This window comes from Coregonus clupeaformis, chromosome 24, assembly GCF_020615455.1.
Source record: "Coregonus clupeaformis isolate EN_2021a chromosome 24, ASM2061545v1, whole genome shotgun sequence".
NCBI classification, from domain to species: domain Eukaryota; kingdom Metazoa; phylum Chordata; class Actinopteri; order Salmoniformes; family Salmonidae; genus Coregonus; species Coregonus clupeaformis.
This window is the reverse complement of record NC_059215.1, coordinates 438,220-510,308: the sequence shown is the minus strand read 5'-3', so window position 1 is coordinate 510,308 and position 72,089 is coordinate 438,220. Positions and strand designations below refer to the sequence as shown.

The following is a 72,089-nucleotide window of genomic DNA, read 5'->3' as shown; positions in this document are numbered from 1 at the left end:
GCCTCAATAAGAGCTAAACAAGGGAGGGCTGGGTGGGCATACCTCCTCGGCGGTGGTTCTGGCTCCGGCCCTGATCCCCACCTCCTCTCCAACCCCCCAAAGTACCCCTGGTCCTGTCTAGACCCGCTGGTCGGAGCCGGACTGACGACACGCGCCCCTGGCTTGGTGCGTGGAACAGGAACGGGCCTCACCGGACTGACGACTCCATTCCCTGGTTTGATGCGAGTAGCAGGAACGAGCTGGACCAGGCTGACGACTCGCATCCCTGGTTTGGTGCGAGTAGCAGGAACGGGCTGGACCAGGCTGACGCCTCGCACCCCTGGCTTGGTGCGAGTAGCAGGAACGGGTTGGACCAGGCTGGCGACTCGCACCCCTGGTTTGGTGCGAGTGGCAGGAACAGGCCGGGTCGGGCTGGCGACGCACCCCGTAGGCTTTGTGCGTGGAGCAGGGACAGGCCGGGCTGGGCTGGCGACGCACCCCGTAGGCTTTGTGCGTGGAGCAGGGACAGGCCGGGCTGGGCTGGCGACGCACACCGTAGGCTTTATGCGAGAAGCTTGGATGGGCCGGACTGGGCTGGCGACGCGCACCACAGACTCGGTGCGGAGCGCAGGAACGGGCCGGGCTGGGCTGACGACGCGCACCACTGACTTGGTGGGAATGGCAGGAACAGGCCGGGCCGGGCTGTCGACGCACACCACAGACTTGGTGGGAATGGCAGGAACAGGCCGGGCTGGGCTGACGACGCGCACCACTGCCTTGGTGGGAATGGCAGGAACAGGCCGGACCGTACTGGGGACACACACCACTGGCCCCACGCAGGGATCAGGAACGGGCCGGACCGGACTGGTAACACACCCCAGTACCTCTCGCCGTGCCTCCACACTTTCCCTCTCCTTTGTGCCCAGTGGCCCCCCTAACCTGGCGGCCTTCTCTGCCAACGCTTTGCACTGCTCTAACCCGTACACCTGCTGCCCCGACGTCGTGAGCCCCCCCCCTAAAAATTTCCTGGGGGTCTCTCCTCCCCGTGGCCCAGGCCTCTCTCCCTCTTGCCAGACTCGCAATCATCTCCTCCCACGTCCATCCTCTCTCCTCGTCACGCTGCTTGATCTGGTTAAGGTGGGTTTTTCTGTCACGATCGTCAAATGAGGGAGACCAAGGCGCAGCGTGCGATACGAACATGACTTTAATTGTAAAGTACACGAAACAAAACAAAACACGATCGTAAAGTCCACAATGACTGACAAGGAACAAAAACCCACAAACACAAGGTGAAAACAGACAGTATAAATATGGCTCCCAATCAGAGACAACGAGCCAAACAGCTGACACTCGTTACCTCTGATTGGGAGTCACTCATCCAAACAAAGAAATACAACCACATAGAACAGCCCAACCAAACAAAACACAACGAAACGAACACACCCTGGCTCAACATACAAAGTCCCGGAGCCAGAGCGTGACAGATTAGCATAGCTTCCCCACAACAGTAAAGGAGAGAAAGTGTGTGTCCTCAAACGGCACCCCATTTCCTACAGTGAGGGAAAAAAGTATTTGATCCCCTGCTGATTTTGTAAGTTTATAATTTTATCAGTCTATAATTTTAATTGTAGGTTTATTTGAACAGTGAGAGACAGAATAACAACAAAAAAATCCAGAAAAATGTATGTCAAAAATTTAATAAATTGATTTGCATTTTAATGAGGGAAATAAGTATTTGACCCTTCTGCAAAACATGACTTAGTACTTGGTGGTACTTGGCAATCACAGAGGTCAGACATTTCTTGTAGTTGGCCACCAGGTTTGCACACATCTCAGGAGGGATTTTGTCCCACTCCTCTTTTCAGATCTTCTCCAAGTCATTAAGGTTTCGAGCCTGACGTTTGGCAACTCGAACCTTCAGCTCCCTCCACAGATTTTCTATGGGATTAAGGTCTGGAGATTGTCTAGGCTACTCCTGGACCTTAATGTGCTTCTTCTTGAGTCACTCCTTTGTTGCCTTGGCCGTGTGTTTTGGGTCATTGTCATGCTGGAATACCCATCCACGACCCATTTTCAATGCCCTGGCTGAGGGAAGTATGTTCTCACCCAAGATTTGACGGTACATGGCCCCGTCCATCATCCCTTTGATGCGGTGAAGTTGTCCTGTCCCCTTAGCAGAAAAACAGGTGGGGATGGTGTTCTTGGGGTCATAGGCAGCATTCCTCCTCCTCCAAACAAGGTGAGTTGAGTTGATGCCAAAGAGCTCGATTTTGTTCTCATCTGACCACAACACTTTCACCCAGTTCTCCTCTGAATCATTCAGATGTTCATTGGCAAACTTCAGACGGGCCTGTATATGTGCTTTCTTGAGCAGGGGGACCTTGCGGGCGCTGTAGGATTTCAGTCCTTCACGGCGTAATGTGTTACCAATTGTTTCCTTGGTGACTATGGTCCCAGCTGCCTTGAGATCATTGACAAGATCCTCCCGTGTAGTTCTGGGCTGATTCCTCACCGTTCTCATGATCATTGCAACTCCACGAGGTGAGATCTTGCATGGAGCCCCAGGCCGAGGGAGATTGACAGTTATTTTTTGTTTCTTCCATTTACGAATAATCGCACCAACTGCTGTCACCTTCTCACCAAGCTGCTTGGCGATGGTCTTGTAGCCCATTCCAGCCTTGTGTAGGTCTACAATCTTGTCCCTGACATCCTTGGAGAGCTCTTTGGTCTTGGCCATGGTGGAGAGTTTGGAATCTGATTGATTGATTGCTTCTGTGGACAGGTGTCTTTTATACAGGTAACAAGCTGAGATTAGGAGCACTCCCTTTAAGAGTGTGCTCCTAATCTCAGCTCGTTACCTGTATAAAAGACACCTGGGAGCCAGAAATCTTTCTGATTGAGAGGGGGTCAAATACTTATTTCCCTCATTAAAATGAAAATCAATGTATAACATTTTTGACATGCGTTTTTCTGGATTTTTTTGTTGTTATTGTGTCTCTCAGTGTTCAAATAAACCTACCATTAAAATTATAGACTGATAATTTCTTTGTCAGTGGCCAAACGTACAAAATCAGCAGGGGATCAAATACTTTTTTCCCTCACTGTATATAGCTCTGTGGGCCCTGGTTCTAATGGAGTAGTTCAGGGGTGAGTGCAACTGGGTGGTCTATGTGTTTGGAGATGTGCGATGGCAGTCCAGATAATAAGACTGATGAACAGAACACACGCACAAACACACACCTCCCTCTGTGTCTTATCTGTGTAAACGACTGCAGTTCCACACAGTGGCTAATTAGGACGTGTGTTGCTGTGTTTGTGGGGAAGACTTGAAGAATGTGTTTATAAAATGCCAGTCTGCTCTGGCCAAACCATTGAAGACGGTGGCCTCGGAGGGAGACGTTCCCCTTCTTCCGCTTCTTCCTGAGAAAGGCTCAGTTATGGCACAAACACACACACACACACACACACACACACACACACACACACACACACACACACACACACACACACACACACATAAACCAACCACATTGACAGGGCTGCAGTGTTTAAAAAAAAATCTAAAAAATTAAATAACGGAAAAGTGGTGCGTGCACATGTATTCACCCTCTTTGCTATGAAGCCCCTAAATAAGATCTGGTGCAACCAATTACCTTCAGAAGTCACATAATTAGTTAAATAAAGTCCCGCTGTGTGCTATCTAAGTATCACATTATCTCAGTATATATACACCTGTTCTGAAAGGCCCCAGAGTCTGCAACATCACTAAGCAAGGGGCACCACCAAGCAAGCGGCACCATGAAGACCAAGAAGCTCTCCAAACAGGTCAGGGACAAAGTTGTGGAGAAGTACAGATCAGGGTTGGGTTATAAAAAAATATCAGAAACTTTGAACATCCCACGGAGCACCATTAAATCCATTATTAAAAAATGGAAAGAATATGGCATCACAACAAACCTGCCAAAAGAGGGCCGCCCACCAAAACTCACAGACCAGACAAGGAGGGCATTCATCAGAGAGGCAACAAAGAGACCAAAGATAATCCATAGGACCACTTCAAGCCGTACACTCCACAGAGCTGGGCTTTACGGCCAGAAAAAACCATTGCTTAAAGAAAAACATAAGCAAACACGTTTGGTGTTCGCCAAAAGGCATGTGGGAGACTCCCTAAACATATGGAAGAAGGTACTCTGGTCAGATGAGACTAAAATTTTGCTTTTTGGCCATCAAGGAAAACGCTATGTCTGGCGCAAACCCAACACCTCTCATCACCCCGGGAACACCATCCCCACAGTGAAGCATGGTGGTGGCAGCATCATGCTGTGGGGATGTTTTTCATCGGCAGGGACTGGGAAACTGGTCAGAATAATAATACCCAGTGTGCTTTACAGTTCATTTTGATATGTTTATTTTCACATATACATTTACATTTAGGTCAGCAGACACTGTTATCCAGAGTGACTTACAGTCAGTGCATTCAACTAAGGTAGATAAACTACCACATTTCACAGTCATAGTCATATTAAAAAAGTTTCTGTAACCGTTACTGAAATTGTTACTGCTGTTCGGGCCGGCTACTTGGAAATGTATTTCTGTATTTTAAAATACAAAATACATGTATTTTAATTAAATACATTTCAAAATACAAGTATTTTGTAGTTTATGTTGATACATTGATCTTTATGATATTTTGTAATTTTTGCCCAGTCCTGATGGGATACAGTGCTTCAATGTTGAATCATGTTAGGTTGCTGGGTTAAAAGTCCACAGATCCTGTGTGTGATTGTGTGTGAGGCTTTAGTCTAAGCAGTACAGTGTAGAAAATGTAGGATAATTGAGCCTACCATACTTCTCCACTTCTGAGAGAGAGAGTGTGTGTGTATCTCACTATATGTCTCTCTGTGTGTGTGTGTGTGTGCAAGAGACCGTGGGTGTGTGCGTGTGTGCGTGCGTGCGACAAGTACATGCATGAGTGTTTGTGTGTAGGAGCCCTCTGAACCAAAACAGATTGGATTGGCCCTACCGACCACAGGGGATAGCTGTAGGGGCCTTCTAAAGCACACTGATACATTTCACCTGTGACTCTGACTTTGACTGTCTGTGCAACTGGATAAGCCAAGTGGCCTCTGATCTCAACCCATGTCTATTATTACAAACATACCAACATCTACACAGACATAGAGAAAGCCCATTGGCTCTGTAGGAATCTACAGTGATTGAAGGGGTGTGTGTGTGTGTGTGTGTGTGTGTGTGTGTGTGTGTGTGTGTGTGTGTGTGTGTGTGTGTGTGTGTGTGTGTGTGTGTGTGTGTGTGTGTGTGTGTGTGTGTGTGTGTGTGTGTGTGTGTGTGTGTGTGTGTGTGTGTGTGTGTGTGTGTGTGTGCATCTGTGCATGTGTGTGAGCTTGTTTCTGAAGCTAGGTTACTAAGACTGATTGCACGCTAAGAGGATTATGCATACCAATTGGTCAATTAACATTTTACTGTAGTGGGCTAAATCACGGTCACATAGTTTTTCTTGGGGGTCTTTAACAAATCTACTTTGAAACTATACACCTAACACACATAGTTATGGGCTTAAAAAAAGAAAACACCTGTACCATGTCAGACATAGAGTTGAAATGTATTCAATTTTGAGTTTGCATCCCAATATGACAATTTATATACATCACAGAAGACTGAAATATAACAAAACCGTTTGACATAGAAACACCAGATACAGTGCCTTGCAAAAGTATTCATCCCCCTTGGCGTTTTTCCTATTTTGTTGCATTACAACCTGTAATTTAAATTGATTTTTATTTGGATTTCATGTAATGGACATACACAAAATAGTCCAAATTGGTGAAGTGAAATGAAAAGATCAGGGTTGGGTTATAAAAAAATATCAGAAACTTTGAATATCCCACGGAGCACCATTAAATCCATTATTAAAAAATGGAAAGAATATGGCACCGCAACAAACCTGCCAAGAGAGGGGCGCCCACCAAAACTCACTGGCCAGACAAGGAGGGCATTCATCAGAGAGGCAACAAAGAGACCAAAGATAACCCTGAGGGAGCTGCAAAGCTCCACAGCAGAGATTGGAGTATCTGTCCATAGGACCACTTCAAGCTGCACACTCCACAGAGCTGGGCTTTATGGAAGAGTGGCCAGAAAAAAACATTGCTTTAAGAAAAAAATAAGCAAACACGTTTGGTGTTCACCAAAAGGCATGTGGGAGACTCCCCAAACATATGGAAGAAGGTACTCTGGTCAGATGAGACTGAAATTGAGCTTTTTGGCCATCAATGAAAATGTCTGGCGCAAACCCAACACCTCTCATCACCCCGAGAACAACATCCCCACAATGAAGCATAGTGGTGGCAGCATCATGCTGTGGGGATGTTTTTCATCGGCAGGGACTGGGAAACTGGTCAGAATTGAAGGAATGATGGATGGCGCTAAATACAGAGAAATTCTTGAGGGAAACCTGTTTCAGTCTTCCAGACATTTGAGACTGGGACGGAGGTTCACCTTCCAGCAGGACAATTGACCCTAAGCATACTGCTAAAGCAACACTCAAGTGGTTTAAGGGGAAACATTTAAATGTCTTGGAATGGCCTAGCCAAAGCCCAGACCTCAATCCAATTGAGAATATGTGGTATGACTTAAAGATTGCTATACACCAGCGGAACCCATCCAACTTGTAGGAGCTGGAGCAGTTTTGCCTTGAAGAATGGGCAAGAATCCCAGTGGCTAGATGTGCCAAGCTTATAGAGACATACCCCAAGAGACTTGCAGCTGTAATTGCTGCAAAAGGTGGCTCCACAAAGTATTGACTTTGAGGGGGGTGAATAGTTCTGCACGCTCAAGTTTTCTGTTTTTTTTTGTCTTATTTCACAAATAAATATATTTTGCATCTTCAAAGTGGTAGGCATGTTGTGTAAATCAAATGATACAAACCCCCCAAAATCCATTTTAATTCCAGGTTGTAAGGCAACAAAATAGGAAAAATGCCAAGGGCGGTGAATACTTTTGCAAGCCACTGTATATATTTTTTTCTTCATTTTTATAATGATTATTAATTATTAAATTATTTAAAATATTAATAACGTTTCACCCATGAGGCCACTAGAGGGCGCTTTAGTCATTTGTTCTAGTTTCTTGTGGTTCACACCGCAAGTGATGTCTCGCCTCTTCTTCTCATTGCGTTGTCATAAAGAGTTGCTCATATTACTGCATATAATTGATGACAGATAAAACAGTTCAGTATAGTTGTGTTTTTCTCTCTGCATACTTGATAGTATTTGATAGTATTTGATTTAAAGTGGCAATATGTAACTTTTTGGGTAACATGACCACATTCACATAGAAATGTGAGTTATAGATCTATCATTCCACTTGAAAGCAAGTGTAAGTAGCAGTTTATCTGCTTTATGTGTGCTATTTCTATGCTTCCCGTTCTTAAATTTCATTTTTGCATCTTTTACTTTCTGTTTTGTACACCAGCTTCAAACAGCTGCAACAACAATATTTTTGATTATGGAAAATATATTCACAGCGGTTTAGGTGGTACAATGATTCTCTACATTACACTAGCTTATTTTGTCACAGAAACTGAATTTAGGTTAACTGTTAGAGTTTTTAGCAACCAGGAAATGGCAGAGCGATTTCTGCATAGTGCAACTTTAATAGTAGTATTGACTGAGCATATGAAAGTTAGACAACACACACTGCACAAGGTGTACTGCCTCCTTGAGATCCCTATCACATGTACAATGTGGACTACATTGAATGAGCACGCATCAGGGTATTTCAGGCATCCCAAATGGCACCGTATTTCTTACATAGTGTAGGCTCTGGTCAAAAGTAGTGCAATAAATAGGGAATAGGGTGCCATTTGAGACATAGACAGTGGGGGTAATTACTACGCAGTGGCTGATTGAAGATTATTGCAGAAGCTCAACCTATTGATATGCCTTTACTTCCTACGGAATGACAAGAGCTGCTTCAGACGGTGATGGCAGTCATTTGAATATATCTAATGGGAGAGAGAGAGTTTGCATTCCAAATGGCATTCTATTTCCTATTAGTGCACTACTTTTGACTAGGGCCCACAGGGCTCTGGTCAAAAGTAGTGCACTATATAGGGAACAAGGTGCCATTTGGGACACAGCCAGAGACACCAAGAATCATCTGCTCTCCGAGGCATTTTAATTGGGTGACATTTTTTCTGAGATGATGTGTGTGTGTGCACGTGTATGTGTGTGCGTGTGTGTGTGCGTATGATGGTATGCATGCCCACATTCGTTTGTTTGTGTCACTATTGAGTGGGACAGCTAGAATGATGAGACCAGGAGCCATATCCAGACTGATATTGAGGTGAATGACTATTAATGAGGATTCACGGTTGATTAGATACTTGATAGATAAGCCCTTTTGATTGCATCAATGAAAATGTTCAGCAATTGTTTGCGGTGGAATTTCTTACCCTTTCCAAGAGTCCATTGAAAATCATCTGCTTTCCCACCAAGTATACAGAACTTACAAATCAATTTAGATTTGACAGAGTCAATTGCTACAAATCAACCCATTTTGAATCTCGTTAAATTTCAAAAGCACACATGTATATAGAATATCAATAGCCTTACCACCTTTCTTGGTTTTGTTGTGGTCTACGCTAAATCCCTTACTGTATTGCAGAATCACAAGTCAATACAGTATCTAATGAAAACCCTCCTTTCCAACATTCTAAGAAAGGCCATGCTTATGAATCAATACACACTATCAACACTGATGATACAGTAACCAGGAACCGAAGAAGCAATAGTGATTGCAATACAGTATTTATCCTACCCTCAAAACTCTAGAGAAGATCATCCACAAATAATTCATTGAAGAGTAGTGATTCTGTTTCTTTCCGTCTCTCTCTCTCTCTCTCTCTCTCTCTCTCTCTCTCTCTCTCTCTCTCTCTCTCTCTCTCTCTCTCTCTCTCTCTCTCTCTCACTCTCTCTCTCTCTCTCGCTCTCTCTCTCTCTCCTTGATAATTCCTTCTCCCTTTCCCTCTTTTCCTTATCGGCTTGCAGTCTTAGAGTACTCCCAGTCCACACAGAATGCCTTTAGGACACACAAACACACACACACACACACACATACACACGTAAACACACACACACAAAAAAACCTATTCAAAGATACTTAATTCAGCATAATAAAATCAAATTCACAAATAATTCATTGAAGAGTAGTGATTCTGTTTCTTTCCGTCTCTCTCTCTCTCTCTCTCTCTCTCTCTCTCTCTCTCTCTCTCTCTCTCTCTCTCTCTCTCTCTCTCTCTCTCTCTCTCTCTCTCTCGCTCTCTCTCTCTCTCCTTGATAATTCCTTCTCCCTTTCCCTCTTTTCCTTATCGGCTTGCAGTCTTAGAGTACTCCCAGTCCACACAGAATGCCTTTAGGACACACAAACACACACACACACACACGTAAACACACACACAAAAAAAAACCTATTCAAAGATACTTAATTCAGCATAATAAAATCAAATTCAAAAACAAGTCTTTAATCTGGTAGGAAAACAATCCTGTGCTGTGTTTTTCTAAAGGGGGAAAGTGAATTTGGGTTTGCATAAGAGGGTGCTGTTGCATCATTTCTCCCAAAGACTTGTTGCTCCACTCCTCTTTGCTGATTTTTCAGTCTGTCAAAAACTCCTCATACCTGAGGCTGAAGCTAGCCTGGTTCCAGATCTGTTTGTGCTGTCTTTCCTAGACCGAAGCCACAGGTTGTAGACAGACAAAAGAGTGAAAGTGATACACTGAAGGTGAGGGATGCTCAGAGAGAGAACAATGGGAAGGTCTCTATTGGGGTCAGTGTGGGTCCCCTCCTTGACTCCTCGACCCTCTAACTGACTTTTAAGGGTCACTCCGAGGTCGTAGGTCAAGTGAGGGGGTCAGAGCCTCTAAGAGGACAGAGCAGGTGGGAGGTGGGAGGCAGATTGAGCATGAGAGACGTTTGGTGGGGTGACAGTTGGCTTTGTCTTTCTCCTCACTTAACTCCCCATCTCTCACTAAGTTGAAGACATGTTTTGTCCTTAAGAAAGAAATAAGACCTATAGGAGTGGGAAGTTAAGAACCCCACTTCAACAACCTCTAAGGCTACAACCCAAGTGGCTCCGGCACCCTATTCCCTAGAGCACTACTTTTGACCAGGGCCCATAGGTTGTAATTTGTGACGCAGCCCGAATAGACGTGGGGTTTGTCTGCTGTGAGGTACAATTCCAATTTGAGCAGGTCAGAATCAGAAAGGAGATCTTTCCGAGTATCCACCGTAACAAGCTCTAGTAGTCCACTAGACATCAAGCACTGCTCTCTGCTCTCCTCTGCATTTTAACAACTTTTACTTCACAAACACTGCCCCTGCCTCCCTTTTTGAAGCCCATTCTCTTCGCTGTACTGTTTGACGGTTTAATAAGGGAGTCCTTGACTGTCTAGTAAGACCCTCTTGACACTCATTAACTTCAACTGAGTGGGATGCTGATTAGGTAGTTTGTATACAGCTGTAGCCGAACCAACAAGAGGAGGTAAACAATAGTAGGCAATCACTCTATCTCTCTCCACCTGCTGTTGCTATTCATAATGCGATCTCACAAAAGGACCGTTCTCCTCATAAGGGACAGTTTGTTCAAACACCTTGCTGCTGAGTGTTTAGATTACACAAAACTGCTTTTTCTTTCTCAGAATAATTAATGAATTCAGACTTTTTATTGTGTTTTGTAATTTTACTAAGAAGTATATTCATCACACTAATATTATTGTTAATTTTTTTCGCTTTTCCAACCAGCCCGCATATGCCAGCTATTTGTCCTTTAGAACAAGAGTGACATTTTGTATTTATTTTTTAACATATGTATAAAAACAATTACAATAAGAATATTTTAGCATGGATTTATTGAATATTTAAGAATTGTATTAGACAAAACTGTGCACAGGGAGACCAAAGCAACACTTCTGCAAGATACTTAATAATCTGCCCACTCCAAAGGAAAGGCGGGCATATACATTGGGTGGACAAAACATTTCCGTGACATAGACTGAACAGGTGAACCCAGGTGAAAGCTATGATCCCTTATTGATGTCACCTGCTAAATCCACTTCAGTCAGTGTAGATGAAGGGGAAGAGACAGGTTAAAGAAGGATATTTAAGCCTTGAGACAATTGATTGTGTATGTGTGCCATTCAGAGGGTGAATGGGCAAGACAAAATATTTAAATGGCTTTGAACAGGGTATGGTAGTAGGTGCCAGGCGTACCGGTTTGAGTGTGTCAAGAACTGCAACGCTGCTGTGTTTTTCACGCTCAACATTTTCCAGTGTGTATCAAGAATGCTCCACCACCCAAAGGACATCCAGCCAATTTGACACAACTGTGGGAAGCATTGAAGTCAACATGGGCCAGCATCCCTGTAGAATGCTTTCAACACCTTGTAGAGTCCATGCCCTCACAAATTGAGGATGTTCTGAGGGCAAAAGGTGGTGCAACTCAATATTAGGAAGGTGTTCTTAATATTTTGTACACTCAGTGTATACTCTTCCTTATCTGTTCGTTGTTTCATCCTTCCATGCCTAGTCCCAAAATATTCAATCAAGGTTGCCCTGGGGGTTGAATAGACTTAAGGCACCCATGGCCGATTTTATTGCTTAGGGGCCCAGATATCAATCACTAAGAAGGTACCTGGAGGCCCCATTCCAATAGAAATGATAATCAGAATAGTGTTCTTAACATTTCCTCATTTGGAAATGTCTAGGCGCAACAACGGTTCTGCCTCGAAGTGGTAGGCCACAAAAGCTCACAGAACGGGACCGCCGAGTGCTGAAGCACGTAGTGCGTAAAAATCGCCTGTGCTCAGTTGCAACACTCACTACCAAGTTCCAAACTGCCTCTGGAAGCAACATCAGCAAAATAACTGTTCGTCAGGAGCTTCATGAAATGGGTTTCCATGGCTGAGCAGCCTAAGATCACCATGTACAATGCCAAGTGTCGGCTGGAGTGGTGTAAAGCTTGCCGCCATTGGACTCTGGAGCAGTGAAAACGCGTTCTCTAGAGTGATGAATCACGCCTCACCATCTGGCAGTCCGACGGACGAATCTTGGTTTGGCGGATGCCAGGAGAACGCTACCTGCCCAAATGCATAGTGCCAACTGTAAAGTTTGGTGGAGGAGGAGGATTAATGGTCTGGGACTGTTTTTCATGGTTCGAGCTAGGCCTCTTAGTTCCAGTGAAGGGAAATCTTAACGCTACAGCGTACAATGACATTCTAGACGATTCTGTGCTTTCCAACTTTGTGGCAACAGTTTGGGGAAGGTCCTTTCCTGTTTCAGCATGACAATGCCCCCATGCACTAAGCAAGGTCCATACAGAAATGGTTTGTCAAGATCGATGTGGTAGAACTTGACTGGCCTGCACAGAACCCTGACCTCAAACCTATCGAACACCTTGGGGATGAATTGGAACGCTGACTGCGAGCCAGGCCTAATCACCCAACATCAGCGCCTGACCTCACTAATGCTCTTGTGGCTGAATGGAAGAAAGTCCCTGCAGCAATGTTCCAACATCTAGTAGAAAGCCTTCCCAGAAGAGTGTTATAGCAGCAAATGGGGGACCAACTCCATATTAATACCCATGATTTTGGAATGAGATGTTTGACGAGCAGGTGTCCGCATACTTTTGGTATAAATACTGTATATATATCCTGCTAACAGTAACCTAAAATTTTACATTTCTACCATTAACTTTTCTCAGTACGGTCCCCGTTTGTCTTTGTCTTTTACCGTCGCAAGTGGCATGTTAATGATAGATAGGTATCTCGATGCATTTTTTAAATCTAGATTACTATAAATGTCATATTGTAAAGACCTCCACAATCAACCCGATGCCCCAAATAAACAATTTTGGCAATCCCAAATCAATTACGGGCAAGGTTAAACCCCCCCTCCCGGCAGTCATTCTTCTTCAGATAACTTTACAGTTCATACTCATAACGGCACACATGTAACTCATGCCTGTCAGAGTTGGTGGCTCTTGATGATGTCCCAATGTAAATATCTGGGGGATAGACTGATTTTCCCAACCAGACGATCTCTCACAACCATCCTTTATGGTCCATTCTGCCTCGTCCATTTTTTATCAGTGCACCAGCAGCATGAGAGACGTGATCTGTTCATGCTCACTCCATGTGCTCGGTCTCAGGGTGACTAATGCAGCAGTCCTGAGAGAAAAGGCAGTCGATAGCTTCGACTGGATGCTGTACACAGGTTGCTGGTTTGGACTCGGGTCTCAGTGGTGAGGGACAGGGCCGTAATGGACGCCATTGCCACCACTACTTCAGCCGGTTAGAGGGGGTAGGGTTCACACTGTTATCCCTTTCATGCATCTAGATACCATCCGGGGTCACTATCACCATTAACCTCGAGAGAGGACAGACCAGAACAACAGTTTATGGCATTTCTGATTCAGGAATTCAAGACAGACGATTCATTGTATGACTCATTATTACATTTTCTAATATTCTTAATACAGATAATAAAACATTTTTGAAATCATTTAGCAAATGTACTTATACATCCCTATCATATTTGGCAATCTCACCGTAGAGTTACAGGGCCAAACCTTGGAGGGAAATCTTGACAATACAGCAGAAACAAAAACTAACAAACAAAACAACAACACAATACACTCCTTCAGAAATATTAGCATTGCATATTACATTCAAACTTCACCCAATGCCTCTATCCTTTCTAACGAGGGTGATCAGGCCTCACCAGAAAGTCAGAACAGAGGTCATTCAACACCATTATATTAGTATGTTCTTTCCCTGTACTTTAGACTAATTATGTAAAAATATTTAAAAACAGTCTCTGTATCAGGTTTATATTGTTTTTCAGTCCATTTCTCAAAATTCGAACAATAGATACTTCAGAAAATGTTATTTGTGTGTCCTTTAAGGTGCATCCTTTCTCACCCTTGAAGAACCTATTAAAACTAACAAAAAAGACCACAAAAATAAATCAGACATGGTATTAAGACCACTATCAAATATTTATAAGTATAGACGGGTGGGTTGTGTGTGCATGCAGGTGTGCGTGGGAGGGTAAAAAGTAGTGGCAAAAACTAACAAATGGCCTTTCTTAATTTGAGAGCTCCCTTAACGGCCGGATTCGGGTACCTTTACTCTTGCAGAATTTCACTAACTGCTCTCCCAAGACAGCAGGCCTCAGGAAGCATTTCAAAGGGAGAGATATAGACTCAGTGTTAAACTCATCAGAATACTTGGTACTGGACATTCAATCAGTCCTAGAAGAGAACAAATACATTTTGTTAGTTTTCACTATGCTATCTTCATCAGTCCTAAAAATTCAAAATTCTCAATCTTATTCAGTCCTAAATATTATGTACTCGGTACTGCTAGACCTATGTAACACCCTCCTTTTCAACTTACTGTTCAGAGTTCGAATAATAGAATACACAAGGTGCAATTTAGAAATTTGGTTGTGCATCAACAATCTTTCTTTTGTTGTGTCAGTCACTGACAGTCACTCAATTAGCCATGTCAGCTAACAATTTTTGATTGGTAAATTAGTCTAGCCAACTATCTAAACTTGTAGAAATCATGGTTGAATACCAACCTGTCATGCAGGGCACGTGCCCAGGGGCCTTGACCTCCAGGGGCCCCCCATTGATTTCCTTAGTCACTCTCATTCAGATATTATTAACATGGCATAAGCCATGGCAAAATGTGTAGCATTTAAGGAAATTAGCTTTAAAACTGAAGAAATATCTATCCACCCCATGGCAAAATCAGTAGAAACGCAAACAATAGAAAGCAAATGCTGTCAACACTCGTATTCGTTGTGTGACCTTGTATTGAAACCTTAGCTTCAAATACTACGATATTACATTATTAGGGTGCTTGCTGAAAGCTACTAATAACATATTATATTGTCAACACTCATTACACTTGACTGCGACTGACAGACCATGAGTACCATGAATCACGTTTCTGTAAAAACCTTTAGTCATTTATTTTATTCCTATACGCCTAAATCCTTATTCTACTAACCCATGTTAATCAAATTCACTATACCATTTATTATAGATCCATGTTGAACCCCTTTTCATTATATATCATTCCAGATAAACAAATACACTGTATATTACCTTTTAAGTAGCCCACTTTGCGCTGGGCTGTCTTCTGTATTTCCATTTAGGTCTTTGTAAAAAAAAATCGGAGCCCCAAGTGTGGCTCCCAACACTAGAATAGTTATATTACATTACTCTATATTCATTAATGTCTATTATGTTGAAGATTAGTAACATTCCCAAATCGTAAACAACATCAGCCACATTTACATTTACATTTACATCATTTAGCAGACACTCTTATCCAGAGCGACTTACAAATTGGTGCATTCAACTTATGATAGCCAGTGGGACAACCACTTTTTTATTTTATGGGGGGGTGGGGGTAGAAGGATTACTTTCCAGGTATTCCTTATAGAGGTAGGGTTTCACCAATTAAAACGTAGTAACTGTATCATTTGAACTACTCCTTACCCCTTTACAAAACCAATCACAAGCAGACAACTCGAGAAGAGCTAAAACGTTCACATACAGTATCAACATGGCTGCCTTATCTGACTTGTTTTCCCGACCCAAAAACTCCAACCATCACCTGGCTGGCCATTCATGTCTCACCACTCTTTCTCCATTTTGGCAGGTGTTTTAGAATGTTTAGATAACAAGTAACTTTTTCCACCGTGCCAAAAGAATAGAATATCGAACAGGGGGAAAAGGGAGAGAAACTTCTATGAACTATAACAACTTCACTTTGCATAAATCTGCATATATCTTCATAGGCTTAATGCCATAGGAATATAGGGGTGTATAGTTTGCTACTGTTTTGCTACTATTCTTTTTCCCAAAGTAACCTTTCTTAAGGGTAGATTTTATTCCATCGTATTTACGTGTCTTGCGTTCATACCACAAAGCAATTCATATTACTGCATTTTTGCCTTTGCATTTCTTCAGCCCCGACCACCAGCTATTCCATTGGTCCGGGACATTGCATTCTACCCATCCAATTCATCTTTGCTCAGGTCTTTAGTGACCCCTTATCGTCGCTTGTATTTGAGCTGTCCAAGACAAATACAGCACCCGATGCCACAGGAAGGTCAAAAAGATAATCAAGGACATCAACCACCTGAGCCACTGCCTGTTCACCCCGCTATCATCCGGTCAGTACAGGTGAATCACTGCCTGTTCACCCCGCTATCATCCGGTCAGTACAGGTGAATCAAAGCTGGGACCGAGAGAATGGAAAACAGCTTCTATCTCAAGACCATCAGACTGTTAAATAGCCATCACTAGCACATTAGAGGCTGCACCAGCCTATTGAAATCACTAGCCACTTTAAGAAATGGAACACTAGTCACTTTAATAATGTTTACAGTCTTTTTAATAATGTTTACATATCTTGCACTACTCATCTCAGTATATACTGCATTCTATTCTATAATATTCTACTGTATCTTAGTCCTGCCGCTCTGTCATTGCTTGTCCATGTATATTTTCTTAAATTCCATTCCTTACTAGTTTTGTGTGTATTAGGTATATGTTGTGAAATTGTTAGTTAATACTTGTTAGATATTACTGCACTGTCGGAGCTACAAGCATTTCGCTACACCCTCTATAACATCTGCTAAACACGTGTATGTGACAAATATAATTTGATTTTATTTGAATGGCCTAGTCAAAGCCCAGACCTCAATCCAGTTGAGAATATGTGGTATGACTTAAAGATTGCTGTACACCAGTGGAATCCATCCAACTTGAAGGAGCTGGAGCAGTTTTGCCTTGAAGAATGGGCAAAAATCCCAGTGGCTAGATGTGCCAAGCTTATAGAGACATACCCCAAGAGACTTGCAGCTGTAATTGCTGCAAAAGGTGGCTCTACAAAGTATTGACTTTGGGGGGGTGAATAGTTATGCACGCTCAAGTTTTCAGTTTTTTTTGTCTTATTTCTTGTTTCACAATAAAACATATTTTGCATCTTCGAAGTGGTAGGCATGTTGTGTAAATCAAATAATAAAACCCCCCAAAAATCCATTTAAATTCCAGGTTGTAAGGCAACAAAATAGGAAAAATGCCAAGGGGGGTGAATACTTTTGCAAGCCACTGTATGCCACTATCTATCACAGTAGACTGCAGCTTCCAGCTATTGCAGCACGCACCGTTGCCTTCATCTTAAATCATACGCACTCAGTCAATCACACATTCGGTCATACTTTCAACCACACATTGCCGGCACATGCATACCCATTTTCATCCTGCTTACGGTGTATCTGGAATAATCAGGACAGTGCTTTATATGGAGTTTCCTCCGGTTCTCTTATGGAGTTTCCTCCAGTTCTCTTGTGGAGTTTCTTCCGGTTCTCTTATGGAGTTTCCTCCGGTTCTCTTGTGGAGTTTCTTCTGGTTCTCTTATGGAGTTTCCTCCAGTTCTCTTGTGGAGTTTCTTCCGGTTCTCTTATGGAGATTCCTCCTGCTGAGACTTCAATTGAATCATTCACCTCAGCTATATCTGTCGGACAGAGCTTCAATTTAATCCTTCGCTCTAGTTACCGTGATTGTATTGCAATACACTAAACCCAAAAGTTGCCAAAAGAGCTCTCTTGTGACATAAACAAACAGACAGTCATGCAGCATGCAACCCAGAAATAAATGAAGACACACTTATCAATGCTTTTCACATTTACACACCACAGTTATCAGATTCACTTCTGTTCTTTACCACATTGGTCGGGTCACAGACAGAGACACGTGACATTAGGACTTTTAACATTAACTTTACATGTGAGGTGGTGCGATTACATCAAATTCATATAATTCTAAATTAATATGAAAAAGCACTCACCTCTTTTGTCACGTGTCCTCCGGTCCCACCCTTCTTGCAACAGCAAATGTTAGGAATTTAAAACTGGTCAAGGTGTGGAGAAATGCTGGATATGAACGATAAGGTGAACAGTTTCTATATTTAAGAGTTTTATTAGACAGAGCTGTGCACAGGGAGACCAAAACAACACTTCTGCAAGGTTCTAATAATATGCCCCCTCCTAAGGAAGGTGGGCATTTATACTCTTCCTTATCTGTTCGTTGATTCATCATTCCATGTCTAGTCCCAAAATATTAAATCAAGGTTGCTCTGGGGGTTGAATAGGCTATACATTTGAACCATCATAAGTGTCTCAAGGCACCCATGGCCGATTTGATGGCTTAGGGGCCCAGATATCAATCACTAAGAAGGTACCTGGAGGCCCCATTCCAATAGAAATGATTTTCAGAATAGTGTTCTTAACAGTAGCAAGGCAGTAAGGCTGCGTCGTAAATAGTTTACTATTCTTTGCAGAACACACTTTTGACCAGAACACCTGGGCTCTGGTCAAAAGTAGTGCAATAAATAGGGAATAGGGTGCCATTGGGACACAACTGAAAGACACGTTGGAGTGGCCCTTACTGGTTTCCATGGCGACCTTATCAAACTCATGACACTAATTAAACCAAACGTGCCTGCACATGCCTCGTTTAGCTACAGCGGTTAGCGACGTGTTGCCATGACGACTTAATCGGAGCCGCTATCTGTTGAAGCTTAGAGGTGAATAGTGAATGATTTAGAGACAGAGAGAGAGCGGGAGAGAGAGAGAGAGACTTCTTCTCTCAGGGAAGACTTCTTCTCTCAGGGACTTCTTCTCTCAGGGACGTTGAGTGAAACAGGGCTGCCCAATAAGTCCAACACTATTTAACATCTACATTAATGAATTGGCAAAAACATTAGAACAATCGGCAGCACCTGGTCTCACCCTACACAACACTGAAATCAAGTGTCTGCTGTACGCAGATGACCTGGTGCTACTGTCTCCCACTAAGGAGGGGTTACAGCAGCATCTAGATCATCTGCACAGATTCTGTCAGACCTGGGCCCTGACCGTTTATCTAAAAAAAACGAATATAATGACATTCCAAAAAAGGTCCGGAAATCAGGATGACAAATATACATTCTATTTGGACACAGTTCTATTAGAACACACCAAAAATTACACATATCTAGGACTAAATATCAGCAACACAGGTAGCTTTCACATGGCTGTGAATGAGCTGAGAGACAAAGCAAGAAGAGCATTCTATGCCATTCAAAATTTTCCAGTTATAGAACCAATTGCTCTATATGGCAGCGAAGTATGGGGTCCGCTCTCTAATACTGAATTAACCAAATGGGACAAACATCCAATCGAAATACTGCATGCAGAGTTTTGCAAGACTGTATTGCAAGTGCAAAGAAAAACTCCAAATAACGCATGTAGAGCAGAATTGGGCCAATACCCCCTCCTTATTCGAATAGAAAAAAGAGCCATCAAATTTTACAACCACCTAAAAACAAGTGACCCCAAAACATTCCATCACACAGCTCTACTAGGTCAAGAGATGAAACAAGAGAAGAGTCCCCTCAGCCAGCTGGTTCTGAGGCTCAGTTCACTAACCAAAACCAACCTCATAGAGCCTCAGGACAGCACTCAGAAAATCTGGCCCAACCAAATCATCACAAAGCAAAAATAAAAATATATCACCTATTGGAAAGACACCACAAAAAATCAAAGTAAACTTCAATGCTATTTGGCTCTAAACAGACAGTACATGGTGGCAGACCATCTGACCACTGTGACTGATAGAAAACTGAGGAAAACAATGACTAGGTTCAGACTCAGTGAGCACAGTCTGGCTATAGAGACCGGTCGTCAGAGGCAAACCTGGCTGCCCAGAGAGGACAGGCTGTGCTCACTCTGCCTCCGGGGAGAGGTAGAGAGAGAGCTGCATTTCCTACTACACTGTGAAAAATACTCAGACCTAAGAGAATCTTTTTTTCCCAATATTATCATTAAGTACAAAGAATTTGAAACTATAAAAGAGGAAGAAAAATCCAATATTTATTGGGTGAAAAGCCAAAATGTGCAATTTTGGCAGCCAAATATGTGTCCTCCTGCCACAACCTGAGGGACAGCCAGTGAAAAGTGTAATGTAATGTCAATAATATTTCCTGTTCTGTTTTGGCTTTCATACCATGTACTGTGTCTTCTCAGTCATGTTGAGATTGGTTGACTACTATTGCTTTAATGTATTGTTATTCTCATTAATATTGTTGTTGTAGTTGCTGTTAATGGTAATCCCATTTCCACTACTACTACTATTATTGGTGTTGGGCCCACCATTTTTGTTATATCTATACTTTGACAATGTAAGTAATTTTACTTGCCATGTCAATAAAGTCTATTGAATTGAATTGAATTGAGAGCGGGAGAGAGAGAGCGGGAGAGAGAGCGGGAGAGAGAGCGGAGAGAGAGAGAGAGAGAGAGAGAGAGAGAGAGAGAGAGAGAGAGAGAGAGAGAGAGTGTCTTCCTGGAATTATACTGTCCGTTGGCTAAGAGCCAATTCTTAGAAATAATCACCTTGAGAAATAATCATATCAGATATTTTCACATCAGCATTGAGTTTTCAGGTTTTCAGCCCAGTTTCAAACACAGTGTACGCACATCCAATAACCTGCAGGTGCTGCGTACAAAAATAAACTCATGAAAGAAAGATAGATAGGTCTTCGAGAGGCTCAGTCCGGCAAGTGCCATGCTCTACCAACTGAGCTAAACCTGTTAAACGTGGGTGAGAGAGCAGAACCTTCAATGTAATGTCAACTCTATCTCATTGAATAGAAGCAGTGCTGTGGCTAGGCAGTGCAAGTGAGTCTCCAGCCTGGTATCAGTTTATATGCATGACATTGTGATGCTTTTGCAAAAAGATACGCATCACGGTTGAGTCTCAGAAGGGGGCAGGTGTGCTCTGTGCTGCGGTTCACATACTAGAGGAGTGAGCCATGGGTTCACAGTGCACAGGGAGCAACAAATCAGTCTATTCCACCAAGGAAATAGAAGCCAAAGTGGCCAACGGAAGCCATTCTCATGGGGATGGTGTGAGAGGAATTTCTCAGTTTGGCCACCATTCCTTTGGGTCATCGATAAAGCAGTCATTACAACTGCTTTCCTCTCAAGTGCTTCACATTGCTCTTGCTGTGGTTGGATTACTCTTAACCCTGATCTGTTCATTCCTGCTAACTAATGTGCTTCCCAAATGGCACCCTGTTCCCTATGGGCCCTGGTCAAAAGTAGTACCCTATGAAGGGTGCCATTTGGAACGCATATTTTTAGCTCTTGATCGATTGTTTCACATCTACTTGTGGCTAATCGCTTGGCCTATACGTTGAGACGAAAACACATTTGTTTCCCAGGAATGATTTGTTGTCATGGAACTCTGGATCGATAACGGGAGGTCAGAATGAGAGCTTTTCGAAAAGATCCGTGCTAACAAGCTGGAGTAGTGTTAATGAGTGGGCATTGAGTGGGTGATTCTATCTGTGGTGTAAATACTGTTACTTCAACTTCACTTTGTCTTTCGAACTCTCTTTCGGTCTCTTTCTCTCTGTCTGCAATATGCACACACACACACACACACACATAATCTCTCTCTCTCTTTCTCTCTCTCACACACACACACACACACACACACACACTCAGAACCACCTTAGAACCGCAAAGCAATGACCCAGCGATTAAGTTAATAATTGAGGAGCTAAATTGATTTTATTGACCGGCCCACACCTGCCTCTTGCCCATGCAGGTCTTGTAGCCGGTGCTCTGCAGCTCGACCCGGGATTGATGGACTCCTCTCTGCCGTGGGTGTAAGGGCCCGGGGGCCCAAAGGCAAGCTGAGATGTCATAATATATAGTATACACACTGGTTGTGTCTCTAATGGCACCCTATTCTCTATACAGTGCACTACTTTTGACCATAGCCCTATGGGCCCTGGTCAAAAGTATTGCACTATATAGGGAATGGGGTGCCATTTGGGATGCACCCAGTCTCTGCCAGGTTTAGGAGGCAAGTGTGTGAGTGAACCAGCGGAAGTATTAGCAGGTTTTGGAGGGGAAATGTATTTTTAAAGTATATGTTGAGAAAGTTATAATAATGAAATATTCTCACATTTTCATAGAAAAGGGTATTTTCTCTGGTATTAACTCGTACTTTTACCTGGGGCCTTATATATCAAGTGTCTCAGAGTAGTGTTGATCTAGGATTAGTTTGGCCTTTTTGATCACAATGAATAAGATTACATAGACAGAGAGGAACTTATTATAGATCAGCACACACTCTGAGATGCGTGGTACAGACAGCACCTGATCTATTGTGCGTCACCGAATGAGGACGCCATGTGGCTTTTTGACAACCCAAGATTTAATTCACTTTTCCCAACTTAGTCAAGTGTGTTGTTTACATCGACTTCCATAATGAGAGGCATCTTTAACGATAAAGGCTTGACAGTGCTGGCTAATAACTTACTCCATATGTCTGCTCTGCTGTCACACACACACACACCGTTTCACAGTAATGAGATGCAGACAGAGGCTTTGTTGGAATTCTAATTGGAATTCATGTAGGAAGAGGCAGGACTAAAGTGTACACACACAGAACTCACAGCGGGGACAATGTAAAGCAACCAGCAGGTAGCAGCTACAGGGAGGAGGGACACAGCAGGATGGAGAAAGAGAGGGTATGTGTGTGTGTGTGTGTGTGTGTGTGTGTGTGTGTGTGTGTGTGTGTGTGTGTGTGTGTGTGTGTGTGTGTGTGTGTGTGTGTGCGTGCGTGCTGCTTTGTGATCAACTAAGTCTGGAGTGCAGACATTTAGCTATACTCTGCGCAACAAACTCTGTGTTTGGGTCCAACTCCAGACTTGGTACATTGTACTATTTCTTCATGTACTCTGGGCACTTCACGGTCTGTCTGCCTCCTTGATTAGATTTGTACCGACACTGTAGTTCGTTTTTCATTGAGATAACATTATTATTGTGGGTTCAGGCCAGGCCAAGCAACCTTCCCAGACCTCACCCTCTTCCCATGGTTTCTTTGAGTGTGTCCCAAATGGAACCCTATTCCTTAATTAGTGAACTGCTTTTAACCAGTACCTTACATATGAAATATGGTGACTTTTCTGAAGCACACTTTGTCTTACTCCACACTCATTCTCCAGACACATTCTCCTGCTGCACTGACTCAACTTAAGTTCCTTTTCTAGTGGAGTGGGATGCACCCACCCACATACACGCACAAACACACACACACACAAAAAAAAACACACTCTTGCCCTCCCCATCATCCCACTAAATCACGACCAGGCTGCGTTGGTTCCACTGTCCTCTGTTTCAGTATGCCTTAATAGAGTGCCGCGCGGCTGATTTACGGTGCTTTAAGGCTGAGTGTCGTGCCAGCGGTAATAGACCACAGCCTTCACTGGGAGTTAATGGAGGCTAGTGTTTTACTGGCACTGGACCACACAACTCAGGCCCACTGGGAGATCCAAAATGGCGGCTAAGGGAGGAAGTGGTGCCACCCACTGTAATCTCAGGCCCACTGGGACATCCAAAATGGTGGCTAAGGGAGGAAGTGGTTCCACCCACTGTACTCAGGCCTACTTGGAGAGCCAAAATGGTCCCTATTGTCAGTCCTTTTTCCCCAGGTGTGGACTGGTGGTGGACATTCATTTTTACACCTATCCAATGCTTTTAAATGGGTGGGGACAAGTGTCTGTTCTCTCCAAAGGGTCCTGACACACTGGGCTATTTGCATCACAACCGGTGATACTTAGGTACAATGCAGGACTTAGTTTATTGTCACAACGTGTCATTGACCGAATGTTGAATTAAAGAAGCAATCTGGGATTCCAAAAACAACAAAGCCACCCTGTGAGGCATTTATAACTTATATTCTTCACGAGTAGATGTACCAATCCCAGGTTGCCCCTTTTAAGAACCTCTTGTAGTACTGTAAAGCAGGGAGAAACAAGGAGAAAAATATAATCTTAACACCTATTAGTGTCTGCACTGTGGGTGAAGAGTGAGATAAAAACGTTCTGCATGGATCTCCACACAGACACACAAGCACACACACACACACACACACACACTCCACAGACTGCCTCCTCTCATCCCTGACAACCTGAAGTGGAAATAGGCTGGGTAGGGAGAGAGCAAAGGAGAGAGGGAGGAGGGAGTGAGGGAAATGGAGAGAAGGGGAAAGAGAATAAGAGGTTTGTGGAGGAGAGATGTGGAGAGAGAGAGAGAGAGAGAGAGAGAGAGAGAGAGAGAGAGAGAGAGAGAGAGAGAGAGAGAGAGAGAGAGAGAGAGAGAGAGAGAGCGAGAGAGAGAGAGAGAGAGAGAAATAACTAACTAATGGAATGCCAGCAGCCTCTCAGGCTGGTTTCATTAATTTGTGAGAGGGTCATGCATATGGATGTGCTGTATCACTATCATATGAGAGATGAATGTGTGTGTGGCCGTGTGTGTGTGGTCAATCAGGGTCAGACAGGTCGTTTCCTCCCACTGATTCAACCCATAATCGGCAGCGAGCCACACTCTCCAGCTCCCTCAGAGAATTACAAGTTATGTATATGTGTGTGTGTGTGTGTCCAGCCATGCCCCCGAGGCTAACCCATAGTCAGCCAGTGCCAATGTCAGTGAAGTCAAATACGAAGATGACCTATCACATTCACAGTACACTGTGGGCAGCCGCGGCTCACGTGGGAGAAAATACACATGTTTATTCTGTCCATTATTATCTTGGTATTACCTGAGGTCAATTAAAATATCTGTGGAAAAAGTTTTGCCCAGCATGAGTAATGGTGACCTTTGCTCCATATCTGTGTTTGACACTTTGAAAACAATCTTATTGAGTTGTAGAATGATATTAGCATGTATTGTCATGGGTAAATATCCTACCAATCCAATGATTGACATTCCGCTATTATTATTCAACACAAGCACACCGGCAAACATTTCCCATAATTTCTTTCCAAAATAGATAATAAAGCTTCTTGGATTGTAGCTGCAACACCTTTTGGGGGTTTGCCTCAAGGAGAGGCAACTGAACTATGGGACAGTGTATTTATCTTAGGCTGCCTCCAAAATGGCACCCTATTCCCTATAGTGCACTACTTTTGACAAGGACCAATAAGGAATAGTGTGCCATTTAGGTCGCAACCTTGGAGTGCATTTATAACAGTTTTTAGCATTGCAACCTCTTCCCCAGACGTTTTCTATCTTCCTATAGAGATCCATCCTCATTACGTTTAGTCCGTTTTGTTGGTTGGAGAAAAGAATGTGTCTTCATGAGTAATGTCATCCACCCCGCTCACATTTATACTGATCAGCTTAAGATAAATCAAAAAGCTTTATGCGATGCGTCCCCGCTAGTTTGATCATGGAGAAACACCATTTGTCATTCATTTATTTATGTGACTCCAAAATGGCACCCTATTCCCTATGTAGTGCATTGCTTTTGAGCAGGGCCTGGTCAAAAGTAGTGCACTACGTAGAGAATAGGGTGTAATTTGGGACGCACCCTAACATCGAAGGTCGTGGAAGGAAGCTTCATGGATTCTCTCAACTTTTCCCCCTTACTGTTGTTGACTCCTTTGTCCCTGCAGAGCGGGAGTCAAGTGTATATTTTGCTGTCTCCGTCCCTGAATATAGTGGCAGTACATCTGCCTTGAGTTGAGTAATTTACTGTCCATGTGTAGTTACTGAAATATACTTTTGCAAGGGTGGCCTTCTAGGTGGCTGCCAAGGCTACGTCCCAAATGGCACCCTATAACCTATATAGTGCACTACTTTTTACCAGAGCCCTACCAGAGTGCTTTGCAAAAATATTCATCCCCCTTGGCATTTTTCCTATTTTGTTGCATTACAACCTGTCATTTAAATGGATTTTTATTTGGATTTCATGTCATGGACATACACAAAATAGTCAAAATTGTTGAAGTGAAATGAAAAAAATAACTTGTAAATAATGGAAAAGTGGTGCGTGCACATGTATTCACCCCCTTTGCTATAAAGCCCCTAAATAAGATCTGATGCAACCAATTACCTTCAGAAGTCACATAATTAGTTAAATAAAGACCACCTGTGTGCAATCTAAGTGTCTGTCACATGATCTCAGTATATATACACCTGTTCTGAAAGACCCCAGAGTCTGCAACACCACTAAGCATTTATTATTATTATTTAGCAGACGCTCTTATCCAGAGCGACTTACAAATTGGTACATTCTGTCAATGGCTGATGTGGATGTGGTGTGGAGTCAGGCGCAGGACACAGAAGCTTAGTCCAACAGACTTTACTGGACAGAAACACGACAATACAAAAACGGGCCTCAACAAAACGGAGGCGAGCGATTACGCAAACTGTGCGTAAATAAACAAAATAGATAAGAGCAAAATACACAGCACCAACGGACAGGCGGACAATAACACACAATCTCACCTACACAAAGCAGGACATTTATAGGTCACATAATTAGACACAAACGGACACAGGTGCAACAGACAGACCAAACCAAACAAACATCGAAACATCCAACGGTGGTAGCTAGTACTCCGGGGACGACGAACGCCGAAGCCTGCCCGAGCAAGGAGGAGGAGCAGTCTCGGCCGAATTCGTGACATCAGAAACCTACCCACATCCTGGTTAACTCGTTCTACCTGCCCATTGCTCTCTGGGTGGCAACCCGAGGTAAGGCTCACCGAGACCCCCAAGCGTTCCATGAACGCCCCCCAGACTCTGGAGGTGAACTGGGGACCTCGGTCAGACACTATATCCTCGGGAACCCCGTAGTGCCGGAAGACGTGGGTAAATAGTGCCTCAGCGGTCTGTAGGGCAGTAGGGAGACCCGGCATTGGGAGGAGACGACAGGCCTTAGAAAACCGATCCACAACGACCAAAATGGTGGTATTCCCCTGGGAGGGGGGAAGGTCGGTCACAAAGTCCACCGAGAGGTGAGACCATGGTCGTTGTGGAACGGGCAGGGGATGTAACTTCCCCCTGGGCAGGTGTCTAGGCGCCTTACACTGGGCGCACACCGAGCAGGAGGAGACATAAACCCTCACATCCCTAGCTAACGTTGACCACCAGTATTTCACGCTAAGGCAGTGCACTGTCCGGCCAATACCTGGATGTCCAGAGGAGGGTAACGTATGAGCCCAATAAATAAGCCGATCACGAACCTCGAGCGGAACGTACGTCCGCCCCACAGGACACTCTGGGGGAGTAGGGTTGGTACGTAACGCCCGCTCGATCTCCGCATCGACCTCCCACACCACCGGAGCCACCAGACAAGACTCCGGCAGTATGGGAGTGGGCTCAATGGACCTCTCCTCTGTGTCATACCGCCGGGACAGGGCGTCTGCCTTACCGTTCTGGGACCCTGGGATGTACGTTATTTTAAAAATGAACCGGGATAGAAACATATTCCACCTAGCCTGACGAGGGTTTAATCTCCTAGCTGCCCGGATGTACTCCAGGTTACGGTGGTCAGTCAGAATGAGGAAAGGGTGTTGAGCCCCCTCAAGCCAATGCCTCCACACCTTTAGGGCCTGAACCCCGGCTAACAGCTCCCTGTCCCCTACGTCATAATTTCGCTCCGCCGGGCTGAGCTTCTTAGAATAGAACGCACAGGGGCGGAGTTTAGGTGGCGTGCCGGACCGTTGCGACAGTACTGCCCCAATACCGGCCACTGACGCGTCCACCTCTACTTGGAATGGTAAAGCGGGGTCCGGATGCGCCAGCACCGGAGCCGAAGTGAACAGGTTCTTCAGTTTAACAAATGCCCTGTCCGCTTCAGCTGACCACTGCAAATGCACCGGGCTCCCCTTCAGCAGGGACGTAATGGGAGCTGCCACCTGTCCAAAGCCCCGGATAAACCTCCGGTAGTAATTAGCAAAACCCAAAAACTGCTGCACCTCTTTAACAGTGGTTGGAGTTTGCCAATTACGCACGGCTGACACACGGTCAACCTCAATCTTCACACCTGACGCGGACAACCGATAACCCAAAAAGGAGATGGACTCCTGGAAAAACAAGCATTTCTCTGCCTTGACATACAAGTCATGCTCCAACAGCCTCCCCAACACTCGGCGCACCAGGGCTACATGCTCGGCTCGTGTAGAAAAGTACCCTAGGATGTCGTCGATGTACACCACCACACCCTGCCCATGCATGTCCCGGAAGATCTCGTCCACAAAGGATTGGAAGACTGAAGGAGCATTCATTAACCCGTATGGCATGACGAGATATTCATAATGACCCGAGGTGGTGCTGAATGCTGTTTTCCATTCATCTCCCTCCCTAATGCGCACCAGGTTGTACGCGCTCCTGAGATCCAACTTTGGGAAGAACCGCGCTCCGCGTAATGATTCAATCATACTCGCAATCAGAGGAAGAGGATAACTGTATTTAACCGTGATCTGATTGAGACTACGGTAATCAATACACGGGCGCAAACCCCCGTCCTTCTTCTTCACAAAGAAGAAACTCGAGGAAACCGGGGAAGTGGAGGTCCGTATGTGTCCCTGTCTCAAGGACTCGGCTATGTAAGTCTCCATAGCCACTGTCTCCTCTTGAGACAGGGGATACACATGGCTCCGCGGGAGTGCGGCTCCTGTTTGGAGGTCTATCGCACAATCCCCCAGTCTATGAGGTGGCAACCGTGTTGCCCTTGTCTTGCTGAACACGAGTGCTAAATCCTCATATTCAGGGGGAATGCGCATTGCGGGCACTTGGTTCGGACTCTCCACCGAGGTCAGCCCTACGGAAACACCTAGACATCTCCCTACACACTGGGCCGACCACTCCATAAGAGCCCTCTGTTGCCACGAAATGGTAGGATCATGGGCGATTAACCAGGGAAGCCCCAGCACCACGGGATACGCAGGAGAGTCGATCAGATATAACTGAATGGTCTCCTCATGACCCCCCTGCGTAGTCATCTTAAGTGGTGCTGTGACTTCTCTAATCAACCCCGACCCCAGCGGCCGGCTGTCTAGGGCATTGACAGGGAAGGGGGCTTCCACCGGCCGGAGGGGAATTCCTAACCTTGAACAAAATTTACGATCAACAAAATTCCCAGCTGCGCCTGAATCTACTAGCGCCTTATGCTGGGAATGAGGTGCCACCTGTGGAAATCTCACAGGTATACACAGGTGAACAACAGAGAGCTCTGGGTAAGTGGGGCGCCTACTCACCTGAAATGACTCCCCAGTGCGTGACCTGTTGTCCCCTCTCCCAGGAGACCCTCCCCAGCACCTAGCTGCAGTGTGCCCTCCACGGCCACAGTTGGTGCAGGGGACGGCCCCCCTCGGGTTCTCTCTCCTCCTCTCTCTAGCACCAGCACCCCCGAGCTCCATAGGGATCGGCTCGGAGGCGCTGGAGGATGGAATGGACGGCCCCCATTCGGGACGTCCGCGGGTAGCCAGCAGGGTGTCGAGACGGATGGACATGTCCACCAACTGGTCGAAAGATAGGTTGGTGTCCCTGCAGGCCAGCTCACGACGAACGTCCTCACGTAGGCTGCATCGATAGTGGTCGATGAGGGCCCTCTCATTCCACCCCGCATCCGCCGCTAGAGTCCGGAACTCCAGGGCGAACTCCTGTGCACTCCTCTTCCCCTGTCGGAGGTGGAACAGACGCTCCCCCGCCGCCTTCCCCTCAGGTGGATGGTCGAATACTGCCCTGAAGCGGCGGGAAAACTCCGCGTAGGTGATGGTGGCGGCGTCTATTCCCCTCCATTCGCGTTGGCCCACTCCAACGCCTTGCCGGAGAGACAGGAGATGAGGGCGGAGACGCTCTCGTATCCCGAGGGCGCCGGGTGTATGGTGGCCAGGTAGAGTTCCACCTGCAGCGACTTGGGTGCCGCCGCTGCTCCTGCTGACTCCATGGTGGTGTGTTATTCTGTCAGTGGCTGATGTGGATGTGGTGTGGAGTCAGGCGCAGGACACAGAAGCTTAGTACAACAGACTTTACTGGACAGAAACACGACAATACAAAAACGGGCCTCAACAAAACGGAGGCGAGCGATTACGCAAACTGTGCGTAAATAAACAAAATAGATAAGAGCAAAATACACAGCACCAACGGACAGGCGGACAATAACACACAATCTCACCTACACAAAGCAGGACATTTATAGGTCACATAATTAGACACAAACGGACACAGGTGCAACAGACAGACCAAACCAAACAAACATCGAAACATCCAACGGTGGTAGCTAGTACTCCGGGGACGACGAACGCCGAAGCCTGCCCGTGCAAGGAGGAGGAGCAGTCTCGGCCGAATTCGTGACACATTCACCTTATGATAGCCAGTGGGACAACCACTTTACAATATATATATTTTTTATATATATTTTTTTCTAATATTTTAATGTTTTATTTTTAGAGTATATAAAAAATAATAACAATAAAGTATTCGTTTTTTTTATTTTTTTTATTGAATGTAAAATATATATTTTTTTTTTTTGTGTTTTATTTTTGTGGGGTAAGGGGGGGGTAGAAGGATTACTTTTATACTATCCCAGGTATTCCTTAAAGAGGTAGGATTTCAAGTGTCTCCGGAAGGTGGTCAGTGACTCCGCTGTCCTGGCGTCGTGAGGGAGCTTGTTCCACCATTGGGGTGCCAGAGCAGCGAACAGTTTTGACTGGGCTGAATGGGAACTGTACTTCCGCAGAGGTAGGGGGACCAGCAGGCCAGAGGTGGAAGAACGCAATGCCCTCGTTTGGGTGTAAGGACTGATCAGAGCCTGAAGGTAAGGAGGTGCCGTTCCCCTCACAGCTCCGTAGGCAAGCACCATGGTCTTGTAGCAGATGCGAGCTTCAACTGGAAGCCAGTGGAGTGTGCGGAGGAGCGGGGTGACGTGAGAGTACTTTGGGATGGATGAACACCAGACGGGCTGCAGCGTTCTGGATGAGTTGTAGGGGTTTAATGGCACAGGCAGGGAGCCCAGCCAACAGCGAGTTGCAGTAGTCCAGACGGGAGATGACAAGTGCCTGGATTAGGACCTGTGCCGCTTCCTGTGTAAGGTAGGGTCGTACTCTGCGAATGTTGTAGAGCATGAACCTACAGGATCGGGTCACCGCTTTGATGTTAGTGGGGAACGACAGGGTGTTGTCCAGGGTCACGCCAAGGTTCTTTGCACTCTAAGAGGAGGACACAACGGAGTTGTCAACCATGATGGCAAGATCATGGAGCGGGCAGTCCTTCCCAGAGGAGGAAGAGCAGCTCCGTCTTGCTGAGGTTCAGCTTGAGGTGGTGATCCGACATCCACACTGATATGACTGCCCGACATGCAGAGATGCGATTCGCCACCTGGTTATCAGAAGGGGGAAAGGAGAAGATTAATTGTGTGTCGTCTGCATAGCAATGATAGGAGAGACCATGTGAGGATATGACATAGCCAAGTGACTTGGTGTATAGAGAGAATAGGAGAAGGCCTAGAACTGAGCCCTGGGGGACACCAGTGGTGAAAGCACGTGGTGCAGAGACAGATTCTCGCCATGCCACCTGGTAGGAGCGACCTGTCAGGTAGGACGCAATCCAAGAGTGAGCCGCGCCGGAGATACCCAACTCAGAGAGAAAGGGCACCACCAAGCAAGCGGCACCATAAAGACCAAGGAGCTCTCCAAACAGGTCAGGGACAAAGTTGTGGAGAAGTACAGATCAGGGTTAGGTTATAGAAAAATATCAGAAACTTTGAACATCCCACGGAGCACCATTAAATCCATTATTAAAAAATTGAAAGAATATGGCACCACAACAAACCTGCCAAGAGAAGGCCGCCCACCAAAACTCACGGACCAGGCAAGGAGGGCATTAATCAGAGAGGCAACAAAGAGACCAAAGATAACACTGAAGGAGCTGCAAAGCTCCACAGCAGAGATTGGAGTATCTGTCCATAGGACCACTTTAAGCCGTACACTCCACAGAGCTGGGCTTTACGGAAGAGTGGCCAGAAAGAAAGCCATTGCTTAAAGAAAAAAATAAGCAAACACGTTTGGTGTTCGCCAAAAGGCATGTGGGAGACTCCCCAAACATATGGAAGAAGGTACTCTAGTCAGATGAGACTAAAACTGAGCTTTTTAGCCATCAAGGAAAATGCTACGTCTGACGCAAACCCAACACCCCTCATCACCCCGAGAACACCATCCCCATGCATGGTGGTGGCAGCATCATGCTGTGTGGATGTTTTTCATCGGCAGGGACTGGGAAACTGGTCAGAATTGAAGGAATGATGGATGGCGCTAAATTCAGGGAACTTCTTGAGGGGAACCTGTTTCAATCTTCCAGACATTTGAGACTGGGCAGAGGTTCACCTTCCAGCAGGACAATGACCCTAAGCATCCTGCTAAAGCAACACTTGAGTGGTTTAAGGGGACATTTTTACATGTCTTGGAATGGCCTAGTCAAAGCCCAGACCTCAATCCAATTGAGAATCTGTCGTATGACTTAAAGATTGCACACCCATCCAACTTGAAGAACCTGGAGCAGTTTTGCCTTGTAAAATGGGCAAAAATCCCAGTGGCTAGATGTGACATTCTCATAGAGACATACCCCAAGAGACTTGCAGCTGTAATTTCTGCAGAAGGTGGCTCTACAAAGTATTGACTTTGAGGTGGTGAATAGTTAAGCACGCTCAAGTTTTCTTTTTTTTTTTTCTTATTTGTTGTTTGTTTCACACAAAAAAATATTTTGCATCTTCAAAGTCGTATCCATTCTGTCTAAATCAAATGATACAACCCCCCCAAAAAATCCATTTTAATTCCAGGTTCTAAGGCAACAGAATAGGAAAAATGCTAAGGGGGTTGAATACTTTCGCAAGCCACACCATCGGGGTGGAGTTTGGCACCTGGTTGGTAATGGTGTTACCTAGTGTTGATTTTTCAGTGTAACGTTTATAGTGTTGATTGAGGAGTTTAACGATCTCTCTAAGAGTGAAATTAACACTCAGTGGTGTAAAATAACCCCCAGCGTTGGTGTTTATAACCAGTGTTGAGTGTGAGAGTGTGATTGTGTCAGTTTTACTCTGTGGAGATTAAAACATTCCCATCAAAACCAGATTTTTTAGGATTGTTTTTCATATCTGTGTTTTTGCATGTACATTGATTGATTTATCAATCTCATGCTACATAAAGATAAATAACATAAATTTTTCTAAAATAATGCAATCAGTTAGATTTATTGCATCCGTTAACAAAATGGTTGTTCCAGTTTAAATGATTTAGGAAGTATCCTTTCTCAGTGTTCCTAAAAATTCCAACTGATGGATGTCCTAACTCTGGCTGGATGCCAATAGGAATGACAGATCACTTTGCAAACCAGCCTAATGTGACTTACAGTAAGATCTCACTTGGTGGTCAGTCCACAGGACTGAAAATGAAAGAATTCAACAACCATGTCTCTGTCAAAGTTACTGTCATGGGTGGTAACTCTACAATTCACTCGAAAAGGCAAGGCACACTGGAAAATGATATTAGTTATTTTTGTCACCCGTGAGTGGAAGGGTTCTACTAAGCTATGTGGAATTGTTTTCAGAAGGTCATACCAAGGATTCTTTAGCATTTTTCAACTGGTACCGGGGGACCTTCAGATGAGTCTTGTGAGGCCTGTGGGCATCCTAGAGCAGAACAACCGACATGTACGTGTTCGTGAGAGTCTCACCTTTAGAGTGTAGCCCAAACTGTTCGGACACTTCAGACAGAAGTTGGCAGAACGGCTGTACCAAATTCAGACGAGTCCCAAGACGCTTGTGGTGGTCGTAGAGCAAAATGGAGAACACAATCGTTTTCGTGAGAGTCTCATCTTTCTATAGTGAGGTCATAATAGTTTGGACGCTACAGACGATTTTGTGAGAAGACCGATTTTCGGGATGTCTCATGGTCTGACAAACACCGCTCCAGCTCTTTCAACTTTCACCGCAGATGCGCTGTGTGACCTAGGCGGATGGATACAGTTTGCTTAAGTGGATTGAGACGCATCCAATGCAAAAAACTGATATCTCTAGCTTAAACTGACAGATTTTTATGGGGATTCTTTTATTATGCTAATTTGATTTCCGTAGGGGCGCGGATATCGACCTTAGGGGGTTAACCCTAAGGTCAAGAAATGTGGACCTCTTGGTGTAATGGATAAAAATACTATATGAGGTGTTATTGCATAATACCATTGGTGTAAACTATATACACTTAATAGTGTTCAAAATAATATGAGGTGTTATTGCATAACACTGGAAGTGTTCATTTCCTAATATTGACAATAAGCACAGTGTTAATTTAACACTCAAAAGTGTGGACCAATATAAACACTGTCCAAGTGTTAAATGTAATGTTTGATTTAACACTGGATCATTTGCTTTGTGGGAATATATAGGGAAGAGGTTGTCATTTTGGACGCAACCCAAGTCTCTGTGTGAGGCCTTCTTTTTATACCCCCTAAGATCTATTTATTTACGAGTTTTTGTGGGATTCGCAGAAGGAAACTTCACCACTCTGTGTATAATATATAGTGACAGTACACATTTAATGCATGAGGCTGTGAGAGACTCAAGGCTGTGAAAGCAGGATCTTAGAAGGCTAACTGTCGGCTAGCATAGCATCATGGTCTGTCCTTCAGCTTTTATAAGGCTCGGCTCTATTAGATATACTGCAGAAATAACATAATCAACCAGAGGAAATAGGAACAGGGCTGTGTCCCAATTGGAACCCTGTTCACTTTTTAGTGCACTATTTTTGACCAGGGCCCCTTTTCTTTGGGACAAAGACCATTGAAATGGCTAGCCATAACCAAGCAAAGGGGTTGTCTTCACGGACAGTTCTTTTTGTACAACTAGTTTTTCCAATGGAATATTTAAGACATACAATAGCATTTGGCATCTTTTTTTTATATGAATGGATTACATATTCTCTTTTGTTTCCATTTATTAAATGTCTCCCCTAAGGAAGAGTTGGGGGATTTTTATTAATAAGTTCAACACCACAGAAGGAGGAGGACAATGTGTTCTTGATGGGACTACTGCTGCCACATAAAGACAGAAGTGATGAATGAAAACCAACAGACAAAAGTTGCTGAAGCAAGAGAAGCTCACACATGCTCTGTTGTGTGTGTGTGTGTGTGTGTGTGTGTGTGTGTGTGTGTGTGTGTGTGTGTGTGTGTGTGTGTGTGTGTGTCTGTATGGGGGGAGGGGGGCGGGGGGAATCTCAGTCTTTAAAAAAGTGTGCTGCATGCAGGGAATCTCAGTGGCTGAAATTCACTTAGCAAACCAAGTGCTTCGAATGAATCAGAGGGGTGTGCGATTTTGCAAGCCCAATTTCCTCCTCTCCATATTGTTAGGGAGGGGGGGAAGAAAGACAAAAGACGTCCTCTCAGTGACAGATGATAATAATAATAAGAATATGCCATTTAGCAGACGCTTTTATCCAAAGCGACTTACAGTCATGCGTGCATACATTTTTTTGTGTACGGGTGGTCCCGGGGATCGAACCCACTACCTTGGCTTTACAAGCGCCGTGCTCTACCAGCTGAGCTACAGAGGACCACCATGATAGGGGATGCGGTGTCATCAATTGAAGTTAGCTGTCTCCCTTGGGCACTCATCGCTAGCTTTAAAAAATGGTGGTTTAAGGATGCCAGGTGTTTATTGAGAGGTAAATGCATCAAGTTCCCGTGGAAATTAGTCACAAGGCCCTTCAGAAACACATAGAGTCTGCTTCCCAAATTACACCCTATTCCCTATATACTGCACTACTTTTGACCAAAACCCTATGGGCGTTGGTCAAAAGTAGCGCACCACATAGGGAAATAGGGTGGCATTTGGGACGAACTAAGAGTTGAGACAGCTTCATGGAAGGGGTTCAGCAGGGGACCCAGCCAACTGTGCGTTGTCAGAATTCATTTGTTTAGGATCCATCGCACCAGACAATAGTGTTGTGTGTGTGTGTGTGTGAAAGAGTTTGCCTCTGAATACTAACAAAGAACATTTAGAAACTTTTCCATGATGAACCTCAATGAAAAGTCTGTCTTATATGGTAGGACTGTGTAATGTTGTACGCTCCAAAGTTATTTTCTTTCACAAAGATTCTCCTCACTTCAACCCAAAACGTTTCGCATAACACTTTGTATTCTCTGATCGGAGCAAGTTAAAGGAAGTGGTTATGGTCCACTTGTAATCGGACAACTTCTTTTAACTTTGAGCCATAAAGAAATATAATTCCCATAAAAGCTTTTAATTATCTTACTCTACAACAGCAGGGAGCATCACAGAGCCTGGTGAGTATTATAAATAAGTGTTTTATGGGCATGTGTGTGTGCACGCTTTTGTTTTAGAATGCCATTCCATTCTGCTGAGATGCAAATTTTTCCAGAGGCGTCATGTGCTATGAATGAATAATCATCTGGAAGCTAATTAATATACCGTTTTTTTATTTAACTAGGGAAGTCAGTTAAGAACAAATTCTTATTTATGGGACTCCCAATCACTGCCAGTTGTGATACAGCCTGGAATCGAACCAGGGGGTCTGTAGTGACGCATCAAGCACTGAGATTCAGTGCCTTAGACCACTGCGCCACTCGGGAGCCCAAGAGTTGTTGTACATGACCAGATTCCCTGTTCGCAGGTGATCTTTTCACATCTATCTGAATGCTGACGTCTTGATCAGAATGATACTATTTTGGATTAACAACATTTATTAATTTATATTACTGACGTGTATATTCCTATGGAATAGAATCATTCCTATTACTTCATATTTTCAATGAATCCACTGACTCAGATGTAATAAACAATGACAGCTATTTGATTATGGATGAATTTGATTTCTTATTACTAATTATTTATTCCTCTTTGATTGTGGATCATCAAAATGGAATCACTCCTATTACTTAATATATAGCTGAGAGAGAGAGAGAGAGAGAGAGAGAGAGAGAGAGAGAGAGAGAGAGAGAGAGAGAAGAAGGCCTTATGTGAACGCCATGTGTGTTTTTACTGTTAATTATATGCACAGTAACTGTGTTGATTGTTCTGTGTTGATTTCTTCAGAAAGTGGGAAAGTGTGTGTAACCCTCTCACCAGGCTCGAATTTGACTCTCAAGATATTACCTTATTTAGAATATCTGAACAGCATGGGATATTAGGTGAGAAGGACATCTCCAATAAGAATCCCTATTGTAAACTTGCTAGGGTGAATGACAAATAGGGTATTAACTTCAGATAGAATGATTATAGACTTGGTTATTGGTATAAGGATATGCTTTCCCATGCATTAAATGAAACTGAAACAGTAAATGACTCCACCAATACAACAGACATAAGGTTCAAGATCTATATTAATCAAATGTTCAATGTATCACATCAAAAGAAATAAAAATTATAAACCCCAATGATTTTTCCACAACCCATGTCCAAATTATTTGCAAGCTTGCTTAAACCCTGGGCGCGCGTTGGAGCTCATAAAAAAAAATGACGACATACATAAAGTCCCGAAGTCCACCCCACATTTGTAGTTACTCACTACTTGTAGATAATGCCTCAGCAAAATATAGTAGTTCCGTGCAGGTGTCCTCACAAGATCCACAGCGAACACAGCTATCAATGCAGCCAGTACTCGGTAGCAGCAACAGACATCCGTTGGAAACCCGAACTCGTTGATCGTCACAAGCAATTCTCTCCAAGTCTTGCACGATGCTAGGCTAACCTCTAGGATGTCGAATGTCTCCACAATGCGACGGCAGCTTCAGTCTCTACTAGGTCTTTCTTAACGAAATAATAAACACTTTCTTATAGAAATAAAATCAGGATTTCCCTTTAAAACAAACTCTGTAGGTATGGTTTTGTTTTATCTTTATCGTTTCCTTTGGTCGTTTTTTCCTTCACCAACCCCACTAACGTCTCTCCTCTTTCTCCTTTCAACTTTTCCCCCCTTTTCTTTCCCAGCAACCAGTCCACTCTCCCATTGGCCACAACTTAACAAGTTACCTCATTGGTCAAAACTTTAACGAGATACGTGGGAAATTTAAACTTAAAAAGTAAACCAACCTATTCACTTGTACATTTTTTTTAAACATTGCTTCAAAAGAAATGCATTAATGACATTACAAATCAGGAGCTATTCGATCACCTTTTAAATCTAATACCAATGAATTATAACAAATAAACTCTATACTTGGTTTTAGCAAGGTATTACACTCTCCCCCCACCAAAATAGGCATGTCCTCATGACTTGTAAACATAAGTGAAATGTAATGACAAGTAAATGTGTCAACTCTTAACTACAACCTACAGCTGAGACAAAACTTGTTAGATAATTGAAAATGAGATACATTTGTGTTTCCCTTATCCAATCCACTTGTACAATGTGGAACAATATCTGACAACTGGGGCTATACTTGGAACTCCGGGTTTATCATAGGTAAGTAATACAGGTGCTTTCTTTACTCTCTGAGATCTTCTTATCCCTGGTCCTTCCATTTCCTCCGAAGTTTCCACTTCTCCCTGAACTTCTCGTTCCTCTTCTGTAATCTCTTCAACTGAGTTAGATGCCTCATTATCATCTACTTCAACTCCAGTTGCGACCTCAGCTTCTTGACTGGACTCTTTTACTTCCAGAACTTGGTCTGCTCTTTCAGGTTCCCCTGTCATTTGATTCCAAACTATGTCTAAGTCCAAGCTAAATGGTTCCGACATCTCTTCCACTTCTCGGCTTATACAGTTTGTATTTGGCACTTCATACCATACTCCGATGTCTTCATCTTCTGAGTCAAAATCCTTCTCATCTTCTGGATTCTCAACCTCTTCAACTTTCTCATCATTCTGAGGAGTACAGTTTCCAGGCAACTTTTCATTTCCCTTTCTCTTCCTCCTTCTTTGCAGGGTCCTTCTACCAGGTGTTGGTTCTATGTTAACCACAGGTTCTATGCGCACTTTCTGCCCCAGTGGTAGCAGGTGGTTTCGATGAAGCATCTTAATGGGTCCATCTCCAATTTCAGGCTTCAAACGAAACACAGGTAAGTTTGACATCTGACTTTCCACCACATATGGCGTAGAGGCCCAGCGATCTGCCAGCTTATGTTTTCCTTGCAGTCCTAGATTCCGTATGAGGACTCTGTCTCCAGGCACAAGTTGCGTGTAGCGGATCTTCTTATCATATCGCTGTTTGTTTTCTTGGTTTTGCTTTCCAGCAGTGCTCTCAGCAAGTTTGTAAGTAGCTTGTAACTGTTTCTTCATATCAGATACATACTTGAGGTAAGTTCTCTCTGAAGAGCTATCACTCGAGACTCCAAAACAAATATCAACAGGCAATCTAGCTTCACGTCCAAACATCAAAAAATATGGCGAATAACCAGTCGCTTCATTCCGACTACAGTTATACGAGTGCACTAGATGCCCAACATACTGACTCCATTTGTTCTTTCGTGTAGGATCAAGAGTTCCAAGCATGTTCAACAAGGTTCGGTTGAATCTCTCGGGTTGCGGATCTCCCTGAGGATGATATGGTGTTGTCCTTGACTTCTCCACTCCAAGCATATTCAGTAGCTCATGGATGAGTCGACTTTCAAAATCTCTACCTTGATCACTATGCATCTTCTTGGGCAGACCATAATGGATGAAGTACCTCTCCCACAATACCTTGGCGACCGTGGATGCTTTCTGATCCTTCGTAGGAAAAGCTTGAGCGTATCTTGTGTAATGATCCGTAATGACAAGAACATTCGCTGTGTTACTGGAGTCTGGCTCAATGGACAGGAAATCCATACACACAAGGTCCATAGGTCCATCACTTTGCATATGACCAAGCGGCGCAACTATCTTTGGAAGTGTTTTCCTCTGTACACAGCGAGCACAGGACTTACAGTACTCTTCTACTTCCATCTTCATGCGTGGCCAGTAGAACCGGTCTCTGACAAGTCCATATGTCTTGTCAAATCCTAAATGACCTGAGTCATCATGCAGCGACGTGAGAACCATAGTTCTGAACTTCTCTGGAAGAAGTAACTGAGCACGACGAGTCTTGTTTGGCGGATGTGTGATCCTGTACATAACTCCATCTTCCATCTTTAGCTTCTCCCACTCTCTCAGGAGCAAAGAGATGAGTGGATGTTTTGTCTTGGTCACCCTGGTGATATCATGTTTATTAAGAGCAACCCACATCTCTCCTAAGCAAGGATCTTCTTGTTGCGATGCAGAAAGTTCCATAGTGCTCAATCTGGGCATGTTAGACTTCAGCATGCTCAGGTTACAGTATGCTTGAGGCACAGCATGCATAGAGGCTCCCAACTGATCAATCACTCTACTATGAGATGATGTGGTCCTCTGTAGCTCAGCTGGTAGAGCACGGCGCTTGTAACGCCAAGGTAGTGGGTTCGATCCCCGGGACCACCCACACACAAAAATGTATGCACGCACGACTGTAAGTCGCTTTGGATAAAAGCGTCTGCTAAATGGCATATTATTATTATTATAGATGATCCAGGAGTTATTCTAACAACATTAGACATCTGGCACATGGCTCTAACACCGGATGCAGGAATGTCTCTCCAATCTTGTTCCACTGCATATTGCTGATGAGGGCGGCGAGATAAAGCATCGGCATCTATGTTCTGCCTGCCTGGCCTGTACTTGAGACTAAAGTCATAGGTAGACAACGCAGCCAGCCAACGATGACCAGTGGCATCCAGTTTTGCGGACGTGAGGACATATGTCAATGGGTTGTTGTCTGTTCTAACCTCGAACTTGACCCCATACAGGTAATCATGTAGTTTATCAACCACGGCCCACTTCAACGCAAGAAACTCTAACTTGTGAGCTGGGTAGTTGCGTTCAGAAGCGGTCAGGCTTCGACTCACAAATGCCACAGGACGCAGACCCTCACCTTGGTCTTGGTACAGTACTCCACCTAACCCTTCGCGGCTAGCATCTACATGTAGAACGTATGGTAACTGAGGATCGGCAAACGCTAACACAGGAGCTTTTGTGAGGCTTTCCTTCAATGTCTCGAATGCCAATTCACACTTCTCATTCCACCTTGATCCAAATGGTTCTGAGTTGTTGAAGTAGGCTTTCACCTCTTCCTTGGGCTTTCTCCCTTTCTTGCCTGCGGGAAGATATCCACATAAGAGCTGATTCAGGGGGTAACTCACTTTAGAGTAGTCTTTCACAAATCTCCTGTAATATCCACAGAATCCTAGGAAAGAACGCAGAGCAGTCACAGTTTCAGGCCTTGGCCACGTGGTGACAGCTTCAATTTTTGATGGGTCGGTGGCCACTCCATTCTGGGATATGATATGTCCAACATAGTTGACAGATGTGCGGAAAAACTGACACTTGTCAAGGGACAGTTTTAGGCCTTCACTTTTCAAGCGGTCCAACACCTTGAGCAACCTCTGCTCGTGTTCTTCCAGCGTCCTTCCAAACACGATTAAGTCGTCAAGGTAAACAAGAACTTCGAGTAGATTCATGTCTCCAACTGTCTGTTCCATGACACGTTGAAATGTTGCAGGTGCTCCGGACACACCCTGTGGCATCCTCTCAAATTGGTAAAATCCAACTGGACAGATAAATGCAGTCTTCTCTTTATCTGTGTCACCCATTGGGATTTGATAGTATCCGCTTCGGAGATCTAACACACTGAACCATTTGCTCCCACTCAAACATGTCAGAGCATCCTCCACACGTGGGACTGTGTACTGGTCGGGAACAGTGCGCTTGTTGAGGGTCCTGTAATCAACACACATGCGTATGGTGCCATTCTTTTCTCACCACCACAATAGGAGATGCATAGGGGCTTCTCGACTCAGATATGATCCCAGAACTTTTCAAGTTATTTAGATGCTTCCTTACATCTTCAACATCTGCTGGAGCCAAGCGGCGAGATCTCTCCCTAAACGGTTTGTCTTCAGTAACTCTGATGGTGTGATGAGTACTCTTTGAACAACCCACATCAAACTCATGTGTTGAGAACACTTCTTTCCGTTCCATCATCTTTTCACATAACCTCTTCTTCCATCCCTCAGGCACAGGAGAATCTCCAAAGTTGAATGAAGAAGACGTCAACTTCTCAGATGAATCCTGCTCTCGTTTCAATGGAAACCCAGGAGCAATGTCTACAGGAAACAGATGAGCAATAGGCATACCTCGTTTCAGAGTGATCTCCTTTGTCGAGACATTCCTGACAGTAAGGGTGATTCTTCTAGACGACACAACTGCAACCGTCTGGATTTCAGGCCTCACTAGTAGTTCTTCAGGGAACCGGGGTTCTTCAGGCCTCTCTACCAGAAGGGTTTGAGTAGAAGGTATCCCAGGAAACTTTGGAATTCCAGTAACTCTCGCCTGCCCACCAGGTGGCAGGGTGACAGGTTTTGTCTGTGCGAACCAGACCGTTCCTCTCTTCTCATCATCATCAGTTGAGCTTTCTCTCATCCTCTCATATGCCTCCTTGATAGCAGGATGAACTTGTAGTGTGCTAAGGAAACCTTCACCTTCCTTTTCTCTGCAAGCAGTCATAAGTCTCTTCACTACAGACGTATTTGTGCCGACCAGAATAGACACGTCACCTTTCATGGCCGGATCTGGACATACCAACACAAGTGCTTCAATGGTCTCTGCTACGCCCCACAACCGATCCCGAGAACTCAAGCTTGAGCGACAAATAGCCATCATATGGATACTGCTCAGAGCTAAGGCCCCATATCTCTAAGTTTCCTATAGGAATCAATGGCAAATGCGTCAGGTACTTGTCATAAAAGGATCTGTAAAGTAGAGTAATCTGAGAACCACTATCTAGTAAAGCTTTAGTATAGACACCTTCAATCTGTACAGAAACGACAGAACTTGGGCCAACTAAACCTGTAGGTAGCATGTCTTTCATGTCTTCATACTTGTGGCACTTTGTGGAACGTATCTTCACCGGGACGTCAGGCCGCTCCTTTACTGGGTCCCTCTGTAGTTTCCCATAGACCGTTTTTGTTTGATCAGGCGTGTGTTGACTTTCCTCAAGTTCTCTTCACCTTCACAGTTTCTCTTGAAATGGCCATCTTCTCCACATCTATAACAGAACACTCCAGGGTTTCTGTCGGCCTGTGTCTGTTCTTGTGATGGATTTACCCTTTTCTTTTTGCTTTTAAATGCAACATCTGACCTTTTTGTGTCAGAGTGAGCTGCTGTGACGTTAGCAGACATGAGACGTGTCATTTCAATTTTCAAACCTTTTAGCTCTTTTCTCAGCACTTCTATCTCAGTATTAGCTTCTTCACAAACTGTAGCAACAGGAGCAACAGCTGATGACTTCACAACACTCTTCGTTGTGTTCCTGTCTTGAATCATGTCCTCCTCCTCCCTTACTTCCTGCAGCAGCTCAGTAAAGGTTGGTGGATCACGCAGCTTATAGGTCATGCGAATACGAAGCGCAACCATGTCATGTGAGGATGCACCTCTCACTACTTGGCCAATGCGTGTGCGATTCATCTCTGACAGCTCAATGCCTCCTTTTCGATATACAGTGTGCAGCAATTTGTCAAGTCTCAACAGGTAAGCTGAAAGCTTCTCTCCTTCACTCTGGAATGTGTTTCTGAACCTTACCATGAGATCAGGTGCACTTTCGGTGGTACCGAATGCGGTTTCTAGAGCCTTCATGTATTCGATCGCTGTAGCATGGGGGTTTCCGGTCCTAAAGAACCTCACAATGTCAGCAGCAGGCCCTTTAAGACTTTCTGTTATTCTCTGTTTTTTCACATTGTCGGTGCACTGCCATTCCTCTAGAAAATGGGTGGTTTGCTCAGCCCATGCGTCATACTCTTCCTCTCCACTAGGAGTGGGCTTCACACCTGAGAACATACGTAGCTTACGGTAACTCTGAGTCTTAGATGGCACATTGTTGCATTTTTCTACCAGTGAACTTATGGCAGTAACCAGTTCAGCGTTGAGGTCAGCACCAGAGGGACTTACCAGGCCTTTAACATCAGCCACAGTCTTCCCTTCATATCTCAGAAAGGATAATAGCTTTGCCTGGAAATCTTCACCCTCTCTCTCAACTGGAGATGTGACTTGTGAAACTACATGTACAGGCCAGGGACCCAACTCTCCAGGTATCCCAACAACACTTGGCACAGCTATTTCGTTAAGGTTGTTTGATATCTCTACCAAAACATACTGCTTGTTACCAGCTGAATAGGAACAACGACCATGCAGTCTAATTTTACCAAAAGCCTTAACATAAGTCAGCGTTTCCAGCAGAACCTCATCAGACACATCATCTGTAACACTGCTAAGGACAACTGCACGATTAGTAGCTAGCTGTTTCTCTCTACACCAGGTAACAATCTCTTCAACATGCATGTTGTAGGTTTATGCCTATACAGCAATGTCAGAAGAAAATCCAAATTTCAATTCAAAATTGTCAAATGGGGAGTCAAAAATATCCCATCAACAATAACCAAGATCACGGACGAGCCCCCAAAAATGTAACCCTCTCACCAGGCTCGAATTTGACTCTCAAGATATTACCTTATTTAGAATATCTGAACAGCATGGGATATTAGGTGAGAAGGACATCTCCAATAAGAATCCCTATTGTAAACTTGCTAGGGTGAATGACAAATAGGGTATTAACTTCAGATAGAATGATTATAGACTTGGTTATTGGTATAAGGATATGCTTTCCCATGCATTAAATGAAACTGAAACAGTAAATGACTCCACCAATACAACAGACATAAGGTTCAAGATCTATATTAATCAAATGTTCAATGTATCACATCAAAAGAAATAAAAATTATAAACCCCAATGATTTTTCCACAACCCATGTCCAAATTATTTGCAAGCTTGCTTAAACCCTGGGCGCACGTTGGAGCTCATAAAAAAAAATGACGACATACATAAAGTCCCGAAGTCCACCCCCACATTTGTAGTTACTCACTACTTGTAGATAATGCCTCAGCAAAATATAGTAGTTCCGTGCAGGTGTCCTCACAAGATCCACAGCGAACACAGCTATCAATGCAGCCAGTACTCGGTAGCAGCAACAGACATCCGTTGGAAACCCGAACTCGTTGATCGTCACAAGCAATTCTCTCCAAGTCTTGCACGATGCTAGGCTAACCTCTAGGATGTCGAATGTCTCCACAATGCGACGGCAGCTTCAGTCTCTACTAGGTCTTTCTTAACGAAATAATAAACACTTTCTTATAGAAATAAAATCAGGATTTCCCTTTAAAACAAACTCTGTAGGTATGGTTTTGTTCTCTCTTTATCGTTTCCTTTGGTCGTTTTTTCCTTCACCCATCCCACTAACGTCTCTCCTCTTTCCCCTTTCAACTTTTCCCTCCTTTTCTTTCCCAGCAACCAGTCCACTCTCCCATTGGCCACAACTTAACAAGTTACCTCATTGGTCAAAACTTTAACGAGATACGTGGGAAATTTAAACTTAAAAAGTAAACCAACCTATTCACTTGTACATTTTTTTTAAACATTGCTTCAAAAGAAATGCATTAATGACATTACAAATCAGGAGCTATTCGATCACCTTTTAAATCTAATACCAATGAATTATAACAAATAAACTCTATACTTGGTTTTAGCAAGGTATTACATGTGTAAATGAGAATTTGCAGGGAATGTTGCTTGTCAGTGCACACAACCCTCAGCATATACTGCATGCAAAGGCTAATATTTGCTAATGGTACAGTATGTATTTGTACGTACAGTAGTGTAAGTTGGCGGCGGTAACCTCAAGTTTAGAGAGGCGTCCCGGTAGCCAGAGGGTTGTTGGCGTCAATATCCCATGTGCTACTTACCTCAGTTTTTGCTCCCAGCATGTGTTGTGTGTTTTTTTGCGTGTCAAGTTGGGTACTGTGACAGCAAAATAGATAGAACGTCTGTGCAAATAAAGGTTGTATGTATTTTTTGTTACTGTACTGAAACAACAACAGGAGTAAACATTAATTACAGTGCGATGCGGAGAGGTCAATGGGATTCAGCAACATTATTTACATAATCAATACACTTCTATTACTTTTTAATTATGATTTAATAGCACTCATCCACACATACTGTATTTATATACACAGTATTTTTTTATGTTTATGGGAGACATTCGATTGATCTGTATGTGTGTTCCGTTGTACAAACCCAAATACATTTTTTCAAAGCTTGTTTGGCTTGTTTAAGTTTGGAAATAATATCTACATCCCAAATGGCCCCCTATTTACTATATAGTGCACAACTTTTGAACAGAGACCTATGGGCCCTGGTCAAAATTAGGGCACTATATATGGAATAGGGGGGCATTTGGAAAACAGCCAGGAGGTGATGATGAAATATACAGAAATAATTAAGTTGTTCCTCATGTTTTTAGCGCTTTCATGTGGACAATTTGCTGAATAAAAGCCAGAGCTGTAGTAATGGCGGTTTGGCGGTTTCCCTCGGCTCTGTGGGCATGACTCTTTGTTTTCTCAGAAGAAGTTTCATAGACAAGTGAAGCTTCATGTCCACAAGGAAAAACATTGAAAACTTTGAGACTTTTCTTTAAATGATAGATATATTGAAAGTGTGAGTGCTCTTATTAAACTGTGTTGTAGAAATGAGAATCTCCCAAAGGAGGACCAGAGACGTATAAATCATTAATGATCCTTCCATCCTTGTTTCGATCTCTCTCTTTCTCTTTCTGTCTTTTTCTATCTCTCTCCCCCCCTTTCTCCATCCCACTCTGTGTTCTCTCATTCTTAACAGCTCTGAGAAAATGCCTCTGTCTGTGTCTGTCTGTTGGCCTCTCTCTTAGGGACTTAGAAAATAGATATTCACCCTCAATCCTGGTTTCTGTTCAGTAGGGAGAAAACGTTGAACAAAGATTTATGTTTTCCCTACGGTGTGCCTTACGGAATAAAACCATTCATTTTGGTTCAACTACCATGTGTGAGGAAATGGCCACAAACAAGGAAAACGGCCACAAGGACTCTTTTGAATCCCTCAGTGTTAGCCTCTCTTATTCTGCTGACAACACTGAATTTCTGTCTTTCCTAGAGTCTGGCTGACAGGTATCAGTGCAGGGTCGGCCATTGCTTCTACTTTATGCAGATTGACAGTGTCCCAGCACAATGGCATGGCATGAATCATTCATGCTGCAAAAGCTGACACAGCGAGGTTGTGCGTGTGTGTGTGTGTCTGAGTGCGAGTGCGGGCATGTGTGTGTGCTGGTCTCATGGTCCCTCAGGGTGTCTGCAATGACGTAGATGTCCACAATCCTCTCCTCAGCTTCACCTTTGTCAAACTTGACCTTCTTGGTCATATCTGGCTTGTCATAAATGGCCTCAGACATATTCAACAATATACTGTTTTCTGACTATTTACTATACAGCAATGTCTACTCAGGTTCTGAACCCGTTTCTGAGACTAACTGTTTTTGATATGTTGTCCCCAGAAGAAAGGGAAATGTAAAAAGAGGGAGATTACCTAAAAGTAACATGGTGGTTGAGGTTGGGACATGTTCTTCTACTTCTCATCTGTTTATTTGATTCCTGAGTACTGAGTGTGGACTTACCAGACCTGGGTTCAAATACTATATGAAATCATTTAAAATACTTAAGCTGTGCTTGATTGAGCTTGCCCATTGCAATAGAAAATCTCCAGGCAGGCTACTAAAGCAAAAGCTTAAAGTACTGTATTTGGAATATATCAAATAGTGTTTGAATCCAGGTCTGGCACATCTGATGTGCACTTATCAGGAGTTGACTGTACTAACGTAATAACCTCACGGTGTTCCCTGTGTGTGTGTGTGTGTGTGTGTGTGTGTGTGTGTGTGTGTGTGTGAAAGAGTTTTCCTCTGAATACTGTAGCCACACCAAGCCCAACTAAACAACAATAATTTCTAACAAAGAACATTTTGAAACTTTTCCATAACGAACCTCAATTAAAAATCTGTCTTGTATGGTAGGACTAATGTTGTACGCTCCAAAGTTATTTTCTTTCACAATGATTCTCTTTCACAATAAAGTCGGTAAATATGCTTCTCAGCTTCACCTCATTTCGGTTCCAGAAATGTGTCTACGTCCCGATTCTCCGCCCTTTTCCAGAAGTGTGCACTTGCACACTCGCTGTCATGGATTTAAAAGCATAGGATTGGTTTAGGCATTGGCTGGAATGAGTTTCAACCATTGTAAAATCCATGCAAGTGCACACTTCGGAAGGAGGATGAAGAATTGGGACTCAGCCCTTTTTGTGTTACAGTACCTTTAATATGAGCTTCCCGCAGCGTGGCAAACACAGTGCACAAGTAGTCCAATCATGTTCCCAGCGTGAGGCCCCTTCATCGTCTATTGAATCACATTATTACTCCACACATGATCAAACTCATGACTGGTGCATCCCAAATGGCACCTATAGGGGGCTCTATAGGGCTATGGTCAAAAGTAGTGCACTATTATGGGAATAGGGTGCCATTTGGGACAAACCCTAAATGTAATTGGGAAAAGCAGACCTTTCAATTTAACCGAACACTATTTGAAATAAGCAATATATTCGAAGGGTAAACAACTGAAGTGAAAGCACGGGAGGTGCCACTTTTCCACTGTTACTGTTTGGATAAAACCAGCAAAATAATGTGCCTGGTTGCTTCATTTGAAATATGCATCGAATTTGACTATCAGTGAATAATAGGTGAATAATGTGTGATTTACATTAATTGAATGTATTATGTATTTTTACCTGATGTTATATTGATGTCAAGGTTGTGACCTCAGGGCTGTTTTCCTGTACACGTACTTTAGCATAGCACTTATTATTCTCTGATCGGAGCAAGATAAAGTGGTTATGGTCCAGTTGTAATCAAACAACATTATGAGACGTGATTAGAAAGCTTCTTAACTTTGAGCCATAAAAAAATATAATTCCCATAAAAGCTTTTAATTATCTTACTCTACAACAGCAGGGAGCATCACAGAGCCTGGTGAGTATTATAAATAAGTGTATTATGGGCATGTGTGTGTGTGTGTGTGTGTGTGTGTGTGTGTGTGTGTGTGTGTGTGTGCGTGCGTGCACGGCATGGATGTACGCTTTTGTTTTGCAACGCCATTCCTTTGTGCTGAGATGCACATTTTTCCAGAGGCGTTGTGTGCTATGAATTAATAAACATCTGGAAGCTAATTAATATACAGTTGTTGTACATTACCAGATTCCCTGTTCGCAGGTGATTTCTTTACATGAGTCGCTCTGGATAAGAGTGTCTGCTAAATGACTTAAATGTAAATGTAAAAACTATCTGAATGCTGACGTCTTGATCAGAAGGATACTATTTTGGATTAACAACATTTATTAATTTATATTACTGACGTGCATATTCCTATTTGATTATGTATAATCAAAATGGAATAGAATCATTCCTATTACTTCATATTTTCAATGAGTCCACTGATAGATAATAAACAATGCATCAGATTTAACTAACAATGACAGCTATTTGATTATGGATTAACACTTTTGATTTCCTCTTACTAATTACCAATTTCTATTTGATTGTGGATTATCAAAGTGGAATCACTCCTATTCCTTACTATATGTTGTATTGTTCCACTGGTAGATAATGTATAACATATAAGACACAGCTAACACAATTGAAGAAACACAATCACAGAAACGAGAGAGAGAGAGAGAGAGAGAGAGAGAGAGAGAGAGAGAGAGAGAGAGAGAGAGAGAGAGAGAGAGAGAGAGAGAGAGAGAGAGAGAGACAAACAGAGAGAGGCCATTCGTGTTTTGGTGTTGGTCTTCACAAAGCTCGCTGCTTCAGTGTTATGAGATATTTTTGTCAGATGTTACTATGGTATACTGAAGTATAATCACAAGCATTCCATAAGTGTCAAAGGCTTTTATTGACAATTACATTACGTTTATGCAAAGAGTCAATATTTGCAGTGTTGACCCTTCTTTTTCAAGACCTCTGCAATCCGCCCTGGCATGCTGTCAATTAACTTCTGGGCCACATCCTGACTGATGGCAGCCCATTCTTGCATAATCTATGCTTGGAGTTTGTCAGAATTTGTGGATTTTTGTTTGTCCACCCGCCTCTTGAGGATCGACCACAAGTTTTCAATGGGATTAAGGTCTGGGGAGTTTCCTGGCCATGGACCCAAAATTTCGATGTTTTGTTCCCCGAGTCACTTAGTTATCACTTTTGCCTTATGGCAAGGTGCTCCATCATGCTGGAAAAGGCATTGGTCGTCACCAAACTGTTCTTGGATGGTTGGGAGAAGTTGCTCTCGGAGGATGTGTTGGTACCATTCTTTATTCATGGCTGTGTTCTTAGGCAAAATTGTGAGTGAGCCCACTCCCTTGGCTGAGAAGCAACCCCACACATGAATGGTCTCAGGATGCTTTACTGTTGACATGACACAGGACTGATGGTAGCACTCACCTTCTCTTCTCCGAACAAAGTGTTTTCCGGATGCCCCAAACAATCGGAAAGGGGATTCTTCAGAGAAAATTACTTTACCCCAGTCCTCAGCAGTCCAATCCCTGTACCTTTTGCAGAATATCAGTCTGTCCCTGATGTTTTTCCTGGAGAGAAGTGGCTTCTTTGCTGCCCTTCTTGACACCAGGCCATGCTCCAAAAGTCTTCGCCTCACTGTGCGTGCAGATGCACTCACACCTGCCTGCTGCCATTCCTGAGCAAGCTCTGCACTGGTGGTGCCCCGATCCCGCAACTGAATCAACTTTAGGAGACGGTCCTGGCACTTGCTGGACTTTCTTGGGCGCCCAGACGCCTTCTTCACAACAACTGAACCTCTCTCCTTGAAGTTCTTTATGATCCGATAAATGGTGGATTTAGGTGCAATCTTACTAGCAGCAATATCCTTGCCTGTGAAGCCCTTTTTGTGCAAAGCAATGATGACGGCACATGTTTCCTTGCAGGTAAACATGGAGAACAATGATTTCAAGCACCACCCTCCTTTTAAAGCTTCCAGTCTGTTATTCAAACTCAATCAGCATGACAGAGTGATCTCCAGCCTTGTCCTCATCAACACTCTCACCTGTATTAACGAGAGAATCACTGACATGATGGCAGCTGGTCCTTTTGTGGCAGGGCTGAAATGCAGTGGACATTTATTTTTGGGATTAAGTTCATTTTCATGGCAAAGAGGGACTTTGCAATTAATTGCAATTCATCTGATCACTCTTCATGACATTCTGGAGTATATGCAAATTGCCATCATCAAAATTGAGGCAGCAGACTTTGTGAAAATTAGTATTTGTGTCATTCTCAAAACTTTTGACCACGGCTGTATGTATTTTTACATACAGTAGTTGTACTGGCTAAATTGTCCAATATAATATTCCCAATACAATTTCCATCCTAATCCTTTATTGGAAAGGAAAAGGCGCAATGCTCGCCATTAAAAAACCTTAGTTTTATTAAGCAAGTTTAAAAAATCCTAATCCTTTAGCCACAATGGAGAGTGGTGAAATGTTAGTCTTGACACATACAAATCCAATGACCATAGTTTGATCCAAGAAGAAAATTAATAATTAATGTATTTGTCGTTCTTCTGTTTACAAACATTTATGAAAAATAATTCAGATAATTTAAACTAAAGAAACAAAGAGCATGGTATGCATGGTAAGCATGGTCTGGTATGGTCAAAAGACTGTGCTGCCATTCCAGTCACTCCCAGTAGGCCTTGGAGTCTGCAGTCCTTTTAACTGTATGCCTGATCAGCCTGTAGAAGGGGGTACACACACTTGACAGGGGATTAGTGGCAAACACACATACAACCGAAATTCCTTATGAAACATAAAAATATACAAAATAACCTGTTTGGCTCCTGCAGTAGTGTTTAGGTTTTAATGGTGTCCACGTGAAACATAAAATACATGACAGATTACAGAACAGTTGTAGACAAGAAGAACATAAGATAATATGACATTAAATTCAAAATGTAAATGAAATAAAACAAGAGCTATCTATAAAAGACACCAACAATTACGTTTAAACACTATTCATGAATACATATTCATATACTTATATACAGTAAAGTTAAATTAGATCTTTAGAAAGAGGAGAGGTGCTGTGATACAAGTTGTTTTTTAATCAGTTTCTTAAAGCTAAACTTGCTAAACTTGGTGGTGGAAGCCTCAAGGTTAGAGAGGGGGCACGGTAGCCAGAGGGTTTGTCGGCTTCAATATCCTATGTTCTACCTACTGCCGTTGTGGCCCCCTCTCTGTGTTGTGTGTGTTGTGTGTCAAGTTGGGTACTGTGACAGTGAAATAGATAGAATGTCTGTGCAAATGGATCAATAAAGGTTGTATATATTTTTTGTTACTGTACTGAAACAACAAGAGGAAACATTCCAATGCGATGGTCAGTGGGATTCAGCAGCATTATCTACATACAGTGGGGAAAAAAAGTATTTAGTCAGCCACCAATTGTGCAAGTTCTCCCACTTAAAAAGATGAGAGAGGCCTGTAATTTTCATCATAGGTACACGTCAACTATGACAGACAAATTGAGAAAAGAAATTCCAGAAAATCACATTGTAGGATTTTTAATGAATTTATTTGCAAATTATGGTGGAAAATAAGTATTTGGTCACCTACAAACAAGCAAGATTTCTGGCTCTCACAGACCTGTAACTTCTTCTTTAAGAGGCTCCTCTGTCCTCCACTCGTTACCTGTATTAATGGCACCTGTTTGAACTTGTTATCCGTATAAAAGACACCTGTCCACAACCTCAAACAGTCACACTCCAAACTCCACTATGGCCAAGACCAAAGAGCTGTCAAAGGACACCAGAAACAAAATTGTAGACCTGCACCAGGCTGGGAAGACTGAATCTGCAATAGGTAAGCAGCTTGGTTTGAAGAAATCAACTGTGGGAGCAATTATTAGGAAATGGAAGACATAGAAGACAACTGATAATCTCCCTCGATCTGGGGCTCCACGCAAGAGCTCACCCCGTGGGGTCAAAATGATCACAAGAACGGTGAGCAAAAATTCCAGAACCACATGGGGGGACCTAGTGAATGACCTGCAGAGAGCTGGGACCAAAGTAACAAAGCCTACCATCAGTAACACACTACGCCGCCAGGGACTCAAATCCTGCAGTCCCCCTGCTTAAGCCAGTACATGTCCAGGCCCGTCTGAAGTTTGCTAGAGTGCCTTTGGATGATCCAGAAGAGGATTGGGAGAATGTCATATGGTCAGATGAAACCAAAATATAACTTTTTGGTAAAAACTCAACTCGTCGTGTTTGGAGGACAAAGAATGCTGAGTTGCATCCAAAGAACACCATACCTACTGTGAAGCATGGGGGTGGAAACATCATGCTTTGGGGCTGTTTTTTCTGCAAAGGGACCAGGACGACTGATCCGTGTAAAGGAAAGAATGAATGGGGCCATGTATCGTGAGATTTTGAGTGAAAACCTCCTTCCATCAGCAAGGGCATTGAAGATGAAACGTGGCTGGGTCTTTCAGCATGACAATGATCCCAAACACACCGCCCGGGCAACGAAGGAGTGGCTTCGTAAGAAGCATTTCAAGGTCCTGGAGTGGCCTAGCCAGTCTCCAGATCTCAACCCCATAGAAAATCTTTGGAGGGAGTTGAAAGTCTGTGTTGCCCAGCGACAGCCCCAAAACATCACTGCTCTAGAGGAGATCTGCATGGAGGAATGGGCCAAAATACCAGCAACAGTGTGTGAAAACCTTGTGAAGACTTACAGAAAACGTTTGACCTGTGTCATTGCCAACAAAGGGTATATAACAAAGTATTGAGAAACTTTTGTTATTGACCAAATACTTATTTTCCACCATAACTTGCAAATAAATTCATTAAAAATCCTACAATGTGATTTTCTGGATTTTTTTTCCTCATTTTGTCTGTCATAGTTGACGTGTACCTATGATGAAAATTACAGGCCTCTCTCATCTTTTTAAGTGGGAGAACTTGCACAATTGGTGGCTGACTAAATACTTTTTTTCCCCACTGTAATACATACACTTCTATTACTTTTTAATTATGATTTATTAGCATTCATCCAATATTTATATCTATATTTTTTAAGTGTTTATGGGAGACCTTCGATTGATGTATAAGTGTGTTCCGTTTAATATATAAGGCCAAATAAATATTTTCAAAGCTTGTTTGGCTTATTTAACATTGGGAATAATATCTACGTTCCAAATGCCACCCTATGGCTCTGGTCAAAAGTAGTGCACTATATAGGGAATAGGGGGACATTTGGGAAACAGCCAGGTAGTGATGATGAAACAGACAGAAACAAAGAAGTTGTTCCTCATGTTTTTAGCGCTGCCATGTGGAAAATTAGTCACGGTCGCTGAATAGAAGACAGGGTGATAGTAATGGCAGTTTGGCAGTTTCCCTCAGCTCTGTGGGCATGCTATTGTTTTCTCAGAAAATAAAATAGTTTATTTGTTGCTAGGAGGAGGTTTCATAGACAAGTGAAGCTTCTTGTCCCAAAGGAAAAACATTGAAAACGTTGAGACTTTTCTTTAAATGGAAAAACAACGTTTCACCAGCTACAGTGAAGGAGTAAAGTTCAAGTTTCAGAGTTGATAGTTTAAGAGTACTCTTAAACTGTGTTGTAGAGTTGAGAACTGTTTTTACTTCCAGAGCTTTGGTGTTTGTCCTTCCCCGTAAACCATTTTCTCTCTCTCTCTCTCTCTCTCTCTCTCTCTCTCTCTCTCTCTCTCTCTCTCTCTCTCTCTCTCTCTCTCTCGCACACACTCTCTATCCCCCTCCATCCCACTCATTCTTAACAGCTCTGAGAAACACCTCTGTGTCTGTCTGTTGGCCTCTCTCTTAGGAAGTGAGTGGATGCTGGCTTTATTGCTCCTCGTGTCATGCTGGCTGTATCAGGATGACAAAAATTGATATTCACCCTCAATCCTGGTTTCTGTTCAGTAGGGAGAAAACTTTCTGAAACGCAATGAAACAGGGAGGTACTACTTGAAGATGAAAAAAATCTGTTTTCCCTATAGTGTGCCTTACGCAATACAAACATTCATTTTGGTGCAATTCATTCTGGTTTGACCATTCAACTACTATGTGTCAGGAAATGGCCACAAACAAGGAAAACAGCCACAAGGACTCTTTCGAATCCCTTAGGGTTAGCCTCTCTTATTCTGCTGACAACACTGAATTTCTGTCTTTCCTAGAGCCTGGCTGACAGGTATCAGTGCAGGGTCAGCCATTGCTTCTACTTTATGCAGATTGGCAGTGAGCCAGCACAACGGCATGGTGTATGTGTGTGTGTGTGTGTACGAGCGTGAGTGCAGGCATGTGAGTGTGTGCGTGTACGAGCGCGAGTGCAGGCATGTTTGTGAGTGTGTGTGTGTGTGCATGTACATGTGTGTGTGTGCACATGTGTGTGCATGCGCGTTTGTGTATGTCTGCGTGCGAGAGAGATTGTGTGTGAATTAGGTTGATCACTCTGTCTACTCAGATTCTGAACCTATTGTTGCCCCGTGCCTGTGTCTGTGTCTGCTTTGTGTCCATTTCTGAGACGAACTGTTTTTGATATGTTATCCCCAGAATGTCATGAATCCCGCTTCCTGAGTCTGTTTCTGCCTGTGTTGCCTGTTTTCTGTTCTGAAGTCTGTTTCCTGAGGTTCCTGAACGCACCCTGTCTGGTTGCCAGGCGACGAAGCTAGGCGGGAGATCTCTCTATTACCCGCACCTGCATCTCATCAGCTATCTGCACACCTGGTCCTGATCATCACCTCTACACTTCATAAGCTCTGACCTGACATCCATTCCCTGCCGGATTGTTAGCCATGAACAGTGTGTTGTGTCAGCGTATCAGCCTCAAATTTACTAGAGTTAGTTTTGTTGTTCTGTACTTTTTGCTTGCCGTGTACTCACCTCCGTTTACTCTGTCTACAGTCATTCTCCCGGAACATTCACCCCACCCCTGCCTGGTCGTCGATGGCTTCTGTGACACCATTGGATCTGCCTATTCACTCCCACCAACTCACCTCCGCTGCCCGCTCCGTCTCCTGGATTATTCTGTTACTCACCTTGTCCTGGACTGCTTCTGGGTTCTGCTTTAGAGAATCGTGACAGAACGATCCGGCCAATAATGAACCCAGCGGACCTGGACTCAGTTCGCCATGCCATTATCCATCAGGAGAAGATGTTGGGACAACACAGCACGGCGCTACAGGAGATAGCGTTTTCGGTTCGGAACTTTTCTGCTAGTCTGACGAGTATCCAGGCTCAGCTCAGTTTGCCGGCGGATCATCCACCACCTGCTTCACCCCTCTCACCTGCCGCTTCTGGAGCTGTTTCCTTCCGTGAGCCCAAGGTTCCGACACCAGATAAGTACGAAGGGGATTTGGGAAGATGCCGTTCATTTCTTATGCAGTGTGGATTAGTGTTTGATCTGCAGCCCCACTCTTACGCCACAGACAAGGCTAAGATAGCTTTTGTTATTGAACTGCTGCGTGGAAGAGCTCTGGAGTGGGCTTCAGCCGTATGGGAACGACAGGACACCTGCATGGCGTCATACCAGGAGTTCACGGCAGAGATGAGGAAGCTTTTTGACCATCCAGTCCGAGGTAAGGACGCAGCTAAGCGTTTGTTCTCTCTTCGCCAAGGAGCTCGCAGTGTGGCAGACTTTGTTATCGAATTCAGGACCTTGGCTGTGGAGAGTGGGTGGAATGAGGAGTCACTACAAGCGGCTTTTTATCAGGGGTTGTCGGAGCAACTCAAGGATGAGCTGATCTCCTATCCGGAGCCTAGTGACCTGGACAGTTTGGTAGCATTATCTATTCGGGTGGATAACAGAGTCCGAGAGAGAAGGAGGGAGAAGCAATGGGTATTTTTCCCTGACGTTCCGACCTGGGTCTAAGAACGGCAAGGCGGACACCTTGTCCCGGATGTTCTCCAAGACGGAGGAGAGTGGGGCCAAGACTGAGACGATTCTTCCCCGGAACTTCGTCGTGGGAGCAGTTACGTGGAGAATTGAGGAGAAGGTTATGGCGGCCCTTCGGATGCAGCCCGGTCCCGGTAATGGTCCACCCGGTCGGTTGTTTGTGCCTGAGTCGGTCCATTCTGCTGTCCTCCAATGGTCCCACGCCAGCAAGATGGCTTGTCACCCTGGCGTGGCTCGAACAATGGAAGACCCAGAGATACATCTGCTGCAGAGGATAAGTTAATTAGAGTTACCAGCCTCAGAAACTGCAGTCCAAATAAATGCTTCACAGAGTGCAAGTCACAGACACATCTCAACATCAACTGTGTAGAGGGGACTGTGTGAATCAGGCCTTCATGGTCGAATTGCTGCAAAGAAACCACTACTAAAGGACACCAATAAGAAGAAGAGACCTGCTTGGGCCAAGAAACACGAGCAATGGACATTAGACCGTTGGAAATGTGTCCTTTGGTCTGAAGTCCGAATTGGAGATTTTTGGTTCCAACCGCCGTGTCTTTGTGAGACACGGTGTGGGTGAACAGATGATCTCTGCATGTGTAGTTCCCACCGTAGAGCATGGAGGAGGAGGTGTTATGGTGTGGGGGTGCCTTGCTGGTGACACTGTCTGTGATTTATTTAGAATTCAAGGCACACTTAACCAGCATTGATACCACAGCATTCTGCAGCGATACGCCATCCCATCTGGTTTGGGCTTAGTGGGACTACCATTTGTTTTTCAACAGGACAATGACCCAACACACCTCCAGGCTGTGTAAGGGCTATTTGACCAAGAAGGAGAGTAATGGCGTGCTGCATCAGATGACCTGGCCTCCACAATCCCCCGACCTCAACCCAATTGAGATGGTTTGGGATGAGTCGGAAAGCAGAGTGAAGGAAAAGCAGCCGACAAGTGCTAAGCATATGTGGGAACTCCTTCAAGACCGTTGGAAAAGCATTCCAGGTGAAGCTGGTTGAGAGAATGCCAAGAGTGTGCAAAGCTGTCATCAAGGCAAAGGGTGGCTATTTGAAGAATCTCAAATATAAATGGACAATGACCCCAAGCATACTTCCAAAGTTGTGGCAAAATTGCTTAAGGACAACAAAGTCAAGTTATTGGAGTGGCCATCACAAAACCCTGACCTCAATCCTATAGAACCTAGGTATTTGTGGGCAGAACTGAAAAAGCGTGTGCGAGCAAGGAGGCCTACAAACCTGACTCAGTTACACCAGCTCTGTCAGGAGGAATGGGCCACAATTCACCCAACTTATTGTGGGAAGCTTGTGGAAGGCTACCTGAAATGTTTGACCCAAGTTAAACAATTTAAAGGCAATGCTACCAAATACTAATTGAGTGTATGTAAACTTCTGACGCACTGGGAATGTGATTAAATAAATAAAAGTTGAAATAAATCCTTCTCTCTACTATTATTCTGACATTTCTTAATAAAGTGGTGATCCTAACTGACCTAAAACAGGGAATTTTTACTAGGATTAAATGTCAGGAATTGTGAAAAACTGAGATTAAATGTATTAAAACAACTTTTCATATCATTTTCTTTATGCAAATATTGGTTTCATTGATTCATCTACAGAGCTTATTGAATGACATCTATGAAGGGAAACATTCGTTTTTATGAAGATGATCTGAAGTAATATAATTTGTTTTCAAAGTCTCCATATCACAACTGGATGTTCAAATCTCTCACCTTGTGTTCAGTGGTATGCCGTCTACCCATTTCCAGGTCCCCTCAGTCTCTAGGTCAGTCAGACCGATCCAGGCTCTCTTGTTGAGGCCAAAGAGAAATCTCTGTTGTTGAGAAAGATAAATTAATACTGATCAAAATTATGTTTATCTCTCTCTCTCTTTCTCTCTCTCTCTCTTGCTCTCTCTCTCTCTCCCTCTCTCTCTCTCTCGCTCTCTCTCTCTCTCTCTTTCTCTCTCTCTCTCTCTCTCGCTATGTATTTATCTATCTCCCCCCACTTTCTCACCTGTTCCTCCTTGCTGTTTATGATCACCAGGTATGCTCCTCTCTCCACACAGTCCTGTCTGCTCTCATTCCAGGTTTTATTCTCAGTAGAGAGGAAGTACCAACAGGATTCCAACTTGTGCCAGCCTTCAGAACAGATTCGTTTTGAAAAATGAAAACATCAATTGCCATCTCATTATTCTGCACTCATTTATGAAAGAATACAAACAACATTTTAGTGCGTATTCAGGGCCGTAACCAGGGTTTGAGTTTTACTGAGGTCAGAAGAGGGCTGGGTTAATTGTATAGAAATGCAGTAAATGAAATAAAAATAAAAGTCGAAGCTCATTTACTGCATTTCTATATGATTAAAAAAACTTTAAAATGCTATTTGGAGAACAGCAAAAACAAGCAAAAATGACCCCAGCCATTCTCATCTTGGCTGCTGTAGGTTCATTCACCTCAGTTGATCTACAAACACATAGCCTAATAGCTATACAATTGTAATGTTTTTTTTGTTTTGTTTTTTGTAACAATTGTAATGTTAGTTACACTGACACGTAGCATCAGCGACTGTTCAGTCAGTTGTTTACGTTTTCATTTTTTTATTTCACCTTTATTTAACCAGGTAAGCCAGTTGAGAACAAGTTCTCATTTACAACTGCGACCTGGCCAAGATAAAGCAAAGCAGTAAGATAAAAACAACAACAACACAGAGTTACATATGGAATAAACAAAACGTACAGTCAATAACACAATAGAAAATCTATATACAGTGTGTGCAAATGTAGTAAGTTATGGAGGTAAGGCAATAAATAGGCCATAGTGCAAAATAATTACAATTTAGTATTAACACTGGAGTAATAGATGTGCAGAAGATGATGTGCAAATAGATGTACTGGGGTGCAAATTAGCAAAATAAATAACAATGTAAATAACAATATGGGGATGAGGTAGTTGGGTGGGCTAATTACAGATGGGCTGTGTACAGGTGCAGTGATCGGTAAGCTGCTCTGACAACTGATGCTTAAAGTTAGTCCAGTAATCGGAAAAACCTGACTGACTGACATATCTATAAGCGACTATTTAAAAGTTTTGTAATAATTCTACGAGAGTCAAATCTTATTTATTTGGGGATGTCTGTAGACACAGCAGGAGATGCAGGTCTGTTTTAAAATGGACTTTTGTCTGGCATCTCGCACACACTGTCAGCAGCGTCTCTAGTGTCTCCTTAAATGGACTACGAGCTGGGGTAGTTCGTTTAACGTCTCAGGCCCTCGGCCTGTGCCGCGAGAGGGCGGAGTTAGCCATTTGAGATAGTGGTGAATGTGCTGCTAAAAAGGCAAATCCAGGATGCAAATCCAGGGGACGCAGGCAAACATAACGAACAAACCACTGTTCATGATTCCACTAGTTCGCAAAGAGGCGCTATTAGAACACAGTCAGATCAAGAATATTTGGCGTTCTGAGCTTTGATTAACACTGGGGGCAATATTTAGATGTTGACCCGTAAATTATTTCCATTATTGTGTGCAAAATATACAGTACCAGTCAAAAGTTTGGACACACCTACTCATTCAAGGGTTTTTCTTTATTTTTACTATTTTCTACATTGTAGAATAATAGTGAAGACATCAGAACTATGAAATAACGCATATGGAATCATGTAGTAACCCAAAAAGTGTTAAACAAATCAAATATATTTTATATTTTACAGTGCCTTGCAAAAGTATTCATCCCCCTTGTCGTTTTTCCTATTTTGTTGCATTACAACCTGTAATTTAAATTGATTTTTATTTGGATTTCATGTAATGGACATGCACAAAATAGTCCAAATTGGTGAAGTGAAATGAAAAAAATAACTTGTTTAAAAAAATAAATAACGGTAAAGTGGTGCGTGCATATGTATTCACCCGCTTAGCTATGAAGCCCCTAAATAAGATCTGGTGCAACCAATTACCTTCAGAAGTCACATAATTAGTTAAATAAAGTCCACCTGTGTGCAATCTAAGTGTCACATGATCTGTCACATGATCTCAGTATATATACACCTGTTCTGAAAGGCCCCAGAGTCTGCAACACCACTAAGCAAGGGGCACCACCAAGCAAGCGGCACCATGAAGACCAAGGAGCTCTCCAAACAGGTCAGGGACAAAGTTGTGGAGAAGTACAGATCAGGGTTGGGTTATAAAAAAATATCTGAAACTTTTAACATCCCGCGGAGCACCATTAAATCCATTATTAAAAAATGGAAAGAATATGGCACCACAACAAACCTGCCAAGAGAGGGCCGCCCACCAAAACTCACGGACCAGGCAAGGAGGGCATTAATCAGAGAGGCAACAAAGAGACCAAAGATAACCCTGAAGGAGCTGCAAAGCTCCACAGCAGAGATTGGAGTATCTGCCATAGGACCACTTTAAGCCGTACACTCCACAGAGCTGGGTTTTACGTAAGAGTGGCCAGAAAAAAGCCATTGCTTAAAGAAAAAAATAAGCAAACACGTTTGGTGTTCGCCAAAAGGCATGTGGGAGACTCCCCAAACATATGGAAGATGGTACTCTGGTCAGATGAGACAAAAATTGAGCTTTTTGGCCATTAAGGAAAACGGTATGTCAAGGGCAAACCCAACACCTCTCATCACCCCGAGAACACCATCCCCATGTTGGTGGCAGCATCATGCTGTGGGGATGTTTTTCATCGGCAGGGATTGGGAAACTGGTCAGAATTGAAGCAATGATGGATGGCGCTAAATACAGGGAAATTCTTGAGGGAAACCTGTTTCAGTCTTCCAGAGATTTGAGACTGGGACTGAGGTTCACCTTCCAGCAGGACAATGACCCTAAGCATACTGCTAAAGCAACACTCGAGTGGTTTAAGGGGAAACATTTAAATGTCTTGGAATGGCCTAGTCAAAGCCCAGACCTCAATCCAATTGAGAATATGTGGTATGACTTAAAGATTGCTGTACACCAGCGGAACCCATCCAACTTGAAGGAGCTGGAGCAGTTTTGCCTTGAAGAATGGGCAAAAATCCCTGTGGCTAGATGTGCCAAGCTTATAGAGACATAACCAAAAAGACTTGCAGCTGTAATTGCTGCAAAAGGTGGCTCTACAAAGTATTGACTTTGGGGGGGTGAATAGTTATGCACGCACAAGGTTTCTTTTTTTTGGGTCTTATTTCTTGTTTGTTAGAAAATATTTTGCATCTTCAAAGTGGTAGGCATGTTGTGTAAATGAAATGATACAAACCCCCCCAAAATCACTGCAGATTCTTCAAAGTAGCCACCCTTTGCCTTGATGACAGCTTTGCATTCTCTCAACCAGCTTCATGAGGTAGTCACCTAGAATGTTTTCCCAACAGTCTTGAAGGAGTTCCCATATATGCTGAGCACTTGTTGGCTGCTTTCCTTCACTCTGTGGTCCAATTCATCCCAAAACATTTCAATTTGGTTGAAGTCGGGTTATTGTGGAGGCCAGGTCATCTGATGCAGCACTCCATCACTCTCTTTCTTGGTCAAATAGCCCTTACACAGCCTGGAGGTGTGTTTTCGGTCATTGTCCTGTTGAAAAATAAATTACAGTCCCACTTAGCGCAAACCAGATGGGATGGCGTATCGCTGCAGAATGCTGTGGTATCCATGCTGGTTAAGTGTGCCTTGAATTCTAAATCAATCACTGACAGTGTCACCAGCAAAGCACCCCCACACCATCATTCCTCCTCCTCCATGTTTCACGGTGTGAACCACACATGCGGAGATCATCCGTTCACCTATTCTGTGTTTCACAAAGACACGGCGGTTGGATACAAAAATCTCAAATTAGGACTCATCAGACCAAAGGACAGATTTCCACCGGTCTAATGTCCATTGCTCGTGTTTCTTGGCCCAAGCAAGTCTCTTCTTCTTATTGGTGTCCTTTAGTAGTGGTTTCTTTGCAGCAATTCGACCATGAAGACCTGATTCACGCAGTCTCCTCTGAACAGTTGATGTTGAAATGTGTCTGTTACTTGAACTCTGTGACGTGCAATCTGAGGTGCAGTTAATTGCCAATTTCTGAGGCTGGTAACTCTAATAAACTTATCCTCTGCAGCAGAGGTAACTCTGGGTCTACCTTTCCTGTGGCAGCCTCATGAGAGCCAGTTGCATCATAGCGCTTGATGGTTTTTGCGACTGCACTTGAATAAACTTTCAAAGTTCTTGAAACGTTTCGTATTGACTGACTTTCATGTCTTAAAGTAATAATGGACTGTCGTTTCTCTTTGCTTATTTGAGCTGCTCTTGCCATAATATGGACTTGGTCTTTTACCAAACAGGGCTATCTCTGTATACCTGTATACACCCCCCCCCACCCTCCCCCACCACACACACACACACACACACACACACCTTGTCACAACACAACTGATTGGCTAAAATGCATTAAGAGGGAAATAAAATTTCCACAAATTAACTTTTAAGGCACACCTGTTAATTGAAGTGCATTCCATGAAGTCCATCCTCATGAAGCTGGTTGAGAGAATGCCAAGAGTGTGCAAAGCTGTCATCAAGGCAAAGGGTGGCTACTTTGAAGAATCTCAAATATAAAATATATTTTGATTTGTTTAACACTTTTTTGGTTACTACATGATTCCATATGTGTTATTTCATAGTTTTGACGTCTTCACTATTACTCTTCAATGTAGAAAATAGTAAAAATAAAGAAAAACCGGTTCAAGGCGGGGGGGCGCTAGAGGGCGTGCTATGGAGTAGACGTGCATTGCTAGAGCTCCGCTCAATTTTGAAACAAATTAATATTTATCTTAACCTCTCACAACCTATAACTTCAAACAAATATGACAAAGGGAAAAGGCAACAAAAAAGGGGGCGCTAAACAAGATAATTGGAATGAGATAGACAACGAACCAATTTCAACGTCGCCGACCCACGAGGAGCTAGCTGAAGAGGCTAGCTTCCAAGAGTTCCCCACAGATCCTACTCAAAGTGACATACTGGCTGCCATAAACGCACTAAGCAAGAAGGTGGACACAAGGTTGGCTGATATCTCAAAGAGTATTGGGACTTTGGCCGAAACTGTGAAGGCAACTAAGGGAAGGGTGCACGAGGTTGAGCAGACGACAATCGATCACGAGGCCAGGCTACAGGACATAGAGAAACAGTGCGCAACGTTCAAAAATGACAACAAAACCCTGAAGGCCCGAATGGAAATGCTCGAGTCGCATTCAAGACGCCAGAACATCCGAATATGTGGGATCCAGGAGGACACGGAGAAAGGGAAACCCACTGAATTTGTCTCGGAGCTGATACCGGCATTGCTGGGGAGTGAACACTTCAAAACGGCCATCCTGATCGACCGCGCACACAGAGCACAGGCAACGAAGCCGGCCAAGGGCGGGCCACCAAGGCCATTCATTGTAAGGCTGCACTATCCCCACACCAGGGATCTCATCCTCAAGCTGGCTAGTCAAAAGTTCCCCCTTAACTACAACGGAGCCAGGGTGTCTTTCTACCCAGATCTTACCTTGGAGGTGAGGAACCAACGGAAAGAGTATGATGAGGTACGCAACAAATGCAGGGCGGCCAACATCCGATATGGATTCCTCTTCCCAGCCCGGTTTAAGGTGACAGTCGAGGGATCAACACGTACGTTTGACAACGCAAAAGAGGCAGATCTGTTCTTGACAAGCAAGCTCCCCGGCTGAGGATACAGAACGGCTGTGCCAGCAGGCTAAATGGCCAAATACAGGCCAGGAATGTGTGTGAATTGAATTTCCGGCCTATGTCTTTTCGATCAGAAGATCAGAAATTGGGACTTATAGGATAGGTGAGATGTTGTGGCTAATATAGCATTGTTTGGCATGTCATGTTTTAGCGCCACTCACCCCCTAACATGAGAGTTAAGTTAAGTGTTATTTAATATTAGTTTATATGCGGAGCATCTATAGACGACGAGTTAGTTCAAGCTTTATGTCTAGACACCCTAACGTTTGTGTGTTAGCCAAGGAGTGCTTCGTTTGGGGAAGTCACTCAGTAAAGGGACGGGAGGGGGGTTGGGGTCTGTGTTTTATGTTCACGTTTATTAGTACAGGTGGCATGACAAGCTCCCGCACGGCGGGACGTTTTTCTTCTGGGTTTTGTATGACAGCAGCAATTTGCTTTAAAATAAGAAATGCCACATAGTGACCGAGCACAGAGTAGACCAGGTGGAATAAAGATAGTCAGCTGGAACTGTAATGGATTAGGGCATGTCGTGAAACGAGCTAAGGTTTTTTCTCATCTTAAATCACTGGGTGCTGACATAGTGCTTCTTCAAGAAACTCATATTAAACGCTCCGCGCAGGCCAAGCTACGAGTCGGCTGGATCGGTCAGATATACCAGTCTAACTTTGATGCAAAAGCGAGAGGGGTAGCAATCCTGATAAGGAAAAACATTCCTTTTGTTTACTCAACCTCGATTTCAGATCCTAATGGTCGGTATATTATTGTGGCTGGTACACTGAATTCAAAACCAATAACCTTGGTCAATTTATATGGACCCAACTTCGATGATCCATTATTTTTTCAAAGGGTATTTAAGGCCATACCAAATATCTCGGATACAAGTGTTATTGTTGGAGGTGACTTTAACTGTACGTTAGACCCTCTTTTAGATAAACAGCTATCAAGGTCACTTCAACAATCAAATGCCAGTGTCTGTCTAAATACATTGATGACAAACCTTAACATTGTCGATATTTGGAGACTGACGCACCCAACAGACAGGGATTATTCTTTCTTCTCATCAGTTCATAAATCATATTCCAGAATTGACTATTTTTTGTTGGACTCCAAACTAATCTCAGCAGCTGAGTCGGTTACCTATCACCCCATTCTAATTACGGACCACTCTCCTCTGTCCATGGTGCTGAAACTCGACAATATGTCGACAGGTCGGCGACCGTGGCGCTTAGACGCATACCTGTTGAAAGATGAGGCTTTTTGTCAGTATTTGGAGGAGCAGATTGCCTTTTTCCTCAGTACTAACGACACGGGGGATGTTGACGACTCCACCCTTTGGGAATCTCTAAAGGCTGTGATTAGAGGTTACATTATTTCTTATACATCAGAGAGGAAGAAACGTGCCAATACTAGGCTGAGAGAAATTGAAAGAGAGTTAGGGGAACAGGAGAACGTTTTTAGGACAAATTCCTCGTATACAGTCCTTGAGAAGATCACAAAGTTAAAGTATGAATACAATACCATCCTTTCGAAACGGGTGGGCTCTTTACTTGCTAGAACGCAACAAAGTTATTTTGAACTGGGGGACAAACCACATAAATTATTAGCAAGACAGCTAAGGCATGTACAAGCATCTAGAGCTATTCACAAAATAAAAGACAAGAAGGGTAAAATAGTAACAGATCCGCAGGACATTAATAAATGCTTTGCACAGTTTTACTCAGAGCTATACCAATCAAAATGCGATGCTACTGATCCACAAACTATGGAACGCTTTCTCGCTGATTGTGAACTTCCTAAACTAGACAGGGGGCAGCTGCCGCACTCGATGCAGGGATAACCTTAGATGAAATTAACACAGCGATAGCACAATTTCCAAACAGCAAGGCCCCTGGGCCCGATGGATATGTAATAGAATTCTATAAGAAGTACTGCGCTAGTCTATCTCCACTTATGCTGCGAATGTTTCAACAATCCAAAGAAAATACCAAACTCCCGCAAACACTGTATGAGGCTACAATTGCCCTGATCTTGAAAAAAGATAGAGATTCCATGGAGATGTCGTCGTATCGCCCCGTGTCGTTACTCCCCATAGAAAACAAGGTGTTGACAAAGATATTGGCAAACCGATTGAAAAAATATATTTCCGACATCATACACCCTGACCAGACAGGTTTTATCCCGGGCCGACATATATACTACAATTTGAGACGCCTTTTCAACGTAATGTATCATGATCATAAAGTTGAGGCAGTGGTAATAGCTCTTGATGCAGAGAAGGCGTTTGATCAGATTGAGTGGAAGTATATGATGTCGGTTCTGGAGCATTTCGGATTTGGAAAGGAATTTATTAATTGGATAAGAATTATTTATGCACACCCAATGGCGTCCGTGGTGACCAATCAGGAAATGTCGCAGTCATTCCGCCTGTTCAAGGGGTGCCGACAGGGGTGCCCTATTTCGCCTGCTCTCTTCGCTATAGCCATGGAACCCCTTGCTACGCGCATTCGGGCATGTGCCGATATAGCTTCTGTTAAAATAAAAGACACACAGCACAAAATTTCCCTATATGCAGACGATGTTCTTTTGTTTTTGTCCAAGCCTAAAACGTCTATTCCACCATTACTTAACTTGATAAACACATTCGGCTCCTTCTCTGGCTACAAGATAAACTGGCAAAAAAGTGAGATGATGCCAATATCACGGCCTGTGGATATGCAATTTCTGCAATCTACCCCGCTTAGAACAGTGAGAGACAAGTTCACAAGCCTTGGCATTGTAGTGACAAGAGACCTTGACCAGCTATTGAAAGTGAATTGGGACATGAAAATATATCAGCTTAAACAAAATATAGATTTCTGGAAAACTCTGCCTATTTCCTTGGTTGGTCGTATAAACGCTATTAAAATGGTTGTCCTACCCAGGTTTCTTTACCTCTTCCAATGTCTACCCAATTTCATACCACAAAGCTATTTTAAGAAACTGGATTCAATAGTAACTCCATTTTTATGGGATAACAAGGCAGCCAGAATTGCAAAGAAGCATTTATGCAAGTACAAGATAGAGGGGGCTTTGGCCTTCCTCACTTCAAACTGTATTATTGGGCTGCTAATCTGAACATTGTGTCTTTCTGGAGGGAAAGTTTACCTGAGATGAGACGGAAGGATATGCCTTCATGGCTTTTGATTGAGCAGGCCTCCTGTCAACGTTCCTCACTCCCTGCACTTGTTAATAGCCCATCATATGTGAAAAAAGCCACTTATGACTCCAATCCAGTCATTTGTCATACTCTTAGGATCTGGAAACAGATTAGGGATTTTCTTAACATACCCACTGTGTACATAGACAGCCCGATTAGCCGGAATCATGCTTTCCACCCTGCAATGGATGATGTGGTGTTTTCACAGTGGAGGGAGAAGGGGCTCACAACAATTGGTAATCTATACATAGATGGTCAGTTAGCTTCATTTCAACAACTACAGGCAAAGTTCAACATGCCAACAACACATTTTTTCAGATACCTCCAAATCAGGAATTTCTTAAGGACACACATCCCACAGTATGGCATGAAGCCAAATAGTCCTACATTAGATAGCTTGATCCTTGTCAAACCCCATTCAAAAGGGTCGGTCTCCAGACTGTATGATGTGCTACAGGCCCACATAGAGGTATCCACAGACACCATTAAAAGGGCTTGGGAACAAGAACTTGGTTCAGAAATCTCAAATGAGGACTGGATAGAAGCTCTCAGGAATATAAACCACAGTTCAGTGAATGCCAGACACAACCTTGTACAGTTTAAGGTGATACACAGGTTACACTACTCAAAAGTAAAACTGCATAAAATATTCCCGGACACCTCACCACTGTGTGAGAGGTGCAAGCAGGAGGAGGGGACGTTGTCCCACTTATTCTGGACATGCCCTAAATTACAGGCTTACTGGGCTCTCATTTTTGATTACTTATCTAAGGCCTTTGATAGAGTTCTAGCCCCAGACCCATTGATCGCTCTGTTTGGTACAGTTGATGGGAATAACCAGGAGGGGAAAGCTGTCTCTCTTTGTACTCTATTAGCCAAAAGGCTCATATTGCAATTTTGGAAATTGGAGACTGTACCTACCTTTGAAATGTGGTTACGGGATTTAGGGAATGTAATCCATATGGAAAAGATTCGATACAACACCTCCAATAGAAGTCCATTGTTTTACAAAATATGGCAGCCGATACTGGATAAATGGTCTAGTCCCGCTTCATAACTGGGCTGACGATCTGCTGCTACTCTGTGCTGTACTCCACTCAATATTTATTTTTGGCTGAACTACACTGCTTGTAATGACTATATGCTGTCTTCTTATACACGTACCACCTAATATGATTTTGTTTTATTTTGTGTATGTGTGAGTTAACTTTTGTTTTGTCCTCTAAACTGGCCATCCCATCCAACAGTACAATGAATGTCATTGTTTGTATTGCTGTCTCTTTTACTTTATTTTTATTGGAAAATAATAAACATATTATAAAAAAATAAAAAAATAAAGAAAAACCCTGGAATGAGTAGGTGTGTCAAAACTTTTGACTGGTACTGTATACAGTTGAAGTCGGAAGTTTACATACACCTTAGCCAAATACATTTAAACTCAGTTTTTCACAATTTCTGACATTTAATCCTAGTAAAAATTCCCTGTCTTACGTCAGTTAGGATCACCACTTTATTTTAAGAATGTGAAATGTCAGAATAATAGTAGAGAGAAGGATTTATTTCAACTTTTATTTATTTAATCACATTCCGAGTGGGTCAGAAGTTTACATACACTCAATTAGCATTTGGTAGCATTGCCTTTCAATTCTTTAACTTGGGTCAAACGTTTCGGGTAGCCTTCCACAAGCTTCCCACAATAAGTTGGGTGAATTTTGGCCCATTCCTCCTGACAGAGCTGGTGTAACTGAGTTAGGTTTGTAGGCCTCCTTGCTCGCACACGCTTTTTTAGTTCTGCCCACAAACTTTCTATAGGATTGAGGTCAGGGCTTTGTGATGGCCACTCCAATACCTTGACTTTGTTGTCCTTAAGCCATTTTGCCACAACTTTGGAAGTATGCTTGGGGTCATTGTCCATTTGGAAGACCGATTTGCGACCAAGCTTTAACTTCCTGACTGATGTCTTGAGATGTTGCTTCAATATATCCACATAATCTTCCTTCCTCATGATGCCATCTATTTTGTGAAGTGCACCAGTCCTTCCTGCAGCAAAGCACCCACACAGCACGATGCTGCCACCCCCGTGCTTCACAGTTGGGATGGTGTGCTTGGGCTTGCAAGCATTCCCCTTTTTCCTCCAAACATAACGATGGTCATTATGGCCAAACAGTTCTATTTTTGTTTAATCAGACCAGAGGACATTTCTCCAAAAAGTACTATCTTTGTCCCCATGTGCAGTTGCAAACCGTAGTCTGGCCATTTTATCGCGGTTTTGGAGCAGTGGCTTCTTCCTTGCTGAGCGGCCTTTCAGGTTATGTCGATATAGGACTCGTTTTACTGTGGATATAGATACTTTTGTACCTGTTTCCTCCGGCATCTTCACAAGGTCCTTTGCTGTTGTTCTGGGATTGATTTGCACTTTCGCACCAAAGTACGTTCATCTCTAGGAGACAGAATGCGTCTCCTTCCTGAGCGGTATGACGGCTGCGTGGTCCCATGGTGTTTATACTTGCGTACTATTGTTTGTACAGATGAACGTGGTACCTTCAGGCATTTGGAAATTGCTCCCAAGGATGAACCAGACTTGTGGAGGTCTACAATAATTTTCCTGAGGTCTTGGCTGATTTCTTTTGATTTTCCCATGATGTCATGCACTGAGTTTGAAGGTAGGCCTTGAAATACATCCACAGGTACAGTCTATCACAGTGCCATCCGTTTTGTCTCCAAAGCCCCATATAATACCCACCACTGTGACCTGTACGCTCTTGTTGGCTGGTCCTCACTACATATTCGTCGCCAAACCCACTGGCTCCAGGCCATCTATAAATCACTGCTAGGCAAATCCCCGCCTTATCTTAGCTCATTGGTCACCATAGCAACACCCACCCGTAGTCTGCGCTCCAGCGGGTATATCTCACTGGTCATCCCCAAAGCCAACACCTCCTTTGGCCGCAATTCCTTCCAGTTCTCTGCTGCCAATGACTGGAACAAATTGCAAAAATCTCTGAAGCTGGAGACACTTATCTCCCTCACTAACTTTAAGCATCAGTTGTCAGAGCACCTTACCGATCACTGCACCTGTACACAGCCCATCTGAAATTAGCCCGCCCAACTACCTCATCCCTATATTGTTATTTATTTTGCTCATTTGTACCCCAGTATCTCTATTTGCACATCATCTCTTGCACATCTATCATTCCAGTGTTAATACTAATTGTAATTATTTTGCACTATAGCCTATTTTATTGCCTTACCTCCATAACTTGCTAAATTTGCACACACTGTATATTATATGTATTTCTGTTGTATTTTTGACTTTGTTTTGTTTTACCCCATATGTAACTCTGTGTTGTTGTTTTTATCGCACTGCTTTGCTTTATCTTGGCCAGGTCGCAGTTGTAAATGAGAACTTGTTCTCAACTGGTTTACCTGGTTAAATAAAGGTGAAATAAAAAATTAAATAAAAAAAACCTCCAATTGACTCAAATGATGTCAATTAGCCTATCAGAAGCTTCTAAAGCCATGACATCATTTTCTGGAATTTCCCAAGCTGTTTAAAGGCACAGTCAACTTAGTGTATGTAAACTTCTGACCCACTGGAATTGTGATACAGTGAATTATAAGTGAAATAATCTGTCTGTAAACAATTGTTGGAAAAATTACTGGTGTCATGCACAGAGTAGATGTCCTAACCGACTTGCCAAAACTATAGTTTGTTAACAAGAAATTTGTGGAGTGGTTGAAAAACGAGTTTTAATGACTCCAACCTAAGTGTATGTAAACTTCAACTGTATGTACACTACCGTTCAGAAGTTTAGGGTCACTTAGCAATGTCCTTGTTTTAGAAAGAAAAGCAATTTTTTTGTCCATTAAATATCATCAAATTGATCAGAAATACAGTGTAGACATTGTTAATGTTGTAAATGGCTGTTGTAGCTGGAAACGACTGATTTTTTTAATGGAATATCTACATAGGCATACAGTGGCCCATTATCAGCAACCATCAGTCCTGTGTTCCAATGGCACGTTGTGTTTGCTAATTCAAGTTTATCATTTTAAAAGGCTAATTGATCATTAGAAAACCCTTTTGCAATTATGTTAGCACAGCTGAAAACTGATGTGCTGATTAAAGAAGCAATAAAACTGGCCTTCTTGAGACTAGTTGAGTATCTTCAGCATCAGCAATTGTGGGTTCGATTACAGGCTCAAAATGGCCAGAAACAAATAACTTTCTTCTGAAACTCGTCAGTCTATTCTTGTTCTGAGAAATGAAGGCTATTCCATGTGAGAAATTGCCAAGAAACTGAAGATCTCGTACAAC

At 43.4% G+C, this 72,089-nt stretch overlaps 1 protein-coding gene across 1 annotated transcript; it reads right to left on the bottom strand.

Moving 5' to 3' along the window:
* Positions 1-42,901: 42,901 nt before the first annotated feature.
* LOC123481786 (paraneoplastic antigen Ma3 homolog) lies at positions 42,902-47,286 on the bottom strand. The gene is made up of 2 exons (XM_045206786.1): positions 47,163-47,286; positions 42,902-43,797 (listed from the first exon to the last, which is right to left on the bottom strand). The coding sequence occupies exons 1-2, from the start codon at positions 47,284-47,286 to the stop codon at positions 42,902-42,904; spliced, it is 1,020 nt and encodes a 339-aa protein (XP_045062721.1).
* Between the last annotated feature and the right edge of the window lie 24,803 nt (positions 47,287-72,089).

Excerpts from the sequence above, each read along its gene's own strand:
- LOC123481786 (XM_045206786.1), bottom strand. The coding sequence starts at position 47,286 with ATGTCTGAGGCCATTTATGACAAGCCAGATATGACCAAGAAGGTCAAG. Across the intron at positions 43,798-47,162 it reads CCTGAGGGACCATGAGACCA|GTGTGAAGCCCACTCCTAGT; the intron begins GCACACACACAT and ends GTATGTTCTCAG.